Genomic DNA, 72,089 nt, shown 5'->3' with positions numbered 1-72,089 from the left:
GCACAACTTGACACAGGTTCCTGCAGCCGGGGGCAGTGGCGCACCCTGGAATCCTAGACTTGGGAGGCTGAGGCAGGAGGATCACAAGTGGGAGGCCAGCTTCAACAATTTAGCCAGGCCCTAAGCAACTCAGCAAGACCCTGTCTCTAAATAGAATATAAAATAGGGCTGAGGATGCGGCTCAGAGGTTGAGTGACCCTGGGTTCAATCCCTGATACCCCCCTCCAAAAAAAGCCTACTGGCCATGGGAGCCCAGAGCACCCTGGGCTGCACCCCCTCCCTTGGTGCGTGGAACTGGCCTCACTAGAGTCCTGGGTATTTGGAGGTTGCGGTCTTCAGATCTGACATCTAAGGGCAGGTTTCGCCCCACTCGTCTTCTGACTCAGGCCCCAACCTTTCCCAGGAATAGGCCAGAGGCCGCAGTGACAGCAGGTCCCAGCTGTGGGTTGGGACAGAGGTGCCCTGGTGACCAGAGGGGTCCTCTCATTCCTGCTCCTCAGGTGTTGGGGAGGTGGCTCGCTGGCTCTGGGCAGAGGTGGCCCTGGGTGGGCAGGTGGGGTGGCCGAAGGGCCTGATGACCACATTCATCTCCCAGAGGAAGTTTTAACGAGTGACCCATCGCCCAGGGTGGGCAGTGTCTCCATCCATTACAGGCAAGACACAGCCTGGGGGGGGGCAGGGGATTTGTCACATCTTACTGTGCTGACACGCCATCTAGCGGCCATGACAGCACCCCTATTTTTTGCACCATTTCAGCTTGACCCTGAAAAATGGTTGTGATGTTTAGGTGAAGGGGGGCTGGTCCCCAGAAGTGGTTGAGGCGGTCACAGCTGGGCCCAGGCTCTGGGGTGCCTCCCAGCACGGGACTGGATGGCCCATCAATCCCAGCTTCCTGCCTGCTCTCAGGGGCCCCTGTAGGAGTGGGAACCCAGAACAGGAAGGGCTCTTTTTTGGCACCAGGGACTGAACTCAGGGTCCCTTACCCACTGACCCCATCCCCAGCTCTTTTTATATTTTATTTAGAGCCAGGGTCTCACTGAGTTGCTCAGGGCCTCTCTAAGTTGCTGAGGCTGGCCTCCAACTTTCAATCCTCCCCCCTAAGCCTCCCAAAATGCTGGGATGACAGGTATTTGCCACCCAGCCAGGCTCCTTTCTGTTCTTGAGCCTCAGTTTCCCCATCTGTAAGATGGGCCTCTGTCTCCTATCACTGGAGTTGTGTGACCATATCCCATGGACCTGGGAGGTGATGTGTGACCAGCCACCCAAGCAGCCTGGATTGAGAGGAGCCCCCAATCCAGGTCCCTCCCAGGAAGAGGACTTGCCAGTCTGTCAACAAGGAGACCCCCTGGCCAGTTCCCCTCCCAGTGATAGACCCAACCTGATTTTCTCTCAAAATTGGGAGCCATCTTGCCACAAAGCCATGAAAAGCTAATTTCAGCTTTACAATAGATTACTGCAAATTCTGAACCTGCTTGGAATGCCTGCCTGTGCCTTGAACTCGCCCATGTCTGGCTCTCTGACAAGATAGCAGCCTTCTTTGAAACTTTAGTGACCCTCACAAATCTTGACCTTCCCTGGCCAGATAACGACCCTCTCTGAGGCTCTAATGACCTTCATAAATTCTGATGTCGGGGCCAGCAAAAAATGTAAACTACCATTTGTGTTCTGCTCCTCAGAGTTCTGTTATCTGTAACCCCCCTTTGTGGAACTTTCTGGGCTATAAAGCTGGGCTGCAGGAAAGCTGTGAGGCTCTTGTTCCCACGGTTTTGGTTGGGAGAGGCAGCCCGGCCAGTGGAAATAATAAGCTTGCTTTAATTTGACTTTAATTGGAGTCACTGCTCTTTTCTTTTGTCCTGGTCTAACTCCACGTTATTCACATGGCTTCTGACCTTCAAATTCCCTGTGTACTCTAGCCCTTGTGATTAAATTTTCCTGTAGTTTACAACAAGTCTAGTCCCTTTATTATTTTTCTTTACATCACCACATAAATGTTTGCTGGAATGTTCAGAATGATTCTACAGGTCATTATAATAAAGTGGTCTCACATAGAGGGGAAAAAATCTTTAATTGGGACACCTTAACTATACTATTTTACTTAGAAGAGAGTCATTATTTTTTAATGTCACCTGATTTCCAAATTTTTCCTTTTTTTATTCTTATGTGAAAGACTCACAAGGGTAAAGCAAAATCTTTTAAAACTGGCCTCCAGTTTTTGGAGATAAAAACTACAAATAAGGCACTCCTTCAAAATTAAACATGGGAACAAATAATTGATCATTTTGAAACTGGAGTTTTGAGATGAAACTTAATTCCCCATATAACCAGTCTTCTCTGGGATCCTGACTCACAAATTTTGAAGAATAAAATCTATGGACACTCAATGAAAATAAGAGTAAAAAGAATATGATTTATTTAAGCAGGAGAAAATAGAACTCCATGATGTGAGAGAGGACATAATCGCTGAAACACCCATTTTTTTTGTGGCAGCTTTGGAGTATAGGTATGGTTTTGAGAAGAGCATGAGGCAAAATCTACTTAGAAGAGATATTGAAAAAAGCATCCTGGCTACCACCTGGGTTTACATCTGTTCTTTCTGTTTCTCATCCTTCTTCCTGTAACTTCCACCTAGGCTCATCCCTGGGACAAATGATTTGGTTGAAGGTATTCCCACAAGTGAGCCTCAAGGTTTCTTTACATTTGAAATAGGCCTTAACGATGCTCATTAACATATCTATCCATGAGCCTCCAGGTGTGGTTGGCAGCTCTCCATTATCTGCTTGATCATTTTACTATGGATTCAATTTATTTATTTATTTATTTATTTATTTTTAAATTTTGCTCTTTAATTGGTAACTATGTAGAGTAAGAAAGACAGGCTGGGGATGTGGCTCAAGCGGTAGCACGCTCGCCTGGCATGCGTGCGGCCCGGGTTCGATCCTCAGCACCACATACAGACAAAGATGTGTCCGCCAAATATTAAAAATAAATATTAAAAAAAAGACAGTTCATTCATGGGGTGTTGGAGAAGTAAACCATAATAATAATAACCCACTTGAATCAAAGTGTGAAATATGATATATCAAGAACTATGTAATGTTTTGAACAACCAACAAAATTAAAAAAAAAATTAGAATAACTTAACTTGTACAATGACACCAGGTGAAGATATTATTCATAATTGGCTAAAGAGACAATAATCAATATAGAAAGCAGAAGGGAAATAAGTGACAGAACTTCAATTATTATTATTGACTCAATTTATCCTCAATCCAGGTGAGCAGGGAACCCTGGCTTTGGGAATGTGAAGTGAGAGCTGAAAATTTAGAGATTTATTCTCAGACCTATGAATAGCTAAACCGGAATTCTGGATATCAGACAGCTGTTCTGGACTTTAAATACTGCTCACCCTAGATATAGAGAATTCAGGTGGCATGAGAATGGTGAGTTCAAAGCCAGCCTTACAACTTACTGGGGCCCTAAGCCACCCAGTGTGACCTTGTCTCTAAATAAAAATATAAAAATGGGCTGGGGTTGGGTGTCAGTAGATAAACATTTCTGGGATTAATTACTGGTCACAAACAAACAGTCATATATATATATAAACAAAAACAAACAAACAACAACAACAAAAAAAACCCCAAATCAAACAAACAAAAAAACTCAGGAGGAGCAAAAACATGGGTTCTTAAAATCACAGCTTCTTTCCTGAAGAAACACAGGCAATGGAGTAGGTCTCCTATCTTGATGACTCTTTCAGTCTTCACCACACAATCTGGGGTCAGGCCAGGCTAGTGGCACATCACAAGTGGCACAGAGATTCCCATGTAGGAATTCGGGAAGACCCTTAAAGCACCATACAGTGATGAGAAAGAATGCCAGGGGTCTCCAATGCTGATCTGAGTTCCATAGAGTAGTCAGAGCCAACTGAAGACTGAGTTGCCACAGAGAGTCCTTCTGGCCACCAGACACTGGAGAGAACTCTGAGGAGCGCCTGGCCACCAATTCCAGTTCCCACCATTGCCAGTCCCACTGGCTCCATATAGCCTCCCTACCCAGTCTCAGAATGTGAACACACCCTTACCATTTCCTGGCTTCCAGTGTGCTTACTTCATTTTTCTTGATAGTTTCTTTCATCTGCTGTGCCGTGCAGAAACCTGGGGCTCCTGATCTAGGACTGGAAGCATAGAAATGGTTTCAAAAAATGGCAGGCTCCAGAAACAGGAGAAACAGAAGATGGTGGAAGCCCACCCCTCATCACTGGCTGTATGAGGACTGGACAGTTCTCACCTAAGAGACAGATTGGAAAGGGCTCAGGCAGTTCCTCCAAACAGAGCCTAGTAGGCCAACTGTTTGAGTGACATTAAACTGGATCCAACACAGAAATAATTGATGTCAGAAAGACAGGGTCTTGGCTGCTCTTTTTTTTTTTTTCTTTTTTTTTTTTGTAGATAAAAGACTGGGGGGGGGGGCTAGGGATGTGGCTCAAGTGGTAATGTGCTTGCCTGGCATGCGCAGGATGCTGGGTTCGATTCTCAGCACCACATAAATAAAGATGTTGTGTCCGCCAAAAACTGAAAAATAAATATTAAAAAATTCGCTCCCTCCCCCCCTCTCTGTCTCTGTCTCTCTCTCTGTCTCTCTCTCTCTCTCTCTTAAAAAAAAAAAGACTGGGCATCAACCATGTGCAGTGGTGCATGCCTGTAATCCCAGCAACTGGAGAGGCTGAGGAAGGAGGATTGTGAGTTCAAAGCCAGCTTCAGCAATGGTTAAGAACTAAGAAATTTGGTGAAACACTATCTCTACATAAAATACAAATATGGCTCAGGATGTGACTCAGTGGTCATGTGACACTGAGTTAAATCCCAAGTAGTAAAAATGAATAAATAAATAACACTGGGATCAGAAACATGGATACTCACTACAGAGCCTGATGAATACAGATTGATGGATGGATTGATGGATGGATAGAAACATAGATAGATTCCTGGGGCAGCTCCTCTAAATCTCCTGAGATTGATTTTCAACTGATATTACAATAATGCTCCACAGTCCTGAAATATATATATTTTTTTATTTGTTGTGAATTGCAATAAGTGTCTTAGGATGGAATTCTTTCATGGCAGTGTTTTCTCACAATACACAGACCCACCTAGACAGAAGTTCATTTAAATTTATCAATGTATATAAGGTTAAATCAATTTGTGAATACATATGTATATATTTTTATTTAAAATTCACAATTTCAAAATTTTCTTTAATATTTCTGTTCTCTGGTATTATGAGAAAACATCTTGAGATTTCTACTCATAAGTAATTCCCTGAGGCAGCCATGTCCCTACTCCCCTAAAAAAATGAGGCTCAAATAAATTTTAATGTTTCTACTATTAATATTAAAATGAAAAAAAAAGATGTGGGGTGCCAGGTCTCTAGATCTGTCACTATCCCAGACTGTGGAGTATAAGCAATAAAAAAAAAAAAAAAAAAAAAAAAAAAAAAAAAACTTATTTGCAATTTTGCCTTGAGACTAATGGGAGGATAATGCTGTCTTCCCCCCCCTTTGGTATGGGGTACTATGAGAATATGAACACAAATTACAGGCATAGATATAGATATAGATAAAGATAGAGATAGAGATAGATATTTTTCTGTAGCTCAATACAGCCGATCAAGAGAGTCAACTTTAAATTTAAATTAAAATAAATTAAATCTGTATTTCTGGGGTCAAGCCCTAGCAGAGATCCAGGGGTCCTGAAGGATGAGTGGCTTAGGCGGAAGAAGAGGAGACAGGACTAGAGTTGCAAGTGACAAGGGGCCTTCAGAAGTGTGTGCCGCCCCTAGAGGGCCCTTTATTTTATACCTTTTTACAGGTGTTTTTTTTTTTTTTTTTCATGTAGTTAATGGATAGCTTGAAAGCTCAAAATTTCTTTGATTTATATAATTTCTGAGAGTTACAATCTTTTCAGACATATATTAATTACCTAAGATGTTGAGTATATTGTTTAAAATACTTTCCTATAACATTTGACAATCATGATTAAGCTTTTATATTTTCACCTCAATCACTAGACTACACAACTGGACTACAGGTAACTGGATCTACTATTAATTTTTAACTTTAAAACATACCTATAATCATATCATTAACCTTTAACTTTAAAGCTTACCTATGACTATTGGTAAGATTTCTTACTTCCAAAGTCCCAATATAACACACTTAAAATAGTGAAATTCTATTACTTAAAAGCCTACTACTCTGAATTGCCTCTAAAATATATGTATATTAATTTTATATTATTCTATTTTTAATTTCCAAGACAATTTCCTTTTTTTATATGACCTATTTAACTGCTTTCTTAAACAGTTTATTTGATCCTTGATCAAAGTGCAATGATTCTTATGTCTTTGTAATCTTTAACAAAAGAGCAGGGTCTTCACCTCAACCCATTTGCCATTAATATTAACTATGTGTTTCCCATTTTTATCATGAATTCCTGTGTAAGGCCAAGGGGGGTCTGTTAGTGGGGGGAATGTATGTTGCACAGGTTGTAGCTTTAGAATGGGGGGCTTAGTGTTAATTGTTAAGCTTTTCTCAAGAACCTTAATTTACAATGTTTCCTGGTATATTTCTTGAGGAATAACACTATCGTTTGTATCCTGAGAGATATCAAAACACATCTCCAGGCATGTCTTAATTGTATCCTTAGTCTCATTCTGCGAATTTTCCTGCAATTTCAGACAACACATGGTTTTATTATTGATTGATGTGTACCCTATTATCCATATCATGTGTATCATAAACAACACACATAACTGTCTCCATGGTTCCAGTTTCCAGATGGTGCATCCCTGCCACAGTGTCCCCCATGCTGTGACCCTGTCAAATGGAGGGAACATCTTCACCACACTATCTATGATAAATCATCTATTTTCCATATGACTTCTGTGCAACTTGTGGTTAAATCTTGGCATCCAGTCTATAGTGAGTCAATTTGTTGTCACTGGATAACAAGTCATTCTACAACTTATTGGCTCACTCAACCCCTGAGCCAAATCCCCAGCAATACTTTATATTTTATTTAAAGAAAGACTTTCACTGGTTTGCTTAGCACTTCTCCCTTGCTGAAGCTGGCACTGAGTGCATGATCCTCTTGCTTCAGTCTTCCAGGACCCTGGGGTTACAGGAGGGCACCCCTGCACTCAGCTCTGTTCACATTTTTAATGCCAGCATTCCTTTTGCCTTATCAACTATTTTTTATGCTATATTTCAAATGGATGCAGTATTTCTTATTTTTCTCCAAGAACTCGATGGCAGTTTCAAGATTTTTTGCTTTCTCTTTGTGAGCATTACACATGAGAGAAAAGCAGATACGATGAGTTTATTAGAAGTGACGTGAAGGAGGGAAAATGTGACACTTTGAAGGGAGAGAATGTGTGCTCTCTGTAAAGAGAAGAGCATGGCTCTCTTGCACTCCAGTTTTATTGGAGATCTAAAATAAAAAGATTCCAAAGAGTCCTGTCCAGATACACTTCTTGACTTTGGACTGACAGCAGGATGACATCAAACTCTCAAGTATCCACTGCCATGACAACTTTAGCTTAATTAGCCTCATGTTTATGATTTTTAATTGCATTCTTAAGAATAAACTCTTGCAGATTTTATGGTTAGTAGGAATTATCTTTATTTCTATGAGTTCCAGAATCTGGTCTGTAACAGGGTCTCAAAATTCTCTCCTTCAGGGTGACGTGTGCTCCCCTTATGAACATTATTTTGAAACTGCATTTCTCCTGCACATAATAGTTTGATAAAGAATGTGACACATCCTGTCCAGTTAATCCAGAAGGGTGCAAGTAAGTTGCTTCTTGGAAAATAAAGTATAGAATCAATATGTTGTGCCTATTATTTATTTATTTATTTATTGTACTGCGTGTTGAAATCAGAGGTAGTCTGTCGCGACCCCTTGCCCGCAAGGAAGACGCAACTCAGGAATCTTCTCTCAGCAGTTTATTCAGGTCCCTTGATATTTCTTGTTCTTTCTTCTTCTCCCCTTCCCGGATGCCCTCCCAGCCTTAATAAAGCATCCCAAGCCCCAATGCAAAGCTGCCGCGTGGAACTTTCTCACAGGGTGGTGAAAAATCATGTGCCAACTCTCTCAGATAAGGAGTTGTTTGTCACATACCACAGCGGAGCCAGCGCCATCTCGTAATGGCGACCATAGTCTGCAGAAACGGCAGAAGCGGCTCACCACAGTAGTCAACCACTGAGCTACATCACAAGCTCCTTTTTTATATTTTATTTAGATAAAAGACTCATTGATTTGCTTAGTGCCTCACTGATAAGTTGCAGAGACTGGCTCTAAATTCATGATTCTCCTGTGTCACCCTCCCAAGCTGATGAGAATACAGGCATGTAGCACCATGCGCAACCTACCATTTACCTTAAAGGTAATTTAGTTCTTTTACCAAGTTCAGTGAAAAATACTACAATGAAAATATAAATGTAGTGTTTTCTGTGATGTAATTACTCCAATATTTTTAGATACATACCCAGAATTACTAGTACTGAATCATATGGTGTCGCAGTCTGGCTGGGCACAAAATCACGAGCCACCACACAGCTTGTAGATTCAAACAGCAACTCTTTATTCCCGAACTCACACCAGCCATCTACAATCACGTTCTGGGGAAATCCACGTTCTCTGCCCAAATCCACACCCACTGGGCTTCTGTCTCCCAAAAAAATACTGTCTGAATCCCATGAGAACTCAAGGGGAACTCAGGCAGCAGGATACACCCCATTCCCAGCAGGAATAACCTTAAACCTGGAACCACCCTAAACCCGGATAGTCCTAAACTGGGAACACCCTAAACCCGGATCCGCCCTGGTCCTTGAGCAAGGTCACCTTAGATGCACTGTCACTGCAAAATGTCCTATTTCCACGAGTCCTTCCACTAAGCAACATGGGGTATGCTGGCAAGGAAATTGTCATACCTACTTGGCTAATGGCTCCCAGCAATATGGTATTTTCATTTTAACATATTGAAGAACCTTAATACCATTTTTAAAAATAGCTTTATACAATTTATATTCTCACTATCATTTTTAAAAATAAGTCTTTATATCCATGCTCATATGCTCTGGAGTACTTATTATCTTTCAGATTTTTATTTTTTGCTCCTAAATATTTTTTTAACTGTTTATTTATTTGTCATAGATAAATTACTTTTATTTATTTATTTTTATGTTATTCTGATAGTTAAACACAGTGCCTACCATGTGCTAGGCAAGCACTTGACTACTGAGCCCGAACCCCAGCCCCTATCTTTCAGATTTTTACCATAGGCATTCTGACAAAACTGCATAGGGTGTAAGAAATCTTTCATTTGACTGATGCATTAAATTTCTGATGTAACTGTTTTATATTCTGGCTGTCAAGTAGCCAGAGGAAGATTGTGCTGTGAACATTTTCTGTGATAAAACAGGAATCAGTGATTTCTAACACATTTTAACACTACTGCTGAAAATTTTATTTTTTGAAAATAGTTACAAACAATGTAAATCCAGCTGTTTATAATGTATGAATATTTGCACAAGCTCAGTCTCTATTGTTTATAGAAATTAGAAGTTTAAGATACACTCCCTGGAACAGAAGTCCCTAATTTTAGATGCTCAGTACATGGAGAAAGTCCTTCTGAAAACAAATGGTAGGCCTGGAATTATGACTGGGGTGAACAAGTGTAGGTCAGGGCTCCGAAAGCGCTCAAATCTTATTGAGTCTATCAGTAGTTTGCTTAATTTGCCCCTTTTGTACTCATAACTGAATAGAGAGAGAAGCAATTCTTCCCACAAGAGAAGTTAGCAAAACCACTGGGAAATCTCTTTTTTGGGACAAATTGACATCTTTGATATTTAACTTCACTGCCCTGACTTCAGGTAGTGAAGTAAATGAAAACACACCAAGTAGAAGATGACCACTTTGTCGTTTTTATACTTATATATTATTTCTTCTCTAACCACTGGGTAAATTAAGAAGAAAATCACAGAAATTTTTAAAGTCAGCTTATATATGATCTCAATCTCTTCTTATTTAAGGTGACCCTTGACTTTGGGGGGATTTTTCTCACATATGTGGCACTTTACTCAACAACTCAAATGCCTAGGTGTATCCCAGCAATTTCCACTCATTTTGCTGTAGGTATTGTTTTCAATTGTCCAAAGTATCTAAATCTTAATTGTCCAATGTATCTGAACTTATTGATGACTTTGTCAAAGAAGGACCCATAACATGAGTAGATGTGCAATCAATGAATCAGTAGAGGGAGGGAGGGTTAAAAGCCTCATATTCTGCTATATTTCTGTTATGGTCCAGTTGTTGGTGTCCCCCAAAATCTCACATGTGAGACAATGAAGAAAGGTTAGCAGAAGAAACGATTTGATCATAGCCTTAACCGCATTAGTGAACTAATCCCTGAATGAATTAACTGTGGTAACTGAAGTGATAGTGTGTCACTGGAGGAAGTGGAAATTGGGGATTTGGCTCTGGAGTATAAATTTGTATATTCTCCCCAAACAGAGTCTCTCTTTACTTCATGATCAACATGTAAGTTTCTTCCCTCTGCTACACCTTTCTGCCATATTCTGCCTCACCTTGAGCCCTGAGAAATGGAGCAGTCGTCCATAGACTAAGACCTCTGAAACCCTAAGTCTGCAAATAAACTATTATTCCTCTACTATTTCTATGGTCAATTTATTTAGTCACAGTGGTGAAAAAGACTGATTAAAACAACTTGTAACTTCACCTCATCTGAACATCTGCTTTTTGTGATGAATTTGAATGCAGTACCTTACATATTCTGCATGCAAACTCTCAGGGAACTGTGACCCAAGCTCAAATATCTAACTTTAAATTGTATCATCCACTTACTTCTAGTGTTATTTTGGACATGGATAGACTTAGACCATTCAATTGCTCTTAACAATACAAAAAAATTACATGTATATGAGCTTATCTTTGTGTTTGGTTCATACTATGACTCCTTGCTCTTCATTATTGTATTAGAGTTTTTTAATATACATCAGTGTCTCTTAATGATGCTACTAGTTTACTTTCTTCTCTGAAGCAGAGGTTTTGGGGGTATTTCATATATACTTTTCCTCCAAAGTATTTTTTTCTTTAGTCTCTTTCCTTTAAAAGAGAAGCATGCTAAAATTTCTTTGTTAATTTTTTTTTTCATAGTTGTAGTTATAAATAATACCTTTATTTTATTTATTTATTTTTATGTGGTGCTGATGATTGAACTCAGTGCCTCCCATGTGCTAGGTGAGCACAATACCACTGAGAAAAACCCCAGGCCCACATGCTAAAATTTTGATGAAAAATAGTACAGATTACATTCATGGAAAATTGTTTTCTTTCTAATGGTGAGTCATATCTAAAGACATGTGTGTAATTGGGCCTTTTGTGTCCTTGTTCAAGTTTTTATATTCTGATAAGTTCTACATATTGTCTTTTAAAACATATATGCACTTGTGTAAAGTAGTATACAATGTTACATTCATATAATACTGATGTGGTGTTTTGTCCTGCTGGTTAGGCTGAATGTAGTGTGGACAAAATGTGTGTCAACCTTAGAAACCATTTGACTCACACTTTATTATTTGTATCTTCTTATGTGCACATCATCTTTTCATTCAACTTACAGATTTCTACTCTATGGACCATTCAGCTCTCCTTTTTATGTATTTTGTCTTATAAGGGCCATCATTTCTCTATTTTAATACTACTGGTGGGGAAGAATCCTGTCCTTCAATAGGCACACAGTTTTTAGTGGAGGCTGCAGCCTGGCGCAGGCCAGAGGTGAGCGCGAGGCCCAGCGGGTAGACAGAAGGGGGGGGGTGTCTAGGGCGTGGCCCCCACTGGAGGAGAGAGTGCCTGCCGCCCAGACCCGTGGGGGTGAGAGAGAGGCTCCTGCTCTCCTTAGGGCAGCGGCTGAGCTGGGCAGGTGGCTCCGAGAAGGTGCATTCTTTGAGGGAAACGCTTTGCAGCTGCAGCGCAGGTGGGAGACGGGTGAGGGGAGGCAGGACTCGGGAAGTGCTGGGAGTGTGTGGGGGTGAAGCCCAGAGGGTCCAAACCGCGGGCTAAGCCTCCCGGAGGAGGTGGTGGAGAAGAGGGGGAGGACATTCCCAGCCCATGTCAGCTCCTGGGGCAGAGGGTGAGGGGTGCTGCAGGACCAGGGGCTGAAGGGAAGGAGCTGCCCCAGGCAGGGCGGCGGAGACGTGCTTGGGGCCAGCTGGCCAGGCCACGGAGGGGGCTGGGAGTCAGGGGCCAGGCCGCAGAGGAGGCTGGGAGTCGGGGCCTGGCCGAGGTGGGGATGGGACCTGGGGCTTGGTCGTGTAGGGGGCAGAGAGCCCGGGTCAATCCGAGGAGGGTGCAGAGGTGGCGGGGAGCCGTGTCCTGGTGTGGGAGGGGAGCCAGGGGCCTGGCTGTGGTGGGGGCGTGGAGCCAAAGGGCCCGCGCCACGGTGGGCCAGGGAGATGGGGCCGGTCACAGCGGGGACGGGGAGCCTGGGGGCCGGGGCTGGAGGGGGCTGTGGGGGCGGGGAGTGGGGGAGCCCTGGCGGAGGTGGGAGCAGGGAGCTGGCAGGGCCTTGTTGGGGGCTGGGAGCCAGGGGCCGGGCCGTGGTGTGGGCAAGGAGCTGGGGGCCTGATCGCCATGGAGGCGGGGAGCTTGCAGGGCCGTGCCCTGGTGGGCCAGGGAGATGAGGCCTTGCTGCTGTGTGGGCGGGGAGCAGGGGGGGAAGGCCAGGGCCTGGGCTGGGTGGGGGCGGGGACTGGGGGCCAGTCCGCATAGGGTGCAGGGGCCTGGGGCAGCGCTGCAGTCGGGGCGGGGAGCCAGGGGGCGGGGCTGCTGTGGGGATGGGTACTTTGTTATTTTGCTGAACTCTTAAGATCTTTTCAGCTCAAAATTGTATTTATGGAGTTTTTGATGTCTAAAAACTGTTTCTTATGAAAAGAACCAATTACTCTCAACTTATCTTTTATTATAATTATTCCTTTTTACATGGGATAGAAAAATAAATTATTGAACTTATTTGAAGACTTCCGAATAACATTTGGTTATGCAGTCTGCCTATTTTAATGTTACTATGACTTGCAAAATTGAAAACTGTGGAGGAATTCTAAGTTAATGGAAAAATCTCTAAACTTCTTTAAGGATGTTCATCTCAAAATGTGGTTTTAAAATTAGGCATTTCACCATCTGACACAAGAAGAGAAAGAAACCAAATTGTAGAGAATCAGATGTGATTACTGTCCTTGATGGCATCTGCCTGCAAATGGGATATTCTGTCAAGGTAACAGCGGATATGATTGAAAACAAGATGTCTGCTGCCCTTGGGAGGACTTACTCACAAATGGGATGTTCTGCCAAGTGCGCTAGGAGGGCGCTGAGAAAAATTTTATTATCTGTTCTTAACAAAGAGCAGAGTTCAGCATGCTCCAGGCCGAGAGTAGATTAGCCATGAAAAGGGGGTCACTTCTGATTAGAAAGTAAAACTTCTGTGTGCTATGTTTAATTAGCTGAAAGACCTGGTTTATTGCTGTTGGGAGGCTGCCTTCTTTGTTCACAATACTATAAAAAGATTGCTTGTGTACAATAAAGGACTTTTTTCTTCTGCTGCTTGGCTTGCTCTGCTGCTTCTTTCTTTCTCATGCTGACCTGCACGTGAATTACTGCAACACCTAATAAAATACTAGCAAACTCTGACAGAAACTCTTTCCAAAATTAGACTTACTAATCTTCACATGAGAGACTCCATTTTTTACAGAGGGCTTATTCTTTAATATACAAGACTCCCTCTCCTCCCCACTAAACTTACTTATAAAATTACACTGGTTTCTTGGGGCTTCTGCCCAAGTTTCTTCCTTATGAACCACTGACATTTCTGCAAACCTCCTCTAAATATTGTGAGAGATAGAAGTGGCTTTTTATTTGGAAAAGTAGTCGTGATTGAGGATTATCAGTGAAAGCCCGTGGGGCTTTATTGAATCATGTCAACAGCTGTCTATAATGATGCATACTTTGCTGGCCACAACAGAATGTATAAAACAATGTTATGAATTGGAAAAAAAGTATGTTTTTTTCATAATTTATCAGCATTATTATGCCACAGAATAATGCACTCTTATCAATAATACAAAGCTCTTTGTGAGCATTATGTGTTGAAGGTAATAATTCAGTCTGTTCTCTGGCCTGCCAGGAGAGTTGTAAAGCAGAATGTATTAGCTCACCTTGTGATAATAAATCACTTTAGTATGTCCGTAGGCTCTAGCTAACATTCACTTCTGAGGTCTTAAAGAACAGTGCTCTAAATGGTTCCGGAAGTGTTTATACTGGCTCTGACTCTCCTGGGTAATGTTTCAGTGAGTGATATGATCAGATAACAAGTGGCACTATTTCTCAAGTATCCATATTGTGATATCTCCTGTAGTTTTATTGCCTGGAGTAGTTGATTTTGTCTTAATTGGATCTGGAGTTCTTTGTGTCTATTTTTAATATGATTTTTTTAAAGTGGTTTATAAACTTGTGCACTTGTTCTAAGTGATATCACCCTTTTTTCTTAGTTATCTTTGCATGAATCCAAAATCAATAAGTCCTCACTGTTCTTGTTTTATCCTCTTGAAAAAATACAGACACCCGTATATGAAATGTTTCTCTTGAAACTGAAATAGCCATCAATTCATCACCACTTCATGTGTTCCAAATGGTAACAAGACATCTGCATTGGTAGCAAATCACAATTGATTATATAAATAGAATTTAGAGCAACATGTTTACATAAACTTTGTGAGAATAACCAAGCTGTGTGCATTAATTTCTCCTATAATAACAGTAAAGGTGGTGATTTGTGCATAGGAAGAAAATCTCTGACATTAAATCATTCTTTTGGCTGAGAACATACAACTGAATTTTAACGTGTTACAATTTTCTCACAGGAAAACAAGAAATAAATTTATAAGAAGCACTTTATTGAAGGTAATAGCTTTTCTAAAAGAGGTAAAACATTTCATTTTGTTTATATTTTCTTAAAACTGCGTAGACTAATTCTGAGAATGTACTTAAGCATTTTCTTTTTTTATATACATTTTTGGATGTTGATGGGCCTTTATTTTGTGCATTTATTTATATGAAGTACTTAGATGGAAACATGTGCCTCAAACATGCTAAGCAAGTGTTCTACCACTGAGTTACAATCCCAGCTCCAGGCACAAGCCCAGGTCTTTCAGCTCTTTCTTGATGTGTAGAATTTCTCACCCATGCCTCTGCTGTCTTGATCTAAGTATCCATACATTTACTTCACACTGATACAGTGATTGGATGCACAAACACAGTACCATTTACTGCAGCATAACAGCATGGTTTATAACTTAGTCCATTTTAAGCATTCAAGCTAATTAGAGTCACACAACTATTATAATAGTGCCTTTTAATCCACTGGTATATTAACCTATATAAGAGGGGTGGGCTTTTTATATACAAAAAAATCCTGAAAAATAGTTGGACTGAAACAGGTGGAAAATAATAGTTGAGGCCCACTGCTCTTTTGTGTTGCACTAATATTAATGCAGAGACCATTAGGAGCAGCACACTAGCTGAGCTGAATAAAGTTGGCCAATTTCTAAGAAAATCAGAATTCATATAATACAGGGCCTTCTAGACCACATCAGGTTGACTCCTTTGGAAAGCAAATGTGTAAGCCATGCAGCTCACAAGACATGACATGGCTCATCCACATTCCACATGGCTTGTGTGGCCTCTGTTCAGCACCAGAAGACCCTCAACACTGGCTCTCACAGAAGAGATTGCTGCAGTGAATTATTGGGATTAGTAAAGTGTAGTGAACAATGGTGACAGCAATTTTGAAGAGAGATTCTTCTGTTTGCTTCCAGCAAAAAGACAGTAAGGAAAATATGAGTGAAAAAGTCCTTTTCCATGAACTCCTCCTTGTTTTGCTTTGTGAGCATACCTTATAGAAGAAAATAGAATTCTGACTGTGGGGGGAAATCTGGACCTCCAGTGATTGTTATAGAAGAATAGGAAATGTTGACACCAAGGGTATGCTATCGAATACTTAGCATAGAACTGCCTACTTCTTTGAGAGAAGGCTCTGTGGTAAATAGAAAATGCTGGTCATATCCTTTCTTTTGGATTCATGAAGCCTAGAGTTTTATTTGATGTTTGAGATCCATTGTGCTTTGAAATGTAATGCTCTTAGCATCCCTGCCATAGGTTAATATGAAAGGTGATTTAGAATACTGTGGTGGGCTAACCTCCATTGATTATTTTGATGGGAAACATTTTGTAATAAAAAAATTAAAATACAAATACTCTTTAGTAGGGAATTTTATACACCATTGAGTGGAGGCTTTCTTAAAATGATTTTTGTCGGACTGCCCTCCGACAGAGGTTGAGGAGAATCACTAGACCAGCTAGTGAGTGTCTACAGGCTGAGGGAGAGGGTGAGTGTCGCGACCCAGCCCGCCACCCTGCCTGGCAAAAATCACACCGAGTTGGAGTTGAGGACTTATATAGAGAGAGGAGAAGGAGGGGGTGCAAAGGCAGGGGCCAATCAGAGATTGGAGAGTCCCCCAGGTTGGGGTATCCTAGGCACCCCAGTTACAGAAACAGAGCCCCGTTACCCTAGTTACAGAAACAATACCCCATTAGGTATGTGTGCCCCATTGCTGGGGAGTTATTCTTTGTGTTTGTGGAAGCCATATCTTGGGGCCGTTCAGGCATGTACATGGAAGCCATTTCTCAAGCTCTAACTGTCATGTACATGGAGAATCACAAAACCAGAATCACAAGACTGGGGATTTCTTTTTCCCCAGCGATTGCACTTCCATGGTCAGCAGAGGTCCCAACAGATTTTATTCAAACACATCTTTTATTTCAAATATATAAATAACTGGCTTTTTAAAGTCCATCATGTAAAAAATTTCAGATACTTTAAAATAAAGTAAACAGGTAATTCACACCATATTTTCTACAAAATTTTTTATTTGCCATTATGTTTAGAAAAATGTAAAAGAATTAAATTATCTCACATACATATAAAAAGTTAACCTTAGGTAAAACATATATACATATATACATTTATACATAGTGTTCTGGAGTGTACACACACATTCTAAAATATATAAAAGATTTCATCAACTTGGAGAAAAATTCCGTAAAGTATCTAGAATTGATATTATTTAATGAACTTTCATGGAAAAGTAATTACAAAATCATGTCTAAACTTATGAGAAATAGTTTCATGTGTTGATCTCTATCCCAAGAAAATAAGTTTTCAGAGGATAAATAACCTGTGATTCTTCACAGTCTTATCATGCATTCACTACTTTTCTTATTTCTAGCCTGGATACTGTCTCTAGTACTTAAGACATTTTCTTCATATGTAAATTACTTTTCCACTTCTACCTATTTTGATTTAATTTCTTAAACACTCTTTGTATTTACTGTTTTACTCTCTCTCACTCAAAAAATTGATTTAAATGAGAGAATATATTAGTTTTTAACAAATTTATATATTTTACTTGCTTCAAAAGTACTTGCTTTTTTCATAATATGTTACAGTTATTACAAACTCCACAGTGGGATATATAAAACGTTTTCAACATATACAAATATGCTTTTAATATATTTTTTGATTTTTAAATATTTTATTTCCTCTGCATTTGCTCACAGTCTTTTATATATTAACTTTTTAGATTTTATTTTAATTTGTTACATATGATAGTAGAATGCATTGTAATTCATATTACACATATAAAGTACAATTTTTCATATCTCTTGTACACAACATAGAGTCACACCATTCGTGTCTTCATACATGTACTTAGGGAAGTGACATCCATCTCATTCCTCCGCTTTCCTATTGCCATGGCCACTTTCTTGCCCTTCTTCCCCACCGCCTTATCTAGTGTTTGTCTATTCCTCCCATGCTTCTCCCTCCTCTCCATTACAAATCAGAAATTTTATTAACAGAGAAAATATTCAGCATTTGGTTTTTTGGGGAGGGACTTACTTCACTTAGCATTATATTCTTAAACCTCCATCCATTTACCTGCATATGCTATGATTTGATTCTCTTTTAATAATGAGCGACCTTCCATTTTGTATAAAAATGAAATTTTCTTTATCAATTCACCTACTGAAGGGCATCACAGCATAATACAAAGATGCAGCTACATCAATTTTTATAGAAGCACACTTCAAAAAATGCTTTTAACTACCAGGTTATATATGAATTTTCTAAAAATCTGATATAAAGATATAAAAATTCTACTTTACATGGTTTCTATTGAACATTGTGGATGTGTAACGTGTTGAATATTTTCTTATACATTTGTTATCAGAAATACTATTATTTCTTCTAATAAAATGCTTCTAAAATGAAAATACTAAATGGAGAAGCCAATAAAGTAATAGCCTTGCCTCATAACTTATTAGGTGTAAGACTTTGTGAATATTTTAGTATTTTTTAGGTGTAAAATCATAGCTAGATTTTAGTTTAACCTAATGTTAGCTTTTCTCACTTAGTAACTTTATAAACTATGATATATCACTCCCAGAGTTTAACTATTAAACTCTGGGAATCTTATCAATTTGATCATCTGTCAATCATTAATAATTGCTCTCAGATTTCCTGGAAAACTTGAACATGCCCAATATGATTTTCCTAACTTATATGTTATGAAAGGATTATTCAGTTTCCTAATATAAAGTAGCCTTTAAAAACAGCAAGAGCTCTATACCATGTAGACATGTAGTGGTCATAACTATTGAGAACAGAACTACATGAAGCTTGGTTTGTATACTCCATCAATTCAAGTTTTATTAACAAGGAATAAGACAAAGTTTTTGTACCATGAAGAAGATCTCATAGCAGGACAGGTAGACACTGCAGTCACTTATCTCCATGAAGTCGCAATATCACATCTGCTTATCACATCCACTACATTTGCAAAAAGGCATCTCATTACATCAAAACTGGTATATGAGATGTAACCTCACTGAGAGTCTCACCAAGCCCAAAAAATTATGAACACCATACATGGGAGGGAGGAAGCCAGGACCAGATCAAACAGAAACTGCTTGCATTAAGACCTGTAACCACCCTGGTGATGTAGCTGAACCCAAAGAAAGATCAAAACACGAGTATTAGGGTTTAGAGATAAGCCTGCAAAAGGCTTATTTGTTCTAAGGCAAGGAAGCAATGTAAACCATAATTGTAACTATGCAGTTATAAACCACAATTTTGAAGAGAAAGACAGAAAAACAGGCAGAAGAACAGAATTAAAGAACAGGATAGAGTTTTTAACTCATAATAGAAGGCTTGACAATCCTTACCAAAGGGGTGAAGATGTTCCAGAAATTGTCCTTTATGAAGATAATTTGTGGAAGGAGTGAGTTTTTTGTTTCTGGAGAAAATTTGGGCAGAAAGTGTAGAATAAGAGAAGGACCAGCAAAAGCACAAAAGTCACAGAAGGAAGTCTAGTAAGATGTTCAGTTATAGGGCTTGGGATGTAGGTCAGTTGGTAGAGTGCTTGCCTCACATGCACAAGGCCCTGGGTTCAATCCCCAGTACCACCAAAAAAGGAAAAAGATCTTCAGTTACTAATTTTTATTGTGTTTATCATGATGTCATGTAGAATTATTATTAGTATTATTAAAATCAGGAATTGAACCCACAGGTGCTTAACTACTGAGCCAAACCCCAGCTTTTTTTTCTTTGATACTGAATCTTGCAGAATTTCTGAGACTGGTTTTGAGCTTGCAATTCTCATGCCTTATCCCCTAGAGCCAACCAATATTACAGGCATTCGCCACCATATCCAGCTTAAAATTTTATTAACTGATTTTATTTTTATATATCAGGACTTCATCTGACAATGATTGTATTTTCTTTTACTAATGTTTGAACTCACTCTTTTTGTAAATATGATATCATCTTGGCATGAGTGGAATGACTCTACAGTTCTTGAAGTGACTCCCTAAGTATGGTCAAGCATAATATCGAATCTTTGATATTGTTCCTTAAGAAATTTGGAAAAGAATGTGGCACATTAAGTGAATATTTTAATAAAATTAAAAAGCCTTGAAAAATATGTCCCAGAGACTTGTGCTTCAATCCATTAGGAGTAATGTTTTAGATTGTATAGTTGAGAAAATAAATGCTGTTTAGAACCCACATCTCAATTATTTATTTAATCGGTGTTTATTTCCCACTCTAAAAAGTGTAAAGTGAACAAAATCTAATGGTCACACAGGTCTCCTGGGTGGCTTACATCTGAGGTAGTTCTCAAAACTCTGGGATTCCTGCATTTTATGGGTTTTATGGATCATTTTCCCTCTACAATTTGTTAGTATCACAAGAGTACATGTCCCTATTAAAAATATCCATGTTAGTCTCCCAGGCCTTAGAAACCTTCACTTCCTGGTGGTGTGCTCTGGGAGAGGCATGCACCTTCAGGGTCAGTTACAGCCTTCAGCAAACTTGTTTGTGCTACTTGCCATCTTGAAGCCTTTTTCCCATCATAAATTATACTCAGAAAGTTATTTTGTGTATGGAGAAAAACTTGAATTTTTCTTTAACTTGCCTCTTGGCTGACTGATGTCTCTTAACCAGTGGTGAATTTCTATTAATAATTTACATGAATAATAAATGACAAAGCATGTTTCATAAGATAAAATTATAAGAAGAATAGAATGAGTCATTATGCCTTCATTAAGATTGCCAAATGAGAAAGAAAATTAATGTGTTTTAAATATTTGTCATTTAAAATTATTGTACTTAAAATATTATAGCAAATTGGGTAATTTTAAAACTAAGTTTCTTTATCTTAATACATATGATTGAAACTTTATAACTTAAAGATTATTTTTTCAAACCTGAGCTCAATGAATTACAACTCACTAGGTGCAAAAATCAAAAATTAGGCAGAGAATTTGTATATTAAAAACAAGAATAGGGCTGGGGATGTGGCTCAAGTGGTAGCGCATTTGCCTGGCATGTGCATGGCACTGGGTTCGATCCTCAGCACCACATACGAAATAAAAGATTTTGTGTCCGCAGAAAACTAATAAATAAATAAATACTAAAAATTTCTCTCTCTCTCTAAAAAAAGCTTAAAAAATAATTTAAAATAATAGATGGCTATTATAAAACCTGGAAGATAATGTTGAAAAGATTCTTCAGAGAGAAAAGAGAAGATAAGTCCAGAAGAATAAATTTCCCTAACATATTCTAAAATGAGAATATGTAAGAGGGGAAATAAAACATGAAAAAGGAGAATTTCCTACTGCTGAGTGGAAATGTAAATCTTCAAAGAGTTTAGTCTTCCAGAAAGGAAAAAAGTGGTCATGAGTAGTGGTGCCAAACCCACAGTTGTCTCTAAGTTACCACCAGTCTCCCTGTGTAAAGACACGGGAGAAGTTCTTTCAAGTTTTTTGAGATAAGGTTTCAAACTAAAATTCCAAGCCAGTCAACCTTTCTTTAAACTAGGAGCTAAACATAAAGACCATGGTGTCTACACAGACTTCATATCCTGTGATATTACTGTGTATGTGTTTTAAACAATTTCATCTGTTGCCTTATGAATTTTTAAAAATGACTGTATTCTGGGGCTGGGGATGTGGCTCAAGCGGTAGCGCGCTCGCCTGGCATGCGTGTGGCCCGGGTTCGATCCTCAGCACCACATACCAACGAAGATGTTGTGTCCGCCAAAAACTAAAAAATAAATATTAAAAAAAAAAAATGACTGTATTCTGTAATGGAGTCCTTTGTAAATTACCTGATAAATATTGAATAAGAAAAAGTTATCCACCATAGCTAGAATATCAATTAGGACATGGTGAAAGGCATTAAAATTAGCTAATCTAGTGAACTAGAGGTGAAAGGGTCCCAGAAATGAATGTAAATATGCTAGTTGACATTTAACTTCTGGATTCTTACCATGTATCCATTAAAATATAAGATTTGAAGAAAAATATTTCCCTAGACAGTGTGTACTAGTCTGCCCTTTGTCTTGGCTAAGGGAGGTCAGACTTCATAGACCACCTCCATTCCTCCTTGAGATAGCCCTGCATGCTGTGAGGTCCTGTACTGGCTTTGGCCTTGTTCTTCAGTTCCTACTGCCCTGTAGCACTTTTTGCTCTGACATTATTCAAATAGTGCTTTTCAAAGCCTCATTCTGGGTGGTTCTACACATTCTATATTATGAGCAACAAACAAACGATGATCACTAATTATTGATGAACTTCTAAGGCAAATTACTACTAAAAATAGACAAAAAGAGATTTTTTTTAACTGTTTTAAGACCTAAATATAATTACTCAAAAACTTGTTCTTCATTGTTTTTGTTTTTGGTGTCACAGTGGAAAGATGTGAGAGAGACACATGGACAGACACAGGGGATGTATAAAATTTTCTGAGGTTAAACCTTGTTGTGCACACCCATTTCTCAAGTCTATACTTGGAATTCTGATTTCTTTTCTCTAATATACTAAATCATTAAGATTTGGTAAATTAGAATACTTATTAGTTTTGACTTTACATCAAAATTGATTCTAGATATTTTCTTGCCAAGAATTTATTTATTTCATGATCCTCAGATTTTTGAGGCTTACTTAATATTCTTATCATCTTTCTCTTATGCTGGCATTACTCAGAGACAAAATTGCTGTAGTCTTTCATATGTATTTCTTAAGGGTAAAAACTTCAGTGTATTTGTTGGGTATCAAAAGTATTTTAATTTAATCTCATGGTAAAGTAACTCTAAATACTCCTTTCAATGTTTCTACATTTTCAAATTGAGGTTTCTTTAGAGCATATTTTACTGAGTATTTATGTTTCACAATAACAGACTCAGAAATTTCAGTCACTAAAAGCCATTTATTTACTGAGATATGTACAATTTGAATTTTTAATTTTTGTGCAGCTACAATAATATTTGATAATAATATTTATGATACTTTCATGAATAAACATATATTACAAAAATAGATGTATTTCACTATTCCTTAATAAAAATGTACATTGTATCATTATTTAAATGTTTATTTTCACCTGAGTATATATTACCAACATTATTATAAAATAAATCATATAAGATTTATTATTTTATATTTATTTGTTTGTGACATATTTTGTTATTATGTTATTGTTATATACATATTGATGGTTAATATATTCTTAAAAGGAAAATGCTATGTAATAACTGTAGCATTCATACTTTAATTTTAAAGAGTTTTTTAACTACTCTTTTAAGACATATTTTCTTTTATCTTCCTAAAAACCTTCTAGAATGTGTAAATTTATAAATATATACATTAAAGAACAAGATTACTATGGCAATAAGTAATATATCAAAGTGACAAAACCTGATAAATTCAGTGCTAGAATTAACACTGTTTTCCTGAATTGTAGGTTAATGATGTCTCTAATGCAGATAGTAGGCAAAACATTAAAATAACTAAATAATTGTAATTGAAATGATTCAGCAAACTATTTGACATGCCCATATATGTCCTCAATTTTAATCAAATATATATTAGATTTACTTCATAATATCTAGGTTAATTTATTCCTTTATGATCATTATCTCTTCTTTAAGAAATGATCTCTAATAAAGATCCTCATTTGGCCTCAGGATATGTGTACAGTAAGAAAAAAAAATCTCAAGAGTTCTCCCTATTATATTCATAATAAGTTTTTTACATATCCCCAAGCCTTTCACATACTGGTCAGTCACACACAGCAAGCAATATGAAAGTTCATGAAGTTTTGCAGTATAACATTGTTATCCTTCCAAGCTATTTCTAAGACTTCCTTGTGCTTTATTGAAAACATCAAGGAAAATAAATATGTCTTTTTAGACCCAGAACTTGAAATGACACTGGACTCAAGAGATCAAGTTTATGAAGACAAAAGTTATGTGTTTTGGCTTCTATTTATCTGCAGAAGAGCTGTCAAGTTGAAAGGGATTGTGTGAGAATGGCCTTAGGCCTGAGCCTAAGCAACTCCTGTAATGCCAGATTCATAGGACCCCAATAGACCTGCAGGAGCTGAATCTGATGCAATCACACAACACTGTTTATAGTAAGCTCAAGCCTGGACTCACAACCATTTCAGATGCAGTGGTCCCAAAGAGTGAGTCCTGACCCTTTGTCCAGTGAGGATTAATAAGATTTTTGGGGATACCATATTCATCACAACATCACACAGCCAATCATTTCACATCACAGGAAAGTCAAACAACAACTCTTAACATTGATTAGCACAGTCATTGGCAGGAACAAGTTGGGTAAGGGTGATTGGTTAGTTCAAGTGGTGGATGCATTTGAACTGATTGGTTTCGGCCATGAGGGGTTGCAAGAGTGCATATGATAAGCTTGCCTAATCATGTTACTAATCACCAAAACTACCGGGAAGATCACCTGGTATTTCAGGTATTTTCTCTGTCTCACACGTTTTGTGGTAGCTAGGGGGTTGCTATGGGTCCTAACCTAGTGTAACTGAGTCAGGGTCACCTGGAATGGAAGTTCTCTCCAGTTATTTACAGACAAACAACTCAGCAGGGTGGGTATGTGCCTAGGAGCACTCTGGGTTTTTCCAAGGACAAGGGAACTCCCCCATTTGGACAGGCTTTGCTCTCAGGTAGAGGCTGATTTCTCAAAGATGGAGTCACATTAGTTTCTCACTCCATTTAAAAAACTCCAGTTTGAAACCTGAGGTCATTATTAGAGGTCATTTATCACCAGGCACACCCACAGAGCCCTCTAATATGGCCTCAGACAAATTACTTCCCCTCACCCTGATAAACTGAGTAAAGCCTCTGGCAGGCTTTCCTCTGCTGATAAGAGTGAAAAGTGAGACTATCAGGATGGAGACCACCAGACCAGATATTTCTGACCTCAGGGTAAATGATGTCATGGAGAAATCTGGTGGCACCTGATAAGAATTACAAGGGGTGATCAAAAAACCCCAAAATTTAGTATAAAAAATAGAGTGAATAAACAGGCATTCAGCCAGCCTAAACAAGTATGCACTCGAGCTGGAGAGCCTGATGAGAACCTGCACTGACATCCCATCACTTGCTATCATTCTCCTGATTTCTCTGTGTGATCCTCACTGCTCTCAAACTCTACCACCTTGTCTGGAACTTTGTGAGAGATGCAGCTTCTCCCTGTGACCCTCTCCTCAACTGGTCATCCACTCCACACCAAAAAAAGCCTGTTTTGTTTCAGGACCTGATCACTGCTTTCTGAGTGAGTATGCATCTGCAGGACATAAAGCTAAGGCTTGAGACTTTTGAACTTAGCATTCAGAGGAAATGTCTGTCACTAGTCTGTCATAATTAAATGTGTTTTTCAATGCTCAGAATTAATCTAAAATTATTTTCTGTGAATTAATTAATCTAGAATTGCTTGCTGTTAATTGATTGTCTCTATTGAAGTGCCTATTATTAAGGATTGTCATTTTCCTCATTAAGAACCTATAGAGTAAAATGGTATTAAGTAATTTGAGTGAATAAAGAATTGAAAGCAGCAGAAGCATGTGGACATTCTTTATTTGTCCCCTTGACTGCATATGTCACAAATTTGCCCCCCTGGTGATAGGTTGTTATTATTTTTAAAGTATCAAATTAAGGAATTCTTATCACTAAAGATTATTTTTATCTTCAATTCTAAATTTTGAGTTAATTTTTGGCATTATCTCTGTCCTTTTACTGTTATTGTTACCACTTTTTACTGGTAATGAGGCCTTGCTTCCCCCATGCTGAAATATAACACCAGAGAAGCACACCAAGGCATGTTTAGAGTGGAGAATTGAAGCATTATTAAAGGACAGCAGAAAACACTTCTCCCTGGAGAAAGAAGAGGACTCAATGAAGTGACACCTCCTTTCTCCACAGAAAAGCCCTCTTCACCATGGCTTATTTGGGGACTGTCAGCCAAAGAGTCTCTGCAAAAAAGTTCAATGTAGATAAACCCTATTTTTGTGTCACCCTGTTTACTTGGCCACTGGCCGAGAAGATACCAGCACTCCAGGTGCTGGACACCCCCTTACTAGTTTTTCACAAAAGTATCCAGTAGAGTACTTTGAAGAAATTTGCAAACAAGGCATCTGGCCATTGAGCTGAGCTTCACAGAGATGTCTGCATTTTTAAGATAAGTTACAAATGGGCTCCATGGTAACAGCTGGTAGGGGAGGGAAGAAAGGGGAGAAGAAGCTCTCCCCTTCTCAAGTGTTGTCCTTGAAGGGTTAATTTGCCCAGAACAGTGAAAGAAAAAGCTGCTTTTATGTGAACTTCTGCAGACTGTGAAATTCTGAGCCCCTTCCCTTACATGCTGGGTATAAAACTCTGAAACTCCCTGAAATCGGGGTTCAGGGGATTGATTGATTACAACAAAAACTGTGCCCTCTGAACCTGGTTGCAGCCAAATAAAACTGTTTCCTGCTATCTTCAGTGCCTTGCCTCGTTTTTCCCTACAACAACCTGGGGCACAGTGCTGGAGGGAGTTCTGTCACGTGTGGTGAGTCAGGGTCTGCAGGAGAAAACACCAACTGGGCTGTTACCACATACATCTTTCCCATTTCAGGGTAGCAACCTGATTCTGAGCATTGCCTCGAAACCTCTTCCCACAACAAAATGCCTATACATATAAGAGTCTACAGGCTGCACCATGTCAGTCACATGTCATTTTGAAGCCAATGGCAGATCCACATATCCCCACCACAGATGTTTTATCACACACTTGCACTCCACTGCTCCAGGCCCAGTTCCCAGCGGGGTCCAACTCACTGGCATCTCTGTTCTACACCATTTTCATGAACTCCAGTCAAAAAAGGCACTCTCTGGCTCAGTCATGATGAGCAACAGGAGATCCTAAGGTTCTCCAGTGCTTCCTGGTAATGGGAATTTCAAAAATTTCATGGTGTCATGTAGCCATCATTCAGGGATGAAGTAGGTGGCACTGTGGGTTTTGATTCATTCAGGAACCAGTAAGTGGTGAGGAATCTCCTTTCAATGAAAGCTCTGAAGAAGTCACAAAGGCAAGGCTTCCCAAAAAGCAGCCAAAAGTTCACGTGAAGCCAGGCCCATTGGGATCTAAAATGTGAGGTCCATGTGTGTTTTGGCTCTCAACTATGGCTGACAAGGCTTTCACAAAAAATCATATGATTCCCAGTTCTGTGGAGAAAGCCACCCTGGGCCTAAATCTCAGTTTCCAAGGGCACCTCTCATGCTTGGCCTTCCCAAATCCCAACACAATTCATGGCAATACTTCTCTGAGGTCAGTTCCAGAACTCAGTCTCTAATGGGAATCACACCAGACATCAAGCTGAGGTTGGCCCACTCATCTCTTCCAACCACCACAAAAATGATCACAATTCCAACAAAAAACACTCCCAAAAGTCCCTCATCTTCTTCCATATAAACACTCATCATAACATTCTGGCTGGAGGTTTCCATATGGGAAGCAGTCCTCGATGGTGTCCAAAGTAAGCTCCCATGCCCTCATTTGCCTAAAGCCATGGTGGGCTAGACACCCTTCTTGAGAACCATAATAGATAAAATGAGCCTGCAGTTAATACTGCTCTGCTTCTCAAATTAGATGCCTACTGACTGCTGGGGGTAGATTCTTTATGTGTACTGGAGTCATAGAATAAACCAACCACCTCTGTGCTAGCTACTGCAGGGCTTGGAACAAACTGTTTGACCCAAAGGATTCCTATTCTCACTTCAAGGAGGTCAGGAGTCTTACAAGAGGAAGGCAAGAGACTTCTTCCAAAATTACTGCTTTTATTTTGTCATTTTAGTTTTGCATGGACACATGGCATCTTTATTTAGTTTCATTAGGTGCTGAGAATCTAAGCCACAGCCTCACACATGACCAAGAGGCTGATTAAGACATATCCCCTTACAGAACACTTTACCTAAAAGCCACAGATGAGGCCTCTTCATTTCCGATTGAAACTGTTTTCTTGAGGATTCATAAAGGGGTGGCCTGAGACAAAGACCTTCCTGACATTCAGGGGAACAGATCAATAGGTAAGAAAAAAGCCTGGGGACAGACTTTTCCACAAGATGAACACTATGGCACTGACAGCTCCTGATCATGCTACTTGGGTTGCTATATAGTCAAGCAGGGTTTCTCCACTGAGAGCCTTACCAGTCATAATGATTTCTGAGTTTTCTGAGATGCTTGGAATTCCATTCAGCAATCCAGTGCATGGCTATGTCACAGAGCTTGGAGGTGATACATATCTTGGACACAAACCACAAGCCCCTTCTGAAGAGTGGCCAAAATTCAGAAAGAATACAGAAACTTAGGAACATAGTAGGTGTTGCTTATCTGCAAGGCAAACAGCAATCCATTCATATATTCACCAGGAGGAGTTCTGGGAAGCTTTCATTTAGACAGGCACATCCACTGATGCATTTTTTTTTACTGTCTACTACCACACACACAGTGGGATACATTGACATAGAAACACTCACCTTTAACAAAAGGACTCACTAGTAAATTCACTGTTTACTATTGAATACCAAACAAACTGTATTTCCTCTGTATTCTCAGAACATGAGACAAAACCAGAAATTCAAACACACACCCACAAAGACACACATACACCACTCTGGAGTTAGTCTGCATCTATCCAAAGTGTCCTCTGACTAGTGGGAGACAGTATGTTCCCCAAGAGTGGCCTGTCCTGTGTTAGCTCTGGTCTTCTTGGCCAACTCTGTGAAGTTGTCAGGAGCCAGCAATGAGCCAGTACCTTCCTTCTTAGGAAAGGCCCCTCTTCAGAGCTTTCCTGGTATTTGGCCATCCCCACATCAGTAGGTGCCAAGAAAGAATGACTCTGTCCTTGGTAAATCCAAACAAGTGAGCCCACAGGGATGGGACTGGCTCTGGGTGCCTCGCTACATGGATCCCAAGTAGAGAGTTCTATCACCAAGGAAGTGAGGTGAGGTCACTTCCTTCAAGGAAATAAATGAGGTCACTGCCTTGACAACCACTTTGTTTTAACAGTGGTTTTCAAGAGTCCCATGAGATGGAGGCTGCCCCATCCTCCTGTGACATTTTCACAAGTTATAAAAGTATATATACCATTAGCACCTGGGATCAGCTATTCCCACAGGCCTGGTTTGGTCCATATTGCCTTCATTGAGAAGAGAAAGGCTGATTCAGGCACATCCCTTCATCCTGACTGGGTTAATTGCCATGGAAGATGACTTTACACCTCTCAGGTCCTACATAGCTGCCTACATCCTCTCCAGGGATCATTTTTACATCTACCTTTGAGGTTCTCAACAGGTGTAGGATCTTGTACATACCTGTATTGCAAGATCAACTCTGTACTTGCTCTTACATGAAATTAGATTGAGGAAGCAGAGTATGTTTAGGGTTAATATCATGTTCAATTTGGGTTAGGAGTCATTCTGCTGGATGAGAATACTGGTATTGAGAAACTGAGATTTTTATCAGAATGTATAGGTGAAATGTAAGTACAAAAATAGAAAACTAGGTAAGATCTGAAGCACAGAAAGGCATTGGGCCCTTGATTTGGATGCATAGTTTTGAATTCACTTCTGCACAGATATATCATATAAATCAATATACAATGGCATAGGATCTGGTAGTTTGGATTATTGAATATAGAAGAGAACATCCATTGAAATAGGGATAGTAGTGTTAGCATTGCAGTGTAGGTTTAGGATGAAGAGTGAGTTTAGCATTTGGAAAAAAATTTCTTTTGCAATAGGGTTTCTGTTAGAGAATGAATGTAAATATCAGCACACAGGAAGAGTCAGCCACAAGAATGGACTTGGGAAACTGTAGGAAAATAGATATCAATATAGACGTTAGGCGATCGGGAAAAGTATAAAGTGAGTGATAGGATTAGGGATATATTCAACAGGGGGGAGGTTGAATATATAATCTTAGGAAGAAACAAATATATAGTCACCATTAGGATTGAAATTTGAAAGCATTAGACAACATAGATATGGATGTTTTTAGTAATCCATGCTGTCATTAAAATTAAATCATTAAATCATTAAAATTCTTTGGTAGAATCATAAGACTGGATTCCCCCTATAGTACATATTCTTCATCTCATTTTTGAATTTCCCTGTGAAATGTTCCAGTGTCCATTCATTGTATTCAAGATAAAACTCAAAGAATTTATCTTGTTCTGAAAAGGTTTTCTGAGCATATTCCTTGACATGAACTGAATCATCCATTACCACTAGTGGACACCAGTGCTGAATTAGATAAGCTGGCTTCACAGGCTCTGACCTGGAGCACCCAGGCCTTAGACAATTTTGTTTGACTGCTGGGCTGGTTTCATCCTTTTTCTTCTATGTCTGCCTCTCAAAATTGACTCTTCATTTGTGACCAAATTCAAAATCCATCTTCTTGAATTGGCTTTGTAAAACTACAGAGGCAAAAGGAGCTTCCCCCTTTCTTCCCTCCTGCTAGCAGATTGCTAGAAACTCTGCTCAACAAATACATCCATTCAAGCCCCAAGTGCTTTGGGGATTTTACCTCTTAAGGCACAGGATGATTGTTGGATCCTATTAAATGTTCACAAACTATTTGTTGAATGACAGGTTAATATGTTTGAAATTATGTTCTCTTTCCCCAAACTGACACTGCTGACAGGTCCCATCTTCTCACGTAATCACAAAACAGGTCCCCATCAGGGCATAAAGCCTGAAGTCTTTCCTCCCCTACACTGTTGTCATAATGATCTCTCTGAAACAGAAATCTGGATGTGCCATGCCATTTTAAAAATTGCCATCATCCCTCCCTCATTTAAAGGCTGAATTCCATAGGCTTCATGTGACTTCTAAGGTCTCATGATTTTCTCTTTTTTCTGCAGCCAATTATCTGCAACTTGGAATTATGTGCTTCCCATCAACATCAGGGAGTTGCTTCTTACACAAGTGCCCCAAAGTCCTGCATCATTCAAAAGTTTCATTATTTAATAAAATTTCTTCCCTGTGAATAAATCTAAACTGTATAGATGTCATGGCATTCTGGAACAGTAGATTCACCTTGGAGGAACACATTTCACTCCACATGCCTCTGCCCAGAAGCTCTGTTATTAGTTCATAGCAGACATTTTCTTAAATCTACAGAAGAACATGTGATAGTGGATTGGTGAATTTCTTCCTTTTATTTTATTACATTCAAATCCTGTTTCAAAGTTTGAGATTTGGAAACATTACCCCAGACATTTGCCTGAGCCCTAGTAGCACTATTTAATAAAGATTTTAGTTATGTTTTTATAGTGTACAGGAAATTTGTAGAGTCGTGATTATGATTCATATGCCCCACCAAAATTCATGTTGAAATTTAATACCCATTGTGGGTTATTAAAAAGATAGAAATTTAATCCTTGTATGGGATTCGGGAGGTAATTAAGATTAAATGAGGTAATAGGAGTAGAATTGTAACAAATGGGACTCTGCTTTTAACAAAAAAGAGGCAGAGAAACCTGAAATGGTACATTCTGCCTCATCCTGTGATGCCCTACACCACTTTTAGAATCTACAAAAAGGCTCCAACAAAACGAATAACTTTTCCATTTGATTCCCAAAACCATGAGCTGGGAAAAAAAAAAAAAAAAAAAAAAACTTTACTCTTTTTATAAATTACTTTGTCTGTGGTATTCAGTAATAGCAACAGAAAATGGACTAAGATAATTATGCACACTAAAATTATAGAAAAAAAAAATTCAACAAATGCATTCACAGAAGTTTGAAGATAAACTTTGAAAAAGGAAAGGAGAAATTTCTCTGAATCAGCTAAAGTGGTAACATGAAATTGTAGAAACTGTTAACAAGGTTAAAGTTAATAATCTTTTACATTTAGGAAATTTTTCACCTTTCAGTTTCTATACATAAAGTAATAATTTATTAATACCTCTTAAACTTTGTTACTTTAAGTCTGCATGTCTGGATTTATAGAAAATAAAATGGCATTGTGTTTATATTTTCCTAGTACTTCTTGCCGTGACGTTGTTCCCTACTGCCTGGGGTTCATCTCAAACATCCCACTATGCCACATGTCATCCACAGTTCCTGATTCCTCTGTCACTCAGCAGGTTTTCTCCTCCATGCTGGGTCCGTTATTTGTTCTTGTGTAATGTGTCCCCATGCATAGCTTTGCCATTAGATTCACACCCACCCTACAGTGAGGATCATTTACTCCTTCTTGCTCTCTCCATGGTGAATGCAGTGTGTGGACATATGGATTCAGATAACACTGTTCCATAATGGAGGTCGCATGATACAAGTGTGTTAGTCAGATTTTCCTAACTGTGGAAAACCCTGAAATAGCGTTGCTTGCTGGCTTGGGGCCACTGGGGTGTGTGGGGCGCAGAGCCTCAGAGCCAATGAGGGCAGAGGGCGAGATGCGCTGGAGGCCATGGCGGGTCCAGGCGGGGAGGTGGGCGTGGTGAGGAGTGTCAGTGGCTGCCATCATGTCCAAGGTATGTGTGCTCCGGAGGTGGCAGGAGGGAATGAGAAGTGCTCCCTCAGCAAGGGGTGTTCTGGAGTGGCCGGCGGTCACGCCCTCCTCGCCCTCTTTGGCACGTTTGGTGGGCAGCTTCCAAGCTGTGTCCTCAAGATGCTGTCCATGCTCTGGCACCTTTGCTCCCAGGGCAAAGCCCGGACCACAGCGGCCTTCACAGCTGCTTCCAGCCAGGGCCCACAACTCGCCCGCCAGCCCGCCTGCACCAGGAGCCAGTGCCCGGAGTGAGGGGGCCGCAACCACACAACGCCTGATCTGAACGCTGTGCTGCAACGCCTCAGCAGCACCAAGCTCTTCCCAACCACCTGGGCTAGGCCAGTACTGGGCGGTGCAGACTGAGCCCTACCGGACGTGCGCAAAGGGGCCATGGCGAGGTCACGGAGCAGCTGGCGCACCGGGTACACCCCTAGACTACACCCCGCAGCACAGCCGTGATGTCAAGAGTACTAGGTCAGGGCTGGGGATGTGGCTCAAGTGGTACCGCGCTCGCCTGGCATGCGTGCGGCCTGGGTTCGATCCTCAGCACCACATACAAACAAAGATGTTTGTCCGCCGAAAACTAAAAAAAAATAAATATTAAAAAGTTCTCTCTCTCTCTCTCTCTCTTTAAAAAAAAAAAAAAGAGTACTAGGTCAAAGAACGCACTGCAGGATTGGGAAATCCGAGCATGATGCCCAGGAGTCTCTGCTGTGGCTTTTGTACCTAGTTCATGAAGAACTTTATCCTTCTGTAAATCAGAGTGGCCATCCTCCTCTGAAGCCTCCATCAGAGACTGATGTCATACCCTAGGGACCATCTTTTCCTGAGTGTAGCACTTTTGTACAAGAACTTTTTCAAGCCCAGTGCAGATCTTCTTTGACATGTACTCATTGTCAGAAACAGAGCAACACTTTAGATCTTTTCCTCTGCATTTCTTTGCCAATTTCTCTAACCCACATAAGACCTCTCCATTTCACTGTAGTGTATCAAGGGAAATGTCCTCATTACATGAGGATTGCTGTGGCTGTGCCTCTGTTTGGGACTGTTGCCAGACTTCAGGAAGCAATATCTATGAAAACAAAGATCCCCACTGATCAGATTGTGTTGACAATCTATGATGGATTCCACCTTTCCTTTTGTGTTACAGATGACATGGAGACAGGCCATGAAAGTGAAGGCATTTTTGCTTTGAGACTCCAGAAATATTTTGACCTGAAGGAATTCTCAAATAGGAATTCACTTAAACAACAATCTCAACCACTTGAAGTTTGGCTTGGATCATCAGACTGTCTTCCTGCACATAAACAGCAGCAAAGCAGGGGAAATTGGACCTGCCCACCACCAGAGCAGGCAGTGACAAGATTGTCCTGCTGGTGTGTAACTGAGCCTGCATTGGGCAGCACAGGAAGACTGTCTTTTATGCTGCATTTAGAGAAGATGATAGCATGGGACCTTCTGCAGAAGAAAATTTTGGAGAAGATGAAGTATTTCCTGTTTGCACTCAAGTGTGTCCATTCAGTTTGCATGTGGTCAGTTTTGTGGGAATTACATACTTGCTGCCCCAGGAGGAACAGCCCCTGTGCCACCCAACAGTAGAAAGAGCATTAAAACCTTGTGGACCAGGTGTCACTGCTCATGTGAAGTTAGTGGTAGGATGGGACAAGGAGACAAAAATTTCTTATTTGTACACACTTAAGATGAGTATATCCCAGATGCAGAAAGTGTCTGCCTGCAGAGGGAGCGGCATCAAACCTCAAACCTGCACTTTATCCCAGTGTTTCCAACTGTAAGCCAAAGAGGAATGACTGGCCCCAGATGATGCCTGGTGTTGCCCACACTGCAAGCAGCTGCAGAAGGGGAGCATCACACGGAGCCTGTGCACTCTGCCTGATGTGCTATACACCTCAAGAGCTTTCGAAAGGAAGGAGACAGAAATGTGAAACTTCAGAACATGGTCAAGTTCCCCTTGACTGGCCTGGACATGACTCTTCATGTGGTCAAGAGAAGCCAGAGCAGCTGGAGTTTGCTATCCCATTGGTCCCCATGGAGGCAGCCCTATGGACTCAGGAGGGACCCTGAGGACAACATCTATGACCTGTATGCTGTGTGCAATCACCATGGCACCATGCAAGGGGGGGCACTACCCAGCATACTGGAAGAACTCCATGGATGGCCTCTGATATTGACAGTGGCTTCAATGACAGCGATGTGCAGCAGCTCTTGGAGAACAAGGTGTGCACACAGACAGCCTATATAATCTTCTACCAAAGCAGACAGCCATCCCATTATGGTTGGCTAACAGCTCAGTAGCCGGCTCCACAAGTTCTTCCCTGTGCAAGCACTGGGTGAGCCAGCTTCCAGGGAGCAAGCAAGCAGGTGTGACTTCAGCGGCCTCCTCCAGAGGCACCTCCCTGCCTCGCTCTTCAAGTCCATGGAAATGACCGGGGAAAGGAGTGAACATGATGGTGGCTTTTCAAGTGAGCCATTTTTGAGGAGTGTCCAGTGGCAAAGCTTATCCTCCAGATCATCTGTGACCAGCCCCTTGGCTGTTAATGAAAATTGTGTGACACCTTATTGGTACCTGTCTGTGAAGCTGCAGATGTGCTCCAATTCTCCTTCCCACTTCTCAGGTTGAAGCCAGATTTAAAGATAGGTAGTTAGTGTAGTTAGGTAAATCGGGTCTAATATTGAGTAAAATTGAAAATGAAGGCCAAGTAGAGAATGGAGCCACAGAAAGCAGAGCAGCACTTGGGAAATTGAAATGTTAATGTTCCCAAGGCCCAGATCCCATCCCAAGGAAATGTTAATGAAGCAGCTCCAAGCAAACAGGGAGATGCTAATCCAAAAGTCCTTCCTGGCCAGATTACTCCTTTGGCCCACCTGCTCCCCACCCTTTGGGCCTTCCCACCTACAATCCATCACTGAAAGGTAATAGAACAAAGGACAGGAATGCTGACAGAAATGCGGGAAAGCTGAATGAAGACCTTAGTTATAAAAGAGGGAAGACCTCCCCTCTTCCATGGATTCCACCTCTTGGGTCTCCTTCTTCCTCTGGGAGAAGTCTTTTCTGCTGTCCTTATTTAAGCTTCTACTTTCCACTCTAAACTTGCCTCAGCGTGCTTCTCTGGTGTTATACTTCAGCATTGGGGAAGCAAGGACTCATCACCAGTAAACAGCGGTAACAAGGGGACTCTCCAATTCATAGCTCTGCCTCCACCTTAGAGAAGATCCGGGAGGCAGTGGATGACAAGGTCTCCATCTCTTGCCTTGGCAGCTTGAGGAACCTTTCCAGCAGTTATCAGGAAACAAGTGATAGTTGCAGTTGACAAGAGCACAAGGCTGTGAGCTGAGTCCACCTGGCTGTCAAGGAGGGCGTGTTTAGAGATGAGTCAGATACCCAAAAATTGAACTCCAGTGTTCAATTTTAGATACACAGAGCAAAAACTTAGCCCAAGGGGATCACTTACCACCTGTCTCCAATGCATTTGATAACAATAACCAGATTGCTTACATGGATCATAGTGATCTCATGGACTGCTCTCCAGTCAAAGAAGTGAAACCCCCAGGCCACCCAGGCTTACTCAAAAATAGAACCAGAGAGCACAACCAAGAGGTCTCCCAGCTCCAAAGGCATTTCTGAGCCAGGTCAAAGCTTGCAAAGGGGAGAGCATCTTTGGCAAGCCAAGAATCATCTCTTTCAAGTACATCCCCTTTTTCTCCTGTTCCTTCCAAAGTTTCTCTAAAGCCTTCTTGCTCTTGAAGCAAAGCAGGTTCTTCCAGGGCCCATGGAAGGCATTCATGCCCTGCTTCTACCCAGCCTAAAAAGAAGTTATCCCCCCAGTCCCATGATTCCTCATCATCTCCCTCACCACAGAAGCAGAAGTCAGCTTCTGCCCTCGATTACACTGTCTCCTCTACATCTGCCAAAAAAGCCTCATGCTCTGCCAGCAGGGGCCCCTTCCCTTCTGGGAAGAACAGGACTTCAGAGTGAACCGTGAGTAGGGAGGGCTCCAGACAAAGCCTGGGTTCCCACAGAGCCAGTGTCACCTCCATCTCCAAACCCAGCTCCTCTTGGGTGAGCCAGGCCAGAGCCGGGGAGGGCAGAGGTGAAGGCAAACATGTACAGAGCTCCTCTGTGGCCACCCTGCACCCTGCCCCCCCAGCCCAAGTGTGCAGTCTGGTCTGAATAGGGACAGCAAGTCTGAGGATAGGGGGCTGTCCTCCTTCAAGTCAGCCTTGAGATACAGGAGACTAGGCGGTCGATGGACCTTGGCAAGACAACCTTGCTGTCTAAAAAGACACGTGGGAGCCCTGTCAAGTCGGACAGTAAGAGTGCCAGGGATGACAATGCTGAAAAAGGCCACCAGCCTCCGGGCCCCCAGCAGCCAAATGCACATGCAGTTGGAAAGGAGCAGCTTGTCTCCAAGGACCCTGCCCCCACTGAACATTCTCTGCTCTCTGCTCACAAGGCCATGTCTTCCCAGCTATATTCCGGACTTTCCCATCTCCCAGCAGCAAGCAGCCTGATGAGGAAGCCTCCAAAAAGTTTCCTTCTAGCACGCAGACCTCTGCATGGACTTCTCAGAAACCTCAAGGTCGTTTCTGCAGCCTAAGTGTTCTGTCTGTAAAGATGTTTATTTATTTAGCAGCCCTCCTCTCCCACCAAAGCCCTCTATGCATTTGTTTTGTTACTTTTTGGTTATGTGCCTGATTGCGTGTGCATGCATGTGTGCGTGCGTGAGTGTATGTTTGTATACAAGAAGAAGTAAGTTGTAAATTGTTAAAAGAGTCACCTTATCCTGCCATTGAACCAAGTAACAGCCATAGACAAAACATTGATACCAGGCTAACTGGAGTCATTATAGACAATGCCTGGACAGTCCCTTTACCAATTGTATATATTTCTTTCTAAAGAACTCTAATGGCTCTCACTGGACACTAGGGTCTTGAAACCTGTGAACCAGTTAAGCTATCATTAGTGTTTGGAAGGGTGGATTATTTGACTTGGGTTTCATCTGAGCAGCATTTGTCCACACTGTGGATTGTCGAGTAGCACCAGGAGCACTAAAAACTGGGACAATAACATATTAAACAAACCGAGGGAAAAACTGTTGCTTTCAGCACTTGCACTCCGTTTACCAGTCTTTGTAAAGGGAAATATTTTATCACTAATGTTTCTCAGGTATTTACACTCAGCTAGTCCAGGATGGATGTGTATCAGTAAATGGATTAAAGAGAAAAAAACCTGAAATAAATCAATTTAGAGGAGAAAATTTTCAATGTGGTTCATGGTTTCAAAGTTGACAGACCATGGTCAGTTGGTGCTGTGGCTTTTGGGTCTATGATGAAGCACAGAACGTCATGATATGGAAGACATCAGGAAGCAAAGCTGTTCATGGCAGCTGGGGAAGCAGAGAGAGGAAGAGGAGCCGTCAGGCTCCTAATATTTCCTTTAAGGGCGTGCTCCAAATAACCTGACTTTCTCCCACTAGGCCCCACCTCCTAAAGGTTCCACCATATCCCAATAGCACCACTGGCTGGAGACCTGTGGACATTCAAGATCCAAAATATAGTAACGGGTATTTTGTACTTAAATATTTGCTAACTCTAGAGGTGGAGATCATGGAGAAGAGGAACTGGTACCCTAGGTCTATAACGAAAAGCTTTGTACATAACTATGCCCAATGTATGTCAAAAAAGTGCAATTTGCCTTATGCAAAAAAGACCTCTTCATTTATGTCATACTTCTTTTAACTCCCAGGTTACATATCTTTGGGCTAACGTATTCAACCAGAAGAAAGTGGATTTTTTTTTATGCTAGATTAGTTAAGAACTGATATAATTAGAATGTAAAGATATTTTTATTTGGGGTTCAGTTGTTTCAAGTTAGATGGCTTGCCCAGGAAAACAATGCAGGAGATTTTGTCCTCCACTTCACCCCAATTGTATGGAAAAAAATATTATTTTTTAAATTAAAAGTTGAACCCACAGGCAATCTACAGCAGGTATTGAAAAGTCATGATGAGACACCAAATTGCAGTTGTTTTTTTTGTGGTTTTTTGTATCATTGATTACTGTGGAATTTGATTTGAATGTTTGAAATATAAAAACAATATTTAAAAATAAACATAAAATATTCTTTTGTATTTTAAGGTAATTTGAAGGCTCATAGCCTGAGGTCATAATACACAGTATAATTACCTCATATTTTTTAGCAGAATATATGGAGGATGAATCAGAAGATTTCTGAAATTGTGTATTTTTGTGGCTGGAAAGTCTTGAAAGGTACATCATTGTTATTAATGGAAAAGACTGACTAAAAACAGCAATGTTCTGTAAGTTGTATGTAAGTGAACAAATCCTTTATTAACCAAAAATGCCCTGTGAAACCAGGGATGGCTGAAATACATTATACCGAGACTCTGGAAATCTCAGTTCTATTTTTTACCTTTAACTAGTAACTTTTTCTAGCTCAATAAATCTCTCTCTATTTCTTTCTTGCTTTTCAAACCAGAGGAGCAATACTTCTTTTTTTTTAACTTTCTGGATTGTTCTTCAATTTGACTGAAATAAAACATGCAGAAATCTTTCGGAATGTATTGCAAAGCATACAAATGGAAGTGAATAATCTTTGATAACTTTGACACTCTATTTCTTTCAAATGCTGTTCTAGCTCAAAGCGGGTAATTTATCTTTCTTCAATTACCTTTGGTTATATGTCCATTATCTCCCTACCATTCGGAAGCCACACTTCATCCATTATTGGTCTGTTGTTTAAGTCTTTAAAAGTTTTTATTTGTATATTGTTGTGTGTTGATCCAATTGATTTTTATTCTCATTTAGTGTAGTTTCATGTATAATTAAACTGTTATAAATGTGTCCATATTGGAGAGTGTACAATGTCCCCAGACCTTGTTCTTAGCCATATATTATTGTAAACTCAGTTCTTCATGAATTATATGTAATATTAATAAAATTGTGAATGATATTCAATATGATTTTTGTATGGATTCCATGTATAAGAATCCCTATTGTAGCTGGTAAGACAACATTTAATCATAAGAAACTTAATCTTTACATACAACCTTATCAGTTTACCTCTTATTAATTGGTCCACAGAAAATAAGACTATGAAACATAGCTCACTAATTATTTTGTCATAAGTATAAGACCTCACTCAACCTTGACTCCAGATCCATTTCTCAGATTCCTGCCCTGAAATAACACTACCTATAAAATAACAGTGATGTCAGAAATTTACTAATGTACATGAAAACACTGATCATTGATCTCATTCAGAGAAAAATGAAATGTCTCCAATGAGGCTGATGTCTAGAAGGCTATTATGCACACACAAGAAAGATAAAGCTCTTCTCTCATGCAAGAGCTAACTTTAAGTTTGTGGAAATTCAGTCTATTCAAATCACTAGGAAATGTTAAAATGTTAAAAAATTAAAATGTTAAAATTTGTAATTCAAGATATGAAAATCTGGGGCTTATTTTCTTTATCTATGTCTTTCTTATAACCCATAATTTCACCATAAATACATACAGAAAAAAAATATAATGATCTGGCTTATGCAAATTATATTCCACTTTAAGTTTTATTAAAATGTGTAAAATAATTAAGAGATGCTACAGTATTATTTACTCAGTAGTATGTTTTACTGTTACATAAAACATTTAGTCAAGTGGAACAATGTGATGTCTGTTATTTAACAACAGGATGAAATACATGAGTGTTAACATATAAACAAATATTCAGTTATAAGGACATATTGAATACATAACGTAAATATAGGTAAAAACAATGCACTATAAATTGGGAATGATGGTCCATGCTTGTAATCCAAGCAAATTGAGAAACTGAGGAGTTTCAGAACTTTAAATTCAGCCTCAGCAACTTAGTGTGGTTTCAAGCAACTTAGCAAGACAGTCTCAAAATTTGAAAAAGTGGGGAGAGGGCTTAAGAATGTGGCTCAGTGTTTAAAAATCCCTAAATATAAACTGAAATACAAAAAAAAATACAGTTTAAAATGTTACAATTCAGTGTTAAACATCAAAAAAATAGATTTCATATAATTCTTTTCTCCAGTATTCAAAAATGAAAATCATAATTTTTTGATTTAGAAAACAAAAATTATATGCTTTCAAAGATGAGATTTCTGCACTATGCATATATGATATTTATGACTGATATTTCTACCAAATAACTTGATAATGCTTAAAAAATTTAAGCAAAAGTTAAAGACAACTACTTATTTTCTATATTTAAATGAGTAATGTCTTTTACTGACCCTCATATACATCAAGGTGTAATGTAAAATAATGACTTTACTATACTCTCACATTTGTCAAAGTGTTTATTATAAATGTTTCACTTTTATATAAGGCATACATTTTGGACAAAATCTGTTCAATGTTCACTACTGGTATGAGTTTTCAGATGTTCAATGAATTCAAAATTTGAATAAGTTTTCAAAATATTATTTAACTTTTTAGGGTTTCTGGGCACAATGAATTCTCCAAAAATCAGTAGTTTTTAATAATCATATGGTTATGAAATATTTTTTTTCCATTTGTATTTTCTCTAACCAGTATGTATCCACAGGTGCTGAGTATTGGTGAATAAATTTTGGAGGCATTGTCACATTGTCAATTTTCACATTTCAAAACTTTGTCTCTTCTATGGTTATTGTGGTGAGGATTAAATGTTGACTCTTTCTTAGAGGAATGGTTTGATGGTATCATTTGTAAATCTTCTCTCCAGTGTGTTTTCTCTGATGTCTAGTAATGTATGATATATAATTGAAAATATTTCTACATTCTCTACATTTATGTCTTCTTTCCAGAATAAATAGCTTAGTGGTGAAAAAGAATTGATTTCTTATTAAAAGCTTTGCTACATTGTTTTCATTAGTAGGGGTTCTTTTCTGTATAAATTCTGTTGTTAATGAGGTTTAGTTTTTCTTTAAAAGTATTATCACTTTATTTATATTTCACATTCACCAGGGTGTCTTCTGCTGTGCTGAATAAAGTTTTATTTTTTATTAAATGTTTTGCCACTTATTCACATTTGTAGGGCTATTCTGCAGTGTGAGTTCTGATGTGGTGAATAAGGCCTGATTTATGGCTAAAAGCTTTGCCACATTCCTTATATTTATAGGGCTTTTCTCCAGTGTGAATTCTGTTGTGGCAAATAAGGGTTGATAATTGAGTAAAAACTTAGTCACATACTTTGCATTTGTGAGGCTTCACTACAGTGTGATTCTGCTGTGCAAATAAGGTGTGACTTTCGAATGAAAGCTTTGAAACATTCTTTACAATTGTAGGGATTCTCTCCAGTGTGAGTTCTTCTGTGGCAAATAAGATCTATTTTTTTGACTGAAAGCTATTCCACATTCTTTACATTTGTAGGGCTTCTCCCCAGCGTGAGTTCTCTGTGGCAAATAAGGTGATTTTCAACTGAAAGCTTTGCCATCTTCTTTATATTTGTAGGCCTACTCTCCGGTGTGAGTTCTCCTGTTGCAAATAAGGTGTGAATTTCTACTGAAAGCTTTGCCACATTCTTTGCATTTGTAGGGCTTCTCTCCAGTGTGAGTTCTGCTGTGGCAAATAAGGTATGATTTTCGACTGAAAGCTTTGTCACATTCTTTGCATTTGTAGGGCTTCTCCCCAGTGTGAGTTCTTCTGTGGCGATTAAGATGTGATTTTTTACTGAAAGCTTTGTCACATTCTTTGCATTTGTAGGGCTTCTCTCCAGTGTGAGTTCTTCTGTGTTGAATAAGGTATGATTTTTGACTGAAAGCTTTGCCACATTCTTTACATTTGTAGGGTTTCTCTCCAGTGTGGGTTCTCCTGTGGTAAATAAGTTCTGTTTTTTGACTGAAAGCTTTGCCACATTCTTTACATTTGTAGGGCTTCTCTCCAGTGTGAATTCTCCTGTGGCAAATAAGGTATGATTTTCGACCAAAAGTTTTGTCACATTCTTTGCATTTGTAGGGCTTCTCCCCAGTGTGCATTCTGCTGTGGTGAATAAGGTTTGATTTTCGACTGAAAGTTTTGTCACATTCTTTGCATTTGTAGGGCTTCTCCCCAGTGTGCATACTGCTGTGGTGAATAAGGTGTGATTTTTGACTGAAAGCTTTGCCACATTCTTTACATTTGTAGGGCTTCTCTCCAGTGTGAGTTCTGCTGTGGCAAATAAGGTGTGATTTTTCACTGAAAGCTTTGCCACATTCTTTACATTTGTAGGGTTTCTCTCCAGTGTGAGTTCTGCTGTGGTGAATAAGGTGTGATTTTTGACTGAAAGCTTTGACACATTCTTTACATTTGTAGGGCTTCTCTCCAGTGTGAGTTCTACTGTGGCAAATAAGGTGTGATTTTTTAATGAAAGCTTTGACACATTCTTTACATTTGTAGGGTTTCTCTCCAGTGTGAGTTCTGCTGTGGTAAATAATGTCTGTTTTTTGACTGAAAGCTTTGCCACATTCTTTACATTGGTAGGGCTTCTCTCCAGTGTGGGTTCTTCGGTGGTAAGTAAGACCTATTTTTTTACAAAAATCTTTGTCACATTGTTTATATTTGTAGGGCTTCTCTCCAGTATAAATTCTCTGGTGATGAACAAGCTCTGAATTTTTATATGATTTCTGGTGTTCACTCTCACTTGTAGTTTTCCATATTTTCTTTTGATGTAAATAGTCAAGATTACAACTTCTATATTTTACACTTATCACTTTATGAAATATATGTTTTATAACCTTTTCTGGTGAATATTCTTGGGTGTCTTGAGAAGCCATGACTGAAATAAACAAAAATTTTAAAAAAACAATACCTACTAGAGTGGGATAAATATACTTTGCATACATAATGTGAAATTAAGGTAAAATAAGTACATCAGGAGTGTAGCAGATTAGTATGTTCAAAGTCATCATGAATTAAAAAATATATCAGTTCAATAAAAATGTACAAACACAATTAACTTGAGAATATTACCCAAATTCTTTTAGAGACCACAGTATCCAAGAGGAGTACATCATTAAGAAGAGTAATATAACAAAGAGAAGTAAAGTATGCTATTTTTATCATCCACAGCCTTTTGTCCTCCATAAGATAGCATTACATATTTAGGAAATATCTAACAGCTATCTTCACTCTCAGTAGAATAAGAGAAATGTAAAATGTATGCAAACATTTGTGGCTTTTTCAAAGAGTGTCCAAAACCTGGTTTTTGTCTACCATGACATAGAGATGTGAAAATAACTAGTAAATTTTGAGTGATAATACCACAAATAGTCAATAAGGGTAAAGAGGCTATGGACTCTTAAAACCAAATATGAACAAATTTTACTAAGAAATATACACATATATGTCTATAAAATTTTCCATAAAAACATTTTAAAAGACTATAAAAATGTTGCATAGTCTATGCCATAATACTTGGCTGAAGTCAACACTTGACAATCAAGTGTAATAAATTGATTTTCATATTTGTAAATTCATGTGATATGACAATTTCTTTCATTGACAAATACAACTTTGTTTATTTACTAAATATATCATGGTATTTTATACTATATATAAAAGATAATATGACTAAACAGAATGAATTAACACAATCATTATTTCATATAATTATCAGTTTTTTTCTTACAAGGTATTGTATTCCTTCAACTAGTATTTATGAAGAACATAATACACTCACCATTTGATAAAACAAAACTCTTGACCCTCTTTATGATCAATAAAACAAAACTATGGAAACTTTGACTATAATATCAACCCTACACAAAACACAGTATCTGGTGAGCACAATTTTACTCACTAAATTACTGACTTCTACATGTGAATCAAGTGCTCCTGCAACTTAATCCCTGCCTGCCACATTTGACTTAATGCAAAGTCCTACATGTATTTCTTAAAACACTTTATGAGACAAAATATTTTCATTACTAACTAATAATAGTATATAAGTACAATATTTTTACTCATTTGATCATTGATGGGCACATACATTGAGTGCCTACTTTTAATACTGAGAACAATGTTTGCACTAAACACAAAAGCAGAGGTATCTCTTCAATTTTCTGATTTAATTGTTCATAGATACATATTTAGTACTGGCATTTCTGGATTTTTACATCATCAAACTTTTAATTTTTCATGTGTGGTGCTTGAAAAAATTCTATATCACTGAACTATAAGCCTTTTTAAAATTGTTTGAGTCATGCTGTTTCTAAATTTCTGTGACTTCCCTCAAACATGAAGTACTTTTGTATGGCCTCCCAATTAGCAAATATTACAAGGATTCAGCACTGTTCTTGTGTATTTTTATTTTTTTTAAAGTTTTTATACATTTTTTTCCCAAAATTTACTATATAATCTACTGTTGGCTCCTTTAATGAACAAATAAAAAACAGTACAGCAAATATAAACAAAGATTAGAATGGCTTAATCCAAGTTACAAAAGAAGAAGAAAAAAACATTAAGAACTGAACATTAGGGTACTGACCATTATGAATTACTCAAAGAACACTAAATAACTATTTAAAGAAAGTTTAGAGAGTAAAATTGAGACCAAATAGTAATATAATTGGGCACAAATTGTGTATGTTTATAATTTTTAAGAATAAATGACATGGGGATTCCTAGTGTGCAAAGCTGAAATGTTACCAATATGGGAGAGGCTTATCAAGCAGGACCAATGTTAAGACAAGTCTAAGCAACTTGTGAAATACTGGAAAAATTCAAAACTTATAGGATATATAAAGGGAATATATATATATATATATATATATATATATATATATATATATATATATATATATGTGTGTGTGTGTGTGTGTGTGTGTGTGTGTGTGTGAAAAGAATCCAAGCATACCACAATAAAAAACAATGATCCAGAAATTAAATCATTAATCAAAATAGAAAATAATAAGAAATATAGAAAACAACTTACAAAATAGAAGTATAATGAGCTATTCACTTCAAAATATTTATGATTATTAAAGCATTGTTGCAAGTCACAATACAAAAGAAAAAAATTGACTAACAGAATTGAATCTAAAAACAACAACAAAAACAAAAAAACAAAACAAAACAAAACAAAACTGCCAATTCAGTTCCAGCAGAGAGCATGGAAAGAAACCAAACGTAATCTGCTCCTAGAAGCCTTATTTGTTTAAAGATGGATAATGCCCCTGCCTTTACATCTCATCCTTTTGCACAATTTTTAGTCAATGAGATATAGTTTTAAATAATGAAATTTCTCATAATCCTTTTGGACGAGCTATGGTTGAATGAGCAAATTGTATCCTAATACTTGCCTTTTAAAACAGAGACAAACAAAGATCTAGCCTCTCTCATATTAATATGTATTAAATATTGTTTTATTTACAGTTAAGGTGCTCAATATACAACATAAAGTTAATAATCAAAATTGGTCATGTGCATTCAATGGACATTTTATTCTCAAACAGCCATTACAAAAAAAAAAAAAAATGTAATATATAAGATTCCACCTGACCAGCATGACAAGATCCTATGCCTTTGATCATGTGGGGAAAAGCATGAACTGCTATACTTATGCCAACATGTCCTGTTTGACTCTAGCTTGATGTATAAAATATAGGAATGTTGAATGTACATCAGAGACTTCACAAGCTGATTCAAAAGTTTCATTTAACCCTGGAAGATAAGAGTCCCTTCAAAGAAGAGAATAATCATTCTCCTCAGATGAGGAGAAACATTAAAAGATGAACACAAGACACTATAATTCCACTTACTTGGAGGGATATAAAACCATTAACAGCCTTAGCTCAAAAGGTGTTGGCTCAAATAGGTTAGAATGTACTCCGGATAACTTAGTTACTGCTTTGATTGCTAAACTCACACAAAACTCTGTAAATGGTTTGGTCTCAATAACAATGTTACTCATTTTTTGTACATAAGCTGTGGGAAATTCAGTACTGTCAGATCCTGGACTTCTACAACCCATTAAAATATCTTGACTCACTTGAATGAAATTGTTACTTGCAAAAATTTCTCACGGAATTCATTCTTTTCTTAGCAGAATAACTGTGTCCTTACCATCCACATAGTATTTAATAGGTCACCATCCTATGCAATTTATTTATAAAAGATCTGTACTTCTTGATAAAAACTGTGATAATTCAGTAAACCTTCACACTAAGGCAGAATTTGATGCTTTGACATTCTCCTTAGAGGGTTTTCCTGGACTAGGTCTACGGGCTTACAAAACTATTATGAAACTCACCTATCCTATCATAAAAAGTATTAGCCATGCCTCCATGGCCGTTAATATGCTTAATAAAGAATAAAAACAACATTGTCAAGCCATACTTGACATTCATGCTGCAATTGATTGTCTGGTATTGCTACATCATAATGGATATCAGAAGTTTAATAACATGTGTTCCTTCAATTTAAGTGATAATAGTAATTTTATTTCAAAAGAGTTAGATTACCTTAAAGATATCATTAATAAGGTCCAACATGATGATTGATGTTTAGCCTTGTTAGATTGGATAATTTCATGTTTAATCAATTTGATCTGGGTCAAAAAATATTCATAGGTGGATGTTTACTGATGTTGGCACTTGCTGTTTTCAATGGCTGCCTTATTTTTTGCCCCCACGAGCATTAAGAAGATAAGTAATATTATTTATTCAAAAGGCCTTAAAAAAGGAGGGGAGGCTGTAGGTATTCTGACTTTGGAAATAGGCAGGAAAGGGTAGGGGTGATGATAACTGGAACCCTGAGTTCCACAATAGTAATGCCTGGCAGTTTCTCCTTGAAGCTATTAAGACAACTCTACAGGTGCACTATCTAGTTTCTGTGGTAATGTCATTAGGGAGAAGGGGCTCTATGTTTGTAGTAACTGTACCTTATCTTCATTAGCTAGCACTTGGGGTTAAAATAACACTAGGTTATAATGTAGTCATGGTAACAGAAGCTATGTAATTTTGGGGTATACTATGTGCAGCCATGAAGAGGAGTGGCAAGTTTTTTTCTTTGTTCCTTTTCACTGTGAGTGTGTCTCTCTCTTCTGTTTGCTTCTTTACAGGTTTCCTCACAAGATTTGTAACAGATCATGATGGCCCTCAGCACAAAAGGTAAGTTTTGGTGGTTAATCTGAATAAACTGGGACATCACTAAAGAAGAAAACAGAGGACTACAAAAAATTTGAAAATGTAATAAATGTAGGGCAGTATGTGTTCAATGATTACAATCAAAAGAAATAAAGCTAAGCATCTGAAAATTTTTTCTGCTGAATAACTACTCTGCCAACATTTTTTAGTTTGGTTTTCTCCATTTGAACGTCTCAGCTGTGTCCCCTGTTATGTGTAGACTACAATAGTTACATCACTAAATTATGCTAAGTACTACTTATCTAAAGTGGAGAATGTACAACACACCAAGAAAGAGAGAGATTAAAGAGTAAAATAATATAAAGAGTACAATATCTGTACTAAAAATGTCCTTTTTATTTGAAACACAAATCTGAAACTCATAGAGAAGTTCCCAGAAGATACAACAGAAGTAAATTAAATAATAATTATTAATTAAAAATTTTAAAGGGAAATTAAACTTACCAAGGAAGGCAAAGTTTCTATAGTTCTCTAACATCACATCTTTATATAAGTTTTTCTGAGCAGGCTGAAGGCATCCCCACTCTTCTTCAGTAAAATCAATGGCTATATCCCTGAATTTTAACAGGTCCTGAAATAAGAAAACATAAATAAATAACACATTGACCACATGAACATTTGCACAGTCTGTAAGGTAATTGAAGTTAAAATGAGAGTTAATATACTATCATGTAGGTGGTGTTTTGGAACACAATGATACTATTATCTACTTCTGCAGATAAACTGATTTAAGTTCAAAAAAGTATATATACTCTGCATTTATGAAACACAATATAAAACTCAGGCATTACCACAAAATATATATTTTGTAATTTTTTATATTATAATCTATATTACACACATTGTTCAGATGAGAAAATAATGGTAATTAAGAAAGGGAATGATCAAATTTTAATGCACAACCACTAATCAGAGATTTAATAAAGTGTAGAATCTCATTTCTTATTTCTCTGATGGATCTGGCTATTCTGAATATGTAGTGAAATCTCTAGTAATTCCAATACCAATGATATAAGAGAAATTTTGAAACATAACAAGGTAGACAGACCACTTAATGGAAATATTTAACAATGAATTTAATTTCAAACATTTTATGGTATTTAGTATGTTATTAATATAAAAAAATAGCAAAAACAAACCTGTTTGGATTTTCCTTTTTATAATTTTGACAATTTATAACATACAAAATAATAAATACATATATATAAAAACTTTGATTGATGTATATATTGTATGATGTTTATAATAAAATATACATGTAGCTTTACAAACAAATATAATTTTTTTTTATTTTAATGGTTCTTTCTAGTTCTACCTGATAGTAAAATCAATTTTTATGGCATTATGCAAGCATGGGATACATCTTATACTAATTAAAATCCTGTTCTTTTTGGTGGCTATCATGGTAGGCTGAGTATATGTTAGAGGATAGAAATATTAAAGACATATATGTCTTTAATATTTCTATCCCTTTCCCTTTTGTTTATTTATTTATTGTTTACCATTGTGCAATCTACTGATCTTTTTTTCTTACCCTTCCCCACTTTATGAGCTTTAGATTTCACATATCAGCAAAAACTTTCAACCTTTGGTTTTAAAGAAATGGTTTGTTTTACTTAGCATAAAATCTCCAGATTCATCCATTTACTGACAAATGTCATAAAAGCATTCTTCTTTATGACTGATTCATAGTTTATTGTGTACATAAGCAACAATTTTTTATCCTGTCATCACTGAATGGACCCATTCATCATTGAATGGTTGTATTTATAGCTTAGCTATTGTGAATTGTGCTGCTATAATCATTAATGTGGCTGTGTCAATGTGAGTATGCTGATTTTATATTATTTGGGTATACACTGCAAAGTCGAAAAACTGGGTAAAATTGTGGTTCCATTTCATTAACAATATCTATACAGGATATTATATTTTACTTAGACCTCCATAGAGCTGGAAAAAAATGGAATTCATCTAAACCTGAGGTTGAAATAAAACATACAGAAAAAAACTTAGTAAGCCATAAAATGACTAGAATTTATTATCAAATCATCCATTCCAATGAAAAGTAAATTTTATAAACTAAAAGTAAAGAAAATCTTAAGCAAATGAGCAAAATTAGAAGCTATTAAAGATGAACATAGCACAGAGAGAGTTACCAATATCAATGTTGGTGCTTTTAAAAAGCAAATGAGCCCGGTCTAGTGATGGACAACTTTAGTTCCAGTGACTGAGGAGGATAAAAAAAAGGATCATAAATTCTAAGACAATATTATATACAATATATATAGTATTGAACAACTTAGTGAGCATTTAGCAACTAAGCAAGACTCTTGTCTCTAAATAAAATATAAAAAAAAGGACTGAGGATGTGGCTTCATGGTTAAGCACCCCTGAGTTCAATCTTCAGTACAAAAAAAAAAAAAAAAAAAAAAAAAAAAAAAAAAAGCAGATACAACTTAAAAAGCACAAGCAAATTTGAAAATTCAACAAAGAAAAATTATCTCAAATATACAGTATATAATTTCAAATATATGCATATATAATAAATTCTCACTTGATGGAAATACACTCAGGAAAATTTATCCTAAGAATCTTTTGCAATTTTCCAATTCTCTGAGTGTAATGACAAGAATCTAGATGATATAGACAAGTACATGGCTAAAACTTTTGATATATCCACTGTTGTACATAAAGTCTACTGCTGACCGAACTACCATGATGCCACATGATTGATGTTATGAATTTAAATCAATCAGGGTAAACCTCATAATAAAATAAATGGTGGAACTTCAGAAAACAACAACAAAACTCTTAATAAGTCTCTTGTTACTTAGGCAGTTATACATAATGAAGATTACTGTGCATAGAAGAGAAAAAATGGCATTCATTTCAAAGAAAGATGCTAGGATATTGGGAAAACAGTGTGATAATAAAATGCTATTTTATCCCTTAACTCAGAAATTATAACAACATATTTTGACACATTAAATGCTGAATATAAGTTATTAATAAATAATACTGAAATATGTAAGAAAGTACAAAGCTCAGGGTTTCATGCAAAAGATAGGGTGCATATGGTGGTGCACACCTGAAATATCTTCTATTCTGGAGGCTAAGACATGAAATTGAAAACTTATGGCCAACTGAAGAAATTGAGCAAACCCCATCTGGAAATAAAATTTAAAATAGAACTGAGAATATGCTCAGCAATAGGACACTTTGGTTGAATCCCTAATATCACAAAAGAAAAAAAATAGTTTATTTGTTTTCAAAATTATACAATATAACAGTTTTAAACTTATGAATTACAAAATATTAATACAAAAAAAATCTATTCATCAAATTATTACGTTAAAGGTGCAAAAGTGACAAGGTAAAAAAAAAATAATTTCCTCACATATAATCGAATGCTTATAAGAAGAAAAAATAAAACATATTGCAAAAGAAAAACAGAATAAATTCTTGAAGAGCCACTTTAAAAGGGATGTATCTAAGTGTTAAATAATGATAAAAACTCAAAATCATATCATATAGATGAATTAAATAGTATTGATGAAAATGTGGAATAAATACATTCACAAAAGAGGAAAATAATAATTTAAACTTTTATTATCCATTTGTAGAAACTATTTTGTAATGAAATGTATATGATACACTCACACAAGAAACAGAGACTAAAATTAAACCAACTGTAAATGAGAATACAGCCATATTCCTCCAGAGTTGGAACCAAGGTGCATGGTTAAAGAGAAAGAAATAATTATTAAATTTTATAAAAAGTAAATTCTAGGAGCTAGAATTTTTTTGATGTATTATATCCAGTTTGACAAATACTATAAAATACAATGTATGTTTTTTGCCGATGTCACATGAATATTGCATTTCATGAAAGTATAGTTATAAAAGGAATATGCAGTATTTGAGAAAATAAAAATACAGAAAATCACATAAAAGACTCAAATATTTAACATTTTTACAAAAGATAAAACTATTATAAAAGTGACCATTTTCCCAAGTTAATCTATAATAATAACTGGTCAAACTATTTCCATGCTTTACTTTTTGTTAAAGAAGAAATCAAAGCAAAAACTTCTAAGATTTTCCTGGAAATTTAAATGTATATAAAATATGCCTTATTACTGGAACAAAATGCCCAAATCCAGTGTTAATATGAACAGAGGAAGATTGATTAGGGTTTGAAATATATTATTTAACTCTAACAGAAAGTGTATGGTGTGTGTGTGTGTGTGTGTGTGTGTGTGTGTGTGTGTATGTTTTTTCTCCAGATCCAAAGATTTGAGTCTATTATTTAAATTGATTAATGGTATATTTCTAATTTTATGACATGGCCATAGACCCAACGGCCTTAAGAGAATGGGCTTGAAATCAAGATGAACTGTTTTGCTATGCATGATGTCATATACCTGTAATTAGGGTATTTGAAATTTTGCTTTTTTAAAAATACTATTAAAGCACAAGAAATAGAAACAAGAGTCATTAAATGGGATGAATTCAAACTTAAAACATTCTTCTCTGCAAAAGAAACAATCAGTGAGGCAAAAAGTGATACCAGAGAGTGGGAGCAAATTTTTAACACATGCACATCAGATAGAACACTAAATTCCAGAATATATAAAGAACTTAAAAAACTTAATACCAAAAAAACAAGTTTCCCAATCACTAAATGAAATGGGCTAAGGAACTAAAATAAGTAATCAATCAATCAAAAAAAATCCAACATCTCTAGCAATTAAAGAATTGCAAATCAAAACTACTCTAAAATTTAATCTCACTCCAATCAGAATGACAGTTATTAAAATACAAGCAAAAATATATTTTGGTGAGGATGTGGAGAAAAGGGCCCACTGTTACACTGTTGGTAGGTCTCTAAATTGGTGACACCAACCTGGAAAAGAATAAGGAGATTCCTTAGAAAACTTGGAAAGGAACCATCATTGACCCAGCTGTCCCACTCCTCAGTTTAGACCAACAAGAGCTAAAAACAGTATAATACAGTGGCTTATCCACATCAATGTTCATAGAAAAACAATTCACAATTTGCAAACTATAGAACCAATCTATATGCTATTCAATAGATGAATGGATAAAGAAAATATGGTTTATATACACAGTGAAATATTACTGAGCATTAAAATAGAATAAAATTATGGAATTGGGAAGTAAATGGATGAAGTTGGAGAATATCATGTTAAGGCAAGTAAACCAATCCACTAAACCAAAGACCTAATGTTTACTTTTCTAAGTGGATGCTGATCCAAAATGAGGGAAGTGTGAGGTAGCATGGAAGAACTGAAGAAACTTTGAATAAGACAAAGGGGAGGGAGGTGATGGGAGAAGGTATAGAGGTAAGTAAGATAGTGGAATGAGATGGAAATTTTTTGTACACAAAGTAGAGGTACACGGGTTTTGTAACTATAATTTCGGTATAAGAGAAATAAAATTTTGTGCTCCACTTGTGTACTATGAAGTTAAATGCATTCTGCTCTAATAGCAAGTTAGAACAAATTAATAAATTAAGTGATTTTTAAAAATTCAGGAGAGAGACTTGCCTTCCCCTAGACCTATATATAAACATATATTCTATATGTAATATGCACATTTTAATGTATATAATTTATAAACATTTTTTTCATATTTTTATCATTTTTTTTAAAAATAAGTAACAACAGAAGCATTACAATTCTTATTCCATGTATAGAGCACAATTTTTCATATCCCTGGTTGTATATAAAGTATGGTAATACCAATTTGTGTCTTCATACATGTACATTTGATAATGAACTCTATTACATTTCACCATCCTTGTTAATTCCCTGCCCCCTTTCTTTTCTTCCCATCTCTCTGCTCTATCTAAAATTCATCCATTTCTCTCATTCTCTCCCTCCCTACCCCATTATGAGTCAGCCTCTTTATATCAGACAAAACATTTGGCATTTTTTGGAATTGGCTAGCATCACTTAACTTTATATTCTCCAATGCTATCCATTTACCTACAAATGCTAGATATGATTGTGAACCTAGAAAACTCAAAAAGCTCCACCAGAAGACATCTAGAACTAGTAAATAAATTTAGCAATGTAGCAGGATATAAAATCAACACCCATAAATGAAAGGCATTTCTGTATATTAGTGAAAAATCTTCTGAGAAAGAAATGAAGATAACTACCCCATTTAGAATAACTTCAAAAAAATAAGATACTTGGGAAGCAACTTAATGAAAAAGGTGAAAGATCTAAACAAGAAAAACTACAGAACCTTGGAAAATGGAAAGATCTACCTTGATCATGAATAGGCAAAAATAATATTACCAAAATGGCCATACTACCAAAAGCACTATACAGATTTACTGCAATTCTGATCAAAATCCCAATGGCATTCCTCATAGAAATAGAAAAAGCAACCATGAAATTTATCTCAAAAAAATAAGTGACCAAGAATAGCTAAAGCAATCCTTAGCAGGAAGAGTGAAGCAGGTGACATCACTATACCAGACCTTAAACTAGACTACAGAGCAATGGTAACAAAAAAGCATGGCATTGGCAAAAAAAAAAAAAAAAAAACAGACTGGAAGATGAATGGTACAGAATAGAGGACACAAAGACTAACCCACAAAATTACAATTATGATATATTAGACAAAGATGCAAAAAATATGCACTGGAGAAAAGATAGCCTCTTCAACAAACCACTATCTCTAACCATGCACAAAACTCAACTCAAAGTGTATCAAGAACCTAGGAAATAAACCATAGACTCTGCATCTAATAGAATAAAATGCAGGCTCTAATCTTCATCATGTGGGATTAGTCCCCAATTTCCTTAATGACAAACATATAGCACAAGAATTAAAACAAATGTTCAATAAATGGGATGGAAACAAACTAAAAAGATTATTCTCAGCAAAAGAAACAATCTGTGAGGTGAAGAGAGAGCCTACATCCTAGAATGAATTTTTTACCCTTCACACATCAGATAGAGCACTAATCACTAGGGTACATAAAGAACTCAAAAAGCTAAGCAAATAATAATAATAATAATAATAATAATAATAATAATAATAATAATAACAACAACAACAACCATCACCACCACCACCACCACCACCACCACCACCCAATCAAGAAATGTTCCAACAATCTTAACAAAGTATTCTTAGAACAGAATATACAATCAATCAACATTTTTTCTATATATTTGATTGGTTATGGTGCTCCCTCTACAGGGCCAAGCATAGTACTGGTGCAGTTTCTAAGGAAGGGAGACATGAGCAAGAAGTGTTATCAACTCTCCTTTATAAATTATCAAATACAATTTTCTATGTCATTTTCTAAACATTGCTGGACATGGGGAATATAGGCTTGAATCAGAGAACATTTTTATTAGAAACACAGTGTAAAAGAAAGAGAAAAAACAAAAACAAAATTATTTGAACCACATTGAACCATAAGAGAAATGGAACCTGGAATTCAGAAAAGAAAGATTCAAACTTTTGTACTTGGGAATGTGGATGACATGGATGCCTAAAGTGAAAAGGTTATTACAAACTTTTGAAAGAAAATTCATGTGAGTAGCATATAATGGTTAACCAATTAGAATCTGCACAATGTTTTCCAGGGGCTTTGTCAGCTGTGCACTATAGTGTAACATACAGGTATTCATGGCCTCCATGAAGAGCATTATTCATCTGTGCCTCTAAAATTATTCCCACAGTACAGATGAAAAAAATATGGGTATCTGGATAGTAAATGGCAAGTCAACAGCCCACAGAAAACTACCCAGAGACAGAACTGTATAAAATTTCTTCAAAGACCATCAAGGTATTGTTAGCTCCTGACACAGGAATGTCAGTCTGGGGAAATATTATTTTCTCTCCATTTTGAAGAGAGTGCATTGAGCATACATTTCAGGGGAAACATAAATACTTTTTTTTCTTTCATGTTAAGAAACTCTTCAGAAATAGAGCTTACAAGAAAGATTTCTTAGAGGGGTAAATGCCTGGAGATTACAAAAACAACAACAACAACAAAATATCAGTGGCCCTGAGTGACTCAGTAAGGAAATAAATCTAAAAGGATTATTAGAAACTGAAAAGCAAAAAATACCTATTTCTAAAAATAAATATATTCATTAGTTTCTATCTCCACAACATATCATTAAGTAAACAACAAATTATGTATGAATATTTCTAGGATTGGCCAAATTTTATTCCATATGATTTTATATTAAACCCCCAAATCCAGATAATAGAATTCATGATTCACTGCCAAAATATTACAGAAAAAAAATTTAAGGACTGGATGTTTAGTAAATATGTCATTTAACAATTTTATTACCATATGATTTTAAACAAATTTATTCATTTTCCTGCAGCTATAGTGTAGAGAAATTTCTTAATTAGTTTTCCTGTACTAATTAACAAAGATAAGCCCTATAATCCACTTTAAATTACCTACCCTTACAATCATACAAGAAACCTATAATAAATGATGAGGAAAAAAAGGCAATTTTAAAAAATAATTTAAACCTTTTTCTTGAAATCAATCTCTAGCTGCATTTTTGGATCCTTTTCTTATCTTTTAAGCCAAAAAGATATAAAGGACCGAAGTTTGAACTGCAAATTTATACATGAGATATGTTTATTAACTATAAAAATTCAAAATCTTTATAAATTTAAGAAATACACAATAAAAACCTATCATGGGAAAAATTAAGTAATGTTGATGAACATTTAAAACAAATGAATAACAATTAACTCGAAAGGAGTTTAAATTAGTATCTATTTGTGGAAACTATTTTGCTATTGAACATATATGATACTCCCCATCACAGAGACTTACTGAAATTAGAGCATATGTGATCATGAGAACATAAAAGTACTCAATGGTACTCACCCAAACACTTGAAGCCCAAGGGCATGGCTCAATACAATATACTTCTTGGAAGGGATAAATAATAATCTGTAGGAAAAATGGTCACTAGGACCAGTCACATTTCATAATATATCCAGTTTAAAAAAGAGCATAAAACACTATGTATAAATTTTACATAGGTGCCTTATGCAAGTAGTATTTAACATGTGTACATTTTTAACTTATGAGAAAATAAAAGTCACAAAAAGCACATAAAAGACTGAATTATACATCCCATGTATAGAAGATAAAACTCATCATTACAAAGGTGATAATTTTCCCACAAATTAACCCACAATATATCTTACCAAAATTGCTATGTACAAATATGAATATATCACAGTGAAGTCTACTTTTATGTGTATTCTATGAAGCAATATTAAAAAAAGAAACTATAAATAAATATACGATAGAAGAATGTAGGAGAATAGGGAAAGGGGAACTACTGGATACTGAAGGGGAGCAAATTATATTTCATTTTTTATGGTTATGTCAAAATAAACTTGACTATTAAATACAACAATAATGCAATAATAATTTAAAAAATCAACAAGATTTACTTTAAATGAAGTAAGAAACCAAAGCATGAATTTTTAAAATTCATCTACAAAGTTATATGAAACTTTAGCCAAAAACTTTTTCAATTATAAGAGAGAAAAAAAGAACTTATCATGACCTACTATTCATATTTATTGTGAAATTATAATATTACAATAATCATCAAAGCATCAAAATAGAAATAAGATCTCCATATGAATACATATGTATGTAACAACAGTATGCTTTATTGCAATAGCAAATTCTAGATAAATCAAACCATAACAAAAATAATCTCAGCAACATAAATATAAACCTGTTAGGGCAGTTTACTGGTGAAGAGTCCTTGCTTCCCCAATGCTGAAGTATAACACCAAAGAAGCATGCCAAGGCAAGTTTAGAGTGGAAAGTAGAAGCTTTATTAAAGGACAGTAGAAAAGACTTCTCCCCAGGGAAAAAAGGGGACCCAAAGGTAGAATCCATGAAAGGGATTTTTTTTAACTAAGGTCTTTTTAGCTTTTTTATAGCTAAGGTCTTCCTTCAGCTATCCCACATTCCTGTCACATTGTGTCCTTTATTCTGTTATCTTGCAATGATGTAATGTAGGTGGGAAGGCCCAAAGTGTGGAGGACAGGTGTGCTGAAGGAGTAATCTGGGCAGGAAGGGCTTTTGGATTAGCATCTGCATGTTTGCTGTGAGCTGCTTCATTAAACTTTCCTTGGGATGGGCTCAGGGCCTTGGGGACATTTTCAATTCCCCTTATCTTGTACTCCATTCTCAATTATGGTGTTCATTCTTGATTTTACTGGATATTAGACCCAATTTACCTAACTAAACTAACTACCTATCTGTAAACCTGGCTTCACTACCAAGGATATGGCTAAGAAGTACAGTATCCCTGAGTTCACCTAACTTTAACAAAATAATAATAATGAAGAAAGTAAAAATAAAAGAATGTCAAAATTAAAATTAAGGGAAATTAAGTACCCCAAAATGACAGCTCCTCTCCTGCAGGAAAATGGCCCTTGGAGATTTGATTTTGATAATTATTCCACCTGTCAATCTCCAGCATCTGGGCTGCAAGAACATACCTGCCACATAGTATTTTATGCAGATGCTAAGGATGCCCTTTGAGCATAAGGAAGACAGCAAAGAGTCTCTGCTACTGACATGTTCCCCACCTGGTTGGAAAGTAGGACTAAGGACATAGTGGCCCAATGGAGGACTTAAGCTTATAGACTCCAGAGACTGCCCAGAGTACCAATCTGTTAGCTCCTGTTTTCAACATAGCCAGTCTTGTGGTTCCAATAGTCTTTCTCCCCCAGCCTCCCTTGCTAGGCCAGTGCACACTCACCATTTCCTGGTTCTCAGGAGTAGGGTTACTTGGGATCCTCAGTTCCTGCACAACAGAACAACCTGTGACTCTGAAGTTTCAGGCTACAAATGGCAAAAATGGAGGACTCAGGAGATAAGAAGTGAAAGCCCACCCTCCTCCTCCCTGATGATAGACAGGATTGGACAGTTCCTACAAAATGCTCTTGATTGGAAGGGGCTTCAGATCATGCACACTGAATCTGAGAGAAGTGAGCCCTTTTTTTGTGACAGGGAATATTATCCAATACAGGCATGAATAAGGGCTAGAATCTCAGGTCGTTGAGTGCTGCTTTTTTTTTTTTTTTTTTAATCTGAGAAACATACCCCAGAGTCTCAGGCTGCTGTTATTTTAAGGCAAGGTTTTTTTTTTTTTTTTTTTTTTTTTTTTTTTTTTTTTTTTTTTTTTTTTTTTTTTTTTTTTTTTTCCATAAGTGGAAACTAACCCAACCAACAGAACATTTTCATTTAAATTTACATATAAGGTCATTTCAGTTTATGGATTATAAATGCTTGTATATTATTCAGGAATTAATATAAAATAATGATAATAACTATCAAATTTTATTTATTTTTTTGATCTCTGTTCTTTTTAGGTGACAAATTGAACTTTGAACTGGGAAGAAACCCCCTAAAGTAAAAATGCCCAATAAAAACAACACATAAGTGGATGGGATTGTGCCTCAGCAGTAGAGTGCTCACCTCCCAGGTGCAAAACCCTGGGTTCAATCCTCAGGACCACATAAAAATAAGTAAGTGAAATAAAGGTATCGTGTCAAGCTACAGATAAAAAATACATTAAAAAACATAAGGTAAAAGATGAGAAACCAGCCTCTACCTCAGAGCAAAGACTGTCCAAGGAAGGGGGCGTGACCCTTTTTCTTTGAAAGACACTCAGAGCACCCCTAGGCACATACCCATCCTGCTGAGTTGTTTATCTACAAATGACAGGAGAGATCTGCTGTGCCTGGTGTCCCTGACTCAGTCAGGGTAGGTGGGGAACCATAGGAACTTCCTAGCAGCCACCAATCAGCATGAGACAGGGAAAATACCTGGGATGCCAGATGACCCTTCTAGTAGTTTATGGTGGTTGATAACATTTTGGGAAACCTTGTGGACTAAGCCAATCAGTTCAAATGAATTCCTATCTTGTAGTAACCAATTACTCTTACCCAACTTGTTCCCGCCAGTGAATGTGCTAATCATGTTTTAGAATTGTTTATGATTTTCCCAAGCTGTGTGATGATTTGCTAAGAGATGCTATGATGTATGTGGGGTACCTGCCTTCCCCAAAGAGTGTATAAAACTGCTGCAAACCCCAGTCTTAGGGTCTCTAAGCCACCAGTTGCTGTGTGTGTGGAGGACTGAGCTAGCTTGCAATAAACACCTCTTTGCTGCTTACAAGGATCTTGGTCTCTGGTGGTCTTCTGGGGATCCTGCATTTGAGCATAACAGTCTCTCCTGAAACCAATGGGAAAAGAAGACAGGACTCCAGTTCTCTAGGACTGCAGTTTAATAGCACAAAAATGTTGCAAAAGGGGGGTGTCTTGAGAACTTACACAAATAACAGGATTTTGACAAGCATAACACAAGGCAGGTAGTAAGCTAATGGTCTAAGTGGTTCAGCACTTAGGGAGTAAGTTTACATCACAACATCAGAATTTATGATACACCACTAAAGTTTCAGAGTGAGTTGTTATTTGGTCAGGGAAAGCCAGAATTTATGAGTAATCAATAAAGTTTCAGGGAGGGTTGTTATCTCATCAGGGAAAACCAGACATGGGTTAATTCAAGGCACTGGCAGGCATTTCAAAGCAAGTTTACAAATCACAGTAATTTATAATGAAGCAAAAATTAACTTTTCATGCCTTTGTGACAAGATGGCTCCCAATCTTAAAAGAAAATTAGGCTGGATTTTTCACTTGCTATAGCCATACAAGAATGAGCATTAAATTATTAATATTAATTACTATTTTTTAAAAGACTGAATAAAATAGAAACAATATATTTGTTATTAAATGCATAAAAATTTTGATTAATATATTGATAATATAAACATGGAAAATTTTGACAATGATAAAAAGAAATTTAATATAAGGGCTTCAATATTATAAGTTCTCATGTTCAGTGGGTCAGTCCTTCAATGACTTTTTCATTTTTTAGGTTATTTTGAATTATACTTCTGCAAATGTTTGTTAAGTATACAAATTTAAATTTTGTATTTTGTAAAGAAAAAAAATGGCAGGTTTGAGCTCCTGTTAGGATTTTAAAACTTATAAGCCATGTGGGGCATCTTAGCACTTTTTTATTTCATATTTGCACACAGTCCAATTCTAGAGAGGAATGAGTTGGAGATATAGTCTACTGTATTGAGCAAAAGATAAATTGCCTTAGGCTATTTCTAAACCTTTTAACTTTTCTAACTTTTCAGAATTTTTGGTAATTTAAAAAAAATATTTATTTTAAGAAATGAATTGTTTGAAATTAATTATTTATCTTTCTGCATTATTTTTCACTTTCATTGATTTTTTAGAAGAAATAACAGAATTCCAAAAGTGTTCCATGTAAATTTAGAGGTATATTTCTAATGATCAAGATAGAAAGCAGAAGCAAAACATCTATTTTGATGGTTCTGCCTCAAACTAGAGAGTTACTTAGTTATTTATGCTATTATTCACTAGGTTCCTGAGGTCGCAAAAATCACCAACCAACAAAGAGAAAAGTCTTTTTAGTTTGTTTCTCACAACCAATTCAAGCTAAAATACACTAGTGTCATTGTAGTTTTAGACCAAAGTGTGTTTCTAAATTATATATATATATATATATATATATATATATATATATATATATATATATATATATATATATATACACACACACACACACACACACACATAAATATATAAATAAATATGAAATAAAATATGATATTAGATTTTTTTCCTGGATCATCATTTGTACATATTTCCCTTTAGACACAGTTCTGAGAACAAAGTGTCACAAATAAGACATGGATCCTACATTGCTACACAGAGTAATTATGGCACATACTAAGAGCTTGGTATAAAACTTTGCATACAGACATAAATAACTAGAAAACACCATAGAAAATTATACCTAAATGCTAAGCAGCAAATTCGTAGACTTTAAGTATATTAAGAGACAAGTTATCATAGCAAATTTTACAACTCAGTTGCTCCTAATATACAGAGATAGAGATATTTATTAAGAGATGGTTTTATGAAGATTTTTGGTTTAAAAAAGAAAAGATCAAATAATGTAGGTGATTTAAACATGAGTAATAATATTTTTTCTGCATTCAGTACCTTTTTCTCAGATATATGAATTATAATTAATTCCAACCAGTAAACTGCAGAAATAGTGTAAAGATTAATCACTATGAATAAATCTACTTAAAAAGAGAACCAAAACTTCCATTCCTGTCCCAATGTTTATTCCTGACACAAAGACTGCTTATTTTGAACCATTTCTGTAGATATGATTTTTTTATAATAGATATTTTGGTGATTTTTTGCATACTACTTAATATATTTATGCTTTACATTTTCCCTTTTGTCCTATTTTACTACCTATATTCTGAAAGAAAAAATTTCTAACTCCTAAACTCCCTTAATATTTGAGCTATCTTTTAATTTTTAAGCTTATATCATTTTTATAATGAATACTGTGTCTTCAGTAAATAAAGACTATTATTATGCACCTGGCTCATTTACAGAAGTTTTGCTGTGTTCTTTGGTTTTATTTACAGTGAATTTAAAAAAAAGGTCAATGTTGAACCAAAACACAAAGAAAAGACCACCAACTCCAATTTTTAAATCAAAATTGTATTGTGTACACAAAAGCTGGCCAGGACTGTCTCTTATAATATCCCATGCTAGAGATCATCCTCCTGATCTTCAGGAAAAAGTTTTTACAGCACAAAAAGTTACAAAGGGGGTGGGAGTCTAGGGTACTTACAGCTAACAAGATTTTGACAAGCATAATACAAAGGCAGATAGCAGGTTAAGGATCTGTATGGCTAACATTTCAAGGTAGGGAATAAATTCAGTTCCAGACATTAGAATTTATGAGTTGCTACTGAGATTTAGAGAGAATTGTTATTTGGTAAGCAGTAGCCAAGATTTATGAGGCACTGATAAAGTTTTAGAGGGGGTTGTTATCTGGTAAGGGATATCCAGGCATAGGTGAATTCAAAACACAGGTAGAAATTCCAAGCAAGTTTAAAACATCAAAATATTGTCAGGCCAAGGAGAAATTTTAGTTTTCTTACAGAAAACAGGAATAAACTTTTTAACCTCTAAAAGCTCTAAGAGAATATTTTTTTTTTGTATTTTCTCACATCTAATGGCTTCTGGCATTCCTTTGTTTGTGACCATAAATGCATATCTTCTGTGTTTATGGGACTCCCAAAACAAAAAATATATAGATAAGCCCTTCTCATAGGGAAGATGTTTCTAACATGACAAGTAACTACCCTTTAACCTCACAGGGTCTGACAATCATATTATAGAATATGAAAGACCCTCCAATATGCTTGTTCTTCCAATCATTTTTTGCAAAGATTGACAAAAGTCATTTCATTGCAGAGAATGAGTGAGGTTTGTCTCTGCTCTGCAGTCCAGAACAGGTGGTAAAAGAGCCCCCAAAGTGAGTTTAGGACAGGGCTTTATATGATATAGCTGACAAAATCCTGAAAACATAAATTCAGAGAGAACCATACCCACATAATCTCATTTGACAGAATCAAATTCATAAGAAAAATAGATGACAGAGGCATATCTAAAGGGATTTAACTGTATTTTCTTTTTCTAAATTGCTATTAATGTCTCCCACAATTATAGAGTTCTGGAACACCTCAGTTACTACTTTATCATTACCTTCTACCTACAATGCATGAGGCACACTGAATTTACCCTCATACTCATGTACTTATCACTTGTTTTTTTCTATAGAAATGCATATGTATATGAATATATTTTTCCCACATTTCCAAGATTCTACCCTGAAAATTCCTGTGATATCACTTCCCTGAAATGCATTTTCATTATTTCATGTCACTTCATCTAATTATTCCATATTATGTGTTGGAAAAGATGAGACAACTCTAAGGCCCTTCTTATTTGAATATTTATAAAGTATAATTAAAGCTCAACCTCAGTACCTCCACAGAACTTAAGTCTCATTCACCTTTCTCATTCATAGTGCTTTATTTTTTAAGTAGGTAGCAGAAATTTTATTTTGAAGAAGAGTAAATGATTTAAAGCCATTCAGGGTACTTTAAGGGATCACAAAAATCTACGGTTGTTGTTCTTAAACAACTTTATCACTGAAATTCTGGATTACACTCCAGGTTGGACACTGATACAATGCTTCCATGAGAAATGTTTTTTTTTTTTTGGTTGTGAATACTGTCCTTTCCCTTTTCCGTATAGTCTTGGAAATGTGTGGATTGTGTGAACTTTTAGAATCATTATTTTCAACACAGTTAGCATGGACCCACTTGACAATAGAAGACATCCATATTCTGAAAAAAAAGAAGACCCTTCACCAAGCCCCAAAGAGGTGATAAAATAATCTTTGGAAAAAATAACAGTCATCCATTAGATTATTTTTAAACAATACTAAAAATAAGTTTAGTTAATAACACATTGCTGTACTAGGAAAAGTGATATAAATGCAATTTTAATTTTTAAAGTTGTTTCTGGTTACTAAAAAGAGAGTATTAAAAAGCTGGGTACATGGGCTGGAGTTGTGTCTCAGTGGTAGACTACTTTGCTAGCATGTGCAAAGCACTGAGTCTGATTCTCAGATATACATATAAAGAAATTTTTTTTGTTTTATTTTTTAAAAATATGACAGTGAAGTACATCACAATTCTTATTACACATAGAGAAAAATTTTTCATACCTCTGTTTGTATATAAAGTATGTTCACATCAATTCCGGTCTTCATATATGTACTTTAGATAATAATGTCTATCACATTCCACAATCCTTGCTAATCTTTACACAACACTCCTACACTGGCTACTTCACATAAACTTGCCTCAGGAATTTAATGCATTAATCAAATATATTTTCTGCAGCCTATGCAATGCTGTTGGAATGGCTATTATAAAAATCTAAAATTGTCATGTATGGTGGCATATGCCTGAAATTCTAGAAGCTATGAAAAATGATGCAGGATAATTGTTAGTTCAAAGACAACCTCATTAACATAACAAGGCTACAATCAACTTAGTAAGAGCATGTCTCAAAATATAACATAAAAAGTAATGTAGATGTGTCTCGATGGTATGCTCCCCTGGGTTCAATACTCAGCAACAATCAAACAAAACCAAGCAAATGTCTCATAAGTAATAGGGATTCCAGGGTACATAAATATGTAAAAATGTTGGTGACAATATAAATTTAATAAATATATTTTTTATAAAGGTGTTAAAAATATATTTTTTATAAAAGCCCAAAATAAAAATGCCACATAATCCACTAGTAATAATTTGGGGTAGCAGTGCAAGGTTGTACATGCTTGTACTCCCAGTGGCTTAGGAGTATAAGAGGTAGAAAACTAGGGGTTTATTCTCAAGTTAAAGACCAGCCTCAAGAACATGGCAAAGTCCTAAGAAACTCAGTAAAACCCTCTCTCAAAAATAAATAAATAAATAAAAGTGTTGGAGACTGGGTATGTAACGCACTAGTAAAGTGCCCTGGAGTTAATCTCCAGTATTTAAATAAATAAAAAGATATAAATAATAATTCTTGGTAAAAAAATGTCACAATCCACTAATAATAACTCTGGATATATATGTAAAGGAATTGGAATCCTTTTGCTAAATATATTGCCAAACATCTATTTTTATTGTATCTTTATTCACTGTATCTAATAAAAGGAAACAAATGAAGTACCTTTTAGATAGAAAGTATATCAGAAAATGCCTCCCAGCTGCAAAGCATCCAATTAGTCTATCCCTTCAGAAGCTGCACACTTAAAATTCAAACTGGTCCCTAGAAGGCAAGACTCAGATAGTGGTGTTTTCTAAATACTTCAAAAAATTTGGAATCTCTGGGAACCTCGTTTCAGATATTCTGAAACTCAGAACAATGTCTTATGGGAGGTCAGAATGAGAACACAACACATAGTAATTTATTTAATGGGGAATCTTAACTTAGACACTGTCATAACTGAAAGCAGTGTTGGACATAAAAAAATAGATTCTGTTCCACTGGTTTCTGGGTTATGGATTCAAGTCAAATATATATTAGAAAAAAGTTAGGGCTACTGGTTAAAATCTATGTAAAACAGGTATTAAAAGTGTACTAGGGGCTGGGTGTGTTGGTGCAAGCCTGTAATCCCAGTGTCTGAAGAGGCTGAGGAAGAAATATCAAAAGTTCAAAGCCACCCTTAGCAAAAGTGAGGTGCTAAGAAACTCAGTGAGATCCTGTCTCTAAATAAAGTTAAAAAAAATAACCCTGGGGATGTTTCTTAGTAATCAACTGTTCCTGAGTTCAATCTCCAATATCCCCCATAAAAAATGTACCAGGGGGCTGGGGCTGGAGCTCAGTGGTAGCTCACTTGTCTGGCATATGTGAGGCACTGGGTTCAATTCTCAGCTCCACATATGAGTAAATAAAATATAGGTCTATCAACAACTAAGTGTGTGTGTGTATATATATATATATATATATATATATATATATATATATATATATATATATAAATGATATATTTTAAATAATGTACCAAGTTATTGACATGGACTTTGATCTAATTTGCTGTGTACTTTAGCCCTTAAGATTTAAATGGGCCAGGCATGGTGGTGCATGCCTGTAATATCAGCTGTTTACAAGACTGAGACATAAGGATTATGAATTCAAAACCAGTCTCAGCAATGGTGAATCACTAAGCAACTCAGTGAAACCCTGCCTCTAAGTAAAATACAAAATAAAGGTAAGGAATGTGGCTCAGTGGTAGAGTGCCCCTGACTTCAATCCCTGGTCGCACCCCCCAAAAAATGGGGTTAGTAAATAGCTCAGCTTGTAGAGTGCTTGCCTTCTAAGCATGAGGCCCTGGGGTCAATCCCCAGTACAGAAGGAGAGAGAGAGAGGGAGAAAGAAAGAAAGAAAGAGAGAGAGAGAGAGAGAGAGAGAGAGAGAGAGAGAGAGAGAGAGAGAGATTGAAATTGCATGTAATTTAAATTCAAGTTAGTCCCACTTGTATTTTTTCCTGCCACACCAGAAGAAAAGAGTTTCCTGAAATGTTTGGAATGTTTCCGTGGGTTATTTATTTCCTTATTTTTTTTTTAATTTTCTCATTTTTATGTGGTACTGAGGATCCAACCCAAGACCTTTCATGTGCTAGGTGAGTGCTCTATTACTGAGCCAACCCCAGCCCCTTCTGTGGGTTATTTTAATAAAATGGTCTGACCATAAATAAGTAAACAAACAAGTAAATTAATAAATAAATAAACACTCAATTGATAACCTATTACATTTTTAAAATTTCTTAATTGGGACACATAAACCTCATTTAGGAGAGATTCATTCTTTTTAATGTCACCTAATTTTATTCTGCTATCTTCTCACATGAAAATCTCAGAATGATAAATTAAAATCTTTTAAAAATGCCTTTCAGTTCTTGTAGAAAATCATAAATAATGCATCCATTTGAAATAAAACGTGGGAAAATAATGATTGATAATGCTGAAAGTGGAGTTTTGAGATGAGCCAAAATTTCTCAGTTTTCCAATTGAATCTGGGTGCTTGTCTCATAAATTTTGAAGAAAAATATCTAAGAAATAGAATTCCCACCATGTGGTATGAGGAATGATACCAGGAAAAAAAACTCATTTTGGTGTTCCATCTTAGAAGTTTACTAATGATTTTGGGCGGAACACGGAGCATAATGCATTTAGAGTAGGCTTTGGAAAATGCATCCTGACTACCATATGGGTTCACTTTCATTCTTTCTGTGACCAATCCTTTTTTCTTGGAATTCAATCAGGATTTACCGCTGAGAAAAAGGACTTTGTTGAAGGTGTTCCTACAAGTGGGCTTCAAGGTCATTTACATTTGAAATAGGCTTTAATGGTGCTCATTAACATATCTTTCAGTTAGCTACCAGATGTGTTTGAGTGAGGCCCATTATCTGCATTACATGGTCATTATACTATCTATTGTATTTTATACTTATTCACTGTGAACTGAGAACCCAAGTTTTGGATATGTGAACAGAGAGCTAGAAAACTAGGGTTATTTCTGAGACATATGGATAGCTAAACTGATGTTCCGGATTTCAGATTTTTGTTTTGGATTTGAGATACTGCTTCCCCTACATTTAAAAATCTCAGGACTCATGAAGAGAATGAGTTAAAAGCCAGCATAATCAAATTTGTGAGGCCCTAAGAAATTCAAAGGGACCCTGTCTCTAAATAAAAATATAAAAAGGGGTGGGAATGTGAATCCGTGGATGTACACCACTTGGTTGAATTTCTGGTACCAAAAAGAAAGCTACACACACACACACACACACACACACACACACACACACACAATTAAACAAACAAACAAACAATCCCTCATGAGTAATAAGCCCGAAAATCAATAGCCTATCTCATGCATGGTTACAACAAATGGATTTGGGGTTCTCTCCTGATAATTATCTCAGTCTTCACTATGCAATCTGGAGACATGCTGGACTCATGGCACATGGAAGCCCACAAAGGGATTTAGAAAGAAGCTGAAAACACCGTACAATAATGGAACAAAATGCCCAGGTTTTCAACTCCCGATCTAAGACTCATTAGACTAGTCAGAGGCAGGTGAAGGCTAAGCAGCCCCTCAGAGACCCTCTGGACACAAGACTCTGGAGAGGACCATGAGGAGTCCCTAGCCATGACTGCCAGTTTCCACCATTGCCACTCCTGTCAGCTTTAAGCCACCTTCCTACACAGTCTCAAGATAGCAAGGCACACTTACCATTTCCTGGCTTTCAGGGTTCTCAGCGTTCTCCCTGTGGTTTGTTTTCAGATTCTGCATGGCACAGAAACCTGGGGTCCGGATCCAGGACAGAAAGCCTACAAAAAGATTGAAAAAATGGCCGGCTCCAGACACGAAGGGAACAGAAGATTGTGGAAGCCCGCCCCCTCATCACTGGCTGCATGAGGATTGGACAGTTCTCACCTAAGATACTGATTGGTCAAGGCTTCAGGCACTGCCTCCAACCTGAGCCAAGTAGGTGCAGAATCAAAGTCTGAAAGACAGGCTGCTCCATTTTCATTGTTAAAAGACTATAGATCAGGGCTGAGGTTATAGCTTAGTCAGTAGAGTGCTTATTTTGCTTATCTAAGGCCATGGATTCAATCCCCTGCACTACACACATACACTCCCGCCGGGGTGGGGGGGGGATAAGTAAAGGACTTGGGGACTAGGGTTATGGTTCAGTGGTAGAGTGCTTCCCTAGCATTCATGAGGTATTAGGTTGAACACCCAGCACCACATTAAAAAGCCAACCAAAAAACAAACTATTAATGGTATTGTGTACATGCACAACAAAAAATATTCAAAAAAAAAGACTGTGTATTGGACTCGTGCACCCTCACTACAGAACCCATAAACACTTTTTATATATAATTTATACATATATGTCTTCAGACAGTGTATAAAATTCTCCCGTGATGGCTTTGCAAGTAACTTATATTACAGGTATGCTTCAAAACCCTGAAATCCTCCCCATGTCACTTCTTCTTCTTCTTCTTCTTCTTCTTCTTCTTCTTCTTCTTCTTATTATTATTATTATTATTATTATTATTATTATTATTATTATTGGGTCTGTGAATGTGGTTATTTTAAGGCAAAGTTTTCTTCCAATACTAGGACCTATCTCAGAGGGAAGTGTATTGACACTTATAACTGTTTATAAGGTTAAAGCAATTTGTGAATAAATATGTCTATATTTTTTATTTATGAAAATGATATCACAATTTTTTTTTAATTTTTTTAACTTTTCTGTTCTTTGTCTCATAAAAAAGTTTGAGCTTTAAATTCATTAGCAATGTCCCCACATCCCTTCCTCCCACAAAAGTGACTCACAGGTATAATTCAAATTACTGAGACTCATAAATTTTGGATCCTTAATTTTAACTAGTGAAGTCTATAGATTTTCTTTTTATTTGCACCCTTAAATGAAGCCCACTTTTTATAGCTTTCTTATTGTGTAACTGACTTCTAATATTCTGCATATTTTGCCACCAATTCTGATTACTTTGGACTATTGATTTCTTGATGGAGGGGATCTCAAAATGGTCATGCACAAGGCAGGAAATGGATATAGTAAGATGTAAGACTGGAGATTGCTGAGTATGTAGATTTCATATTACAAAATAAGTATTGGTGGACTATATGGGAGAAGGGAGAAAAAGAACAATGAAAAAAAAAACTTTAGCAATAGAGGGGTTCATATGCTACAAGTCTACAATGATGGTTTGAATGTAGATGGGTTGTGTTCTTGGAAGCAGCAATAAAATTTGGGGGAAAGAAAAAGGTAATTTTTTGCACAGTTCCCAAGTGAGAGAGCTAGGTGAATGGGTTCTGTGTTCAACTCTTCCCACCTAGGAGTGGAATTTATAGTTCATAGGGTATATCTCAGTAAGTAGTAAAACACCATTTCCATGTACCTTTACACTTTGTCATGGCTACAAGCTGACTTTGAAAATTCCAGTCACATTACATCTTTGCACTTGTTAGTTATTTATTCATTAATTAATTTATTCCACTATTTATTTGTTCCTTTATTAATTCACTTTTTCTTTAGTTGTCTTTTTTTTTTTTACATTACTGGTGATCATATAATTGCATAGATATTCTGAACGTTAACTTTTTTCTTAAATATTGTTTTATGTGTTTATTCATACATTTACTTTTCATTTAAATGTTTTTCCTTGGCCATGCATGGTTTATTATAGACCTTAATCTTTGTTTATGAAGACTAGATAAAATCACATTATTCCAAATAACTCAAGGATATATCATCTTAGCAGAACCCTAATCACCCAATAAAGTTGACCCAGTCTGGGTCAACTTAAAGCTGTGTCAAAACTCCTCTTTTTTTCTTATACAAAATTTAAAAAAGAATTCCTTTCTCACTTTTATATGTTGGAGAGCAGACTAACTTCCCAAAAAAGCAGTTAATAACCTAGATGAGTTTTCCAACTAGCTCACTATTACTTTTAAATTATTTACATCCTTGACACTAAGAGTGTCACTGATTACTTTTTTATTTTTGCAAGATCTCTCTCTCTCTCTCTCTCTCTCTCTCTCTCTCTCTCTCTCTCTCTCTGTCTCTCATATTACAAATTGAAATCAGATATGCTTTTTTGCTAAGAAACACTCTCAGCCTTTAATAAAATATTCTATAAAGAAAAATGGTTTTGCTTATTTTCTTAGACCCTCACTAAGTTACTGAAGCTGGCTAACTTTAATCTAATGTTATAAGTCAGCATTATATATATATATATATATATATATATATATATATATATATATATATATATATATATATATCATTGTATACTCACCAGTAGTGTATACACAATAACAGTAAAGCAAAACTGAATAAAAAATGGAATGAATGAATGAATGAATAAATAAATAAATAAATAAAACAGATGAAAAAGTACAAAGATTTTATGTGATTAGAATTGTCAAAGGTTGATTGTGGCCACAGAAAATTTTAAAGCTAATTGGTAATGGTTTTATACTACCTACTGAAACATACACTATGAATTATCAATTCCAGTCTAAGGTGGGAAGAAATAAACACATAACCCATTCATCTGATTCTTTCTCTTGGGGATTGTGCCAGAGTTACCTTCTTTTTTTCTACCTTATTTCTGCCTCCCAAGAAACTACCCCTTGCCCTCATGCTACCATTGATCAACCATTAGACTTTTTAAATCTGAACCCTTGAGCTGGTCATTCTTTCCCTCTTTCCTTTACAGCAGTTTTTTTTTTTTTTTTCTCTACCTCTATCTATTTCACAAATACATCCACCAATATCACATCCTGACCCATCCCTGTTCTGCCTTTTCCATGGATTACTTTGAGATCCCCTCCACTCAGATATCAATAGTCCAGAGTAAGATCAGATTAGGGTGTTATATACGCAGGTTTTTAGAAGTCATTTACATAATAATAAGCCTATAAAAAGTGGGATATATTTTAACTGAGGTTAAAAAGAAAATCTACAGACTACACTGTTTAATTGAAGTATCTAAAATTCATTAGTCTCAATAATTTGGAAAAAGAATTCCTATAAAAAGGAGTGTAAAGAAAAGAACATAACACAAATTTATATATCCAAAGAGTGTTATATATTGGTGCTTTCAAAAGACAAATTAATCTGAAATAAATGTGGTTAATGTGAGATGTAGTAATCATTTTTAAATTATATATAATGGTAGTGTATATGTATATCTAC

General features: G+C 36.7%; 1 pseudogene; it reads left to right on the top strand.

Annotated features, from left to right (window-relative positions):
- Positions 1-32,559: 32,559 nt before the first annotated feature.
- LOC139701578 (ubiquitin carboxyl-terminal hydrolase 31-like) lies at positions 32,560-68,776 on the top strand (annotated as a pseudogene).
- Positions 68,777-72,089: the final 3,313 nt, after the last annotated feature.

This window comes from Marmota flaviventris, chromosome 13, assembly GCF_047511675.1.
Source record: "Marmota flaviventris isolate mMarFla1 chromosome 13, mMarFla1.hap1, whole genome shotgun sequence".
Classification (NCBI taxonomy): Eukaryota; Metazoa; Chordata; class Mammalia; order Rodentia; family Sciuridae; genus Marmota; species Marmota flaviventris.
Note: the sequence above shows the minus strand (reverse complement) of the source record. Positions and strands in the feature narration are given on the sequence as shown.